The 70,682-nt window shown below is 38.1% G+C and overlaps 8 protein-coding genes across 9 annotated transcripts in view; 6 read left to right on the top strand and 2 right to left on the bottom strand.

Annotated features, from left to right (window-relative positions):
- Positions 1-1,845: 1,845 nt before the first annotated feature.
- Positions 1,846-11,478, top strand: LOC128609952 (NACHT domain- and WD repeat-containing protein 1). Its single transcript, XM_053628902.1, has 13 exons — positions 1,846-4,357; positions 4,443-4,651; positions 4,962-5,101; positions 5,179-5,289; positions 5,424-5,588; positions 5,689-5,812; positions 6,440-6,643; positions 6,784-7,655; positions 7,781-7,920; positions 8,011-8,139; positions 9,014-9,357; positions 9,470-9,603; positions 11,195-11,478. Exons 1-13 carry the CDS (start codon positions 4,204-4,206, stop codon positions 11,325-11,327), a joined length of 2,859 nt encoding a protein of 952 aa, XP_053484877.1. The 5' UTR covers positions 1,846-4,203; the 3' UTR covers positions 11,328-11,478.
- A 98-nt stretch (positions 11,479-11,576) lies between these two features.
- On the top strand, positions 11,577-20,202 carry si:ch211-212k18.6 (uncharacterized). The gene is made up of 10 exons (XM_053628903.1): positions 11,577-11,852; positions 12,134-12,299; positions 12,460-12,661; positions 14,455-14,585; positions 15,901-16,037; positions 16,700-16,854; positions 17,011-17,217; positions 17,695-17,789; positions 18,263-18,387; positions 19,440-20,202. The coding sequence occupies exons 1-10, from the start codon at positions 11,684-11,686 to the stop codon at positions 19,676-19,678; spliced, it is 1,626 nt and encodes a 541-aa protein (XP_053484878.1). The 5' UTR covers positions 11,577-11,683; the 3' UTR covers positions 19,679-20,202.
- A 3,340-nt stretch (positions 20,203-23,542) lies between these two features.
- On the top strand, positions 23,543-29,709 carry cd68 (CD68 molecule). Its single transcript, XM_053628904.1, has 6 exons — positions 23,543-23,726; positions 24,775-25,319; positions 25,545-25,661; positions 26,322-26,391; positions 27,505-27,675; positions 28,412-29,709. The coding sequence occupies exons 1-6, from the start codon at positions 23,675-23,677 to the stop codon at positions 28,549-28,551; spliced, it is 1,095 nt and encodes a 364-aa protein (XP_053484879.1). The 5' UTR covers positions 23,543-23,674; the 3' UTR covers positions 28,552-29,709.
- A 6,200-nt stretch (positions 29,710-35,909) lies between these two features.
- LOC128609955 (uncharacterized) lies at positions 35,910-39,984 on the top strand. The gene is made up of 7 exons (XM_053628905.1): positions 35,910-36,041; positions 38,466-38,602; positions 38,725-38,829; positions 38,911-38,964; positions 39,071-39,226; positions 39,612-39,734; positions 39,839-39,984. Exons 1-7 carry the CDS (start codon positions 36,035-36,037, stop codon positions 39,875-39,877), a joined length of 621 nt encoding a protein of 206 aa, XP_053484880.1. The 5' UTR covers positions 35,910-36,034; the 3' UTR covers positions 39,878-39,984.
- A 1,944-nt stretch (positions 39,985-41,928) lies between these two features.
- Positions 41,929-48,595, top strand: LOC128609956 (uncharacterized). The gene is made up of 7 exons (XM_053628907.1): positions 41,929-42,157; positions 45,859-45,995; positions 46,123-46,230; positions 46,316-46,369; positions 46,474-46,632; positions 47,597-47,719; positions 47,822-48,595. Exons 1-7 carry the CDS (start codon positions 42,151-42,153, stop codon positions 47,858-47,860), a joined length of 627 nt encoding a protein of 208 aa, XP_053484882.1. The 5' UTR covers positions 41,929-42,150; the 3' UTR covers positions 47,861-48,595.
- Positions 48,596-50,485: 1,890 nt separating this feature from the next.
- slx1b (SLX1 homolog B, structure-specific endonuclease subunit) lies at positions 50,486-57,029 on the bottom strand. The gene is made up of 5 exons (XM_053628908.1): positions 56,632-57,029; positions 55,066-55,117; positions 54,047-54,367; positions 51,241-51,456; positions 50,486-51,089 (listed from the first exon to the last, which is right to left on the bottom strand). Exons 1-5 carry the CDS (start codon positions 56,802-56,804, stop codon positions 51,060-51,062), a joined length of 792 nt encoding a protein of 263 aa, XP_053484883.1. The 5' UTR covers positions 56,805-57,029; the 3' UTR covers positions 50,486-51,059.
- A 241-nt stretch (positions 57,030-57,270) lies between these two features.
- On the top strand, positions 57,271-60,592 carry zgc:112271 (uncharacterized protein LOC553698 homolog). Of its 2 annotated transcripts, XM_053630184.1 has the most exons (4): positions 57,271-57,718; positions 58,019-58,099; positions 58,227-58,324; positions 60,294-60,592. In XM_053630184.1, the coding sequence occupies exons 2-4, from the start codon at positions 58,037-58,039 to the stop codon at positions 60,391-60,393; spliced, it is 261 nt and encodes an 86-aa protein (XP_053486159.1). In that variant the 5' UTR covers positions 57,271-57,718; positions 58,019-58,036; the 3' UTR covers positions 60,394-60,592. The 2 variants fall into 2 exon arrangements, with proteins under 2 accessions (XP_053486159.1, XP_053486158.1); XM_053630183.1 differs by lacking the exon at positions 57,271-57,718 and having other exon boundaries at positions 57,822-58,099.
- Positions 60,593-66,399: 5,807 nt separating this feature from the next.
- LOC128609958 (zinc finger protein 90-like) overlaps positions 66,400-70,682 on the bottom strand; it is an 8,169-nt gene continuing 3,886 nt past the window's right edge. The window contains exons 2-3 of the mRNA XM_053628909.1: positions 70,571-70,682; positions 66,400-69,179 (exon numbers count right to left, since the gene is read on the bottom strand). The exon at positions 70,571-70,682 is cut by the window's right edge and continues 248 nt beyond it. Of these exons, the coding sequence (XP_053484884.1) occupies positions 68,596-69,179; positions 70,571-70,682 (696 nt within the window). The 3' untranslated portion in view covers positions 66,400-68,595. The remainder of the gene's footprint in view (positions 69,180-70,570) is intronic.

A 70,682-nucleotide genomic window follows, 5' to 3' on the forward strand; every position in this document is an offset into this window, starting at 1 on the left:
CACTGTTTTTATTAATTGATCACTTTATTATTTGTTGATGTATCAAAGATCAGTAATGGATTTTGAAGACATTTTCCTTTCCTCAGTACAATTTACAACAGCGACATTTAAAGACTTCCTGCCATTATTTGTCTCCTGGAAAGGAGAGAGATGACGATTTGACCTCATTGATCACAAAAAGCTTTTTGTTGAAGGTGAGGAACTAATTATCTTTTAGAAATATAGTGTGGACATTTAAAAGAACCTTCCACTAATCAATAATGTTTAAATTTGAGGACAAGGCTCTGAAGACCACATTTAATGTCAGCGGGGCTGCAGGCTCATTGGACATTGATCCACAGTCTCTGCCGAGCTTAATAATGGAGGAGAAGTGGGACAAAGAAGACTTTTGTGCTTTTCCATATTGTGCAGACAAGGCACCACTCCTGGGCTCTTCCCTGGGAACATGTAGAGGATGTCAACTTGAGAAGAGAGATAGTTCACATTCTAAGAAATGGGATGAAAATGTGCAGGACTGTATAAGAACAAATTCCCTGCAATGGGAGACAGATAGACATTGTCATGTCAAGAGGAGGATTATGATTTATTTGTGTGGGGGATATAAAGGTAAGAATGACAACCACCGAAGATGAATAATGGATACATGTAATCATACAACCTCCTGAAATTCATTTATAGTCTAACCTGGCATTGACAAAGACATCAGGTCAACTTAGTTAAATATAGCCAGTTACAGATAACAAATTAACAAAACCTGCCCCAAGCCCTTAGATGGAGTTCTACCATCCTCAAATTTCACACTGCAGTCCAGTGGCTTATCTACAGTATATTCAAACACACAGGGATAAATGTAGTGCTACAACTCTGTATAACATGAGAAGGCCATGGCCATGCGTTGGGGGCTTCCTCCAGGTACTCTGGGTTTCTCCCCCAGTCCAAAGACATACGTAGTAGGCTGATTGGCATCTCTAAATTGTCCGTAGTGTGTGAATGGGTGTGTGAGTGTGCGTGCGATTGTGCCTGAACCTAACAGTTTTCTGGGGGCTCGTCCCGGGATATAGATTCTGAAATCCTAACAGTTTTCTGGGGGCTCGTCCCGGGATATAGATTCTGAAATCCTAACAGTTTTCTGGGGGCTCGTCCCGGGATATAGATTCTGAAATCCTAACAGTTTTCTTGAGGCTCGTCCCGAGATATCATACCAAGATAACAAGTATACAGTAGTACCAAAATATATTTACTCAAGTGTTTTCCACTCTTGCATCTATATGTAAAATATAATGGCTGCAAGTGTATGCCAAAGAATTAATTATTCATAAGAGAATTTTATTTAGATATTTCAATGTTTATAGCAAATCCAACAAAAGCAATTATTGCTTCAGTATTGCTTGGTAACTTTTCTAACTTTGAATGATCGACATTTTTGGGCTAAAAGAACCTTGGCTCATTTTTTTTGCCCCAAAGTGTAAGAGTGCAGTTCCATTATCTTTATAAAAAGGTAAATAGATTTTAATGCTGTTTTTGAATAGAGGTTGAGTGTGTTTTTTAAAACATTTGTAGATACAGTTGTAGAGCGTACTGCGCTGATGGAGAGCGTGTATCCTCAGTTGTACTTCTACTGTAAGCAGAGAGGATATGATTTCAGAATGGTGGACCTGCGCAGAGGTGTGGAAGACCCCGTTACTGACCACCATGATTCAATAGAGTTGCATTTAGAGATGCTTAAGAAGTGCCAAGAGACAGTGGGGCCAAACTTTTTTGTGAGTCTCCCTGACTTTCTTACCTTATCTTTATCAGCAATTGTAAAAATACTGAATTTAATGAAGAAATCAATATACTTAATTATGGACACAATGGTTTTTCTATTTTTATTCCCTTCATTCCACTGCTGTATTTCCACAGCTGTTCACAGGTCAGAAGTATGAGTTCCAGTCATTACCAACCACCATCTCCCAAAAAGACTTTGAAGCAATTTTAAAAATTATTACAAGAGACAGGGAAAGAGTTTCCAAGAGGCAGTCAGACTTGGAAGAAACACCCACTGAAACTCAATTTAGCATTACCGGTAGCAGTACTGATAGTCTTACACCGGAGCCAGAGGGGTCTGAAAAGGATGGGATTTCAGGAAGCATTGCTTTAATAGGCGAAAACACCAATTCCTATGGAGAAGATGGAGAAGAGGCCTGCTTAGCAAGATGTTGGGCAGACTTTGATCGGGATTTGACCCTCTTGCTGACATGGTACCGGCTAGATGAGAACACAGTTCCATCTGTGTACCGCCTGCTGCCTGTCAGGTAGACAGTAAAGAAGTAATTTAGTTCATATGCTCAGTTTTCAGAAGTTAGTTATAAGTTCATTTTACTGTAAAAATGAATTTGTCTTATTAATATCAATTTATGCTGGGTGCAGTGTGAACGAAAGGTTGTTGATTCAACAGACTGATTGTGTTAAAAAAAAATCACGTGAAAATAAAAGCCCATTAGCTGCATGTGAAACTGTGTGAAACATGACATGTGATGTATCTGAAAACCACACGTAAATTTCCCCAGGGTTTTTTTTTGGTATTGTTTAGATTTTGTGTTGTGCTTATAGTGTGGTTAAACTTGTATTTGTCTACAATTGCCTTCTTGTTTTTAACAACTGTAACATTGAAAAAGAAAATGCTGAACAACTTGTTGAGCTGATATAGATTTGAGAAGCGAATATCCATTGTTGTGTTGTAGAGTTGGGTAGATAAAGGACACTCTTTTGGTTTCCATGGTACGTTCTGCAGGCATGATAATGGACCTCATTTGGACCTCATTTGTAAGTGGCTTTGGATAAAAACGTCTGCTAAATGAAGAAATGTAAATGTAAATGTAACAGGTATATGGTGTTTAGTGGCCATTGAATGAGCAGTTAAGCCAGTTAGACCAGTCTTGAAACTGACAGTTCAAGGTTTCTTTGTTGTTGTTTTTTGGTCTTAATTCTCAGTGTGTATCTTCAAGTATTTACAGTATATGCTTCCAATGTTTTAATTCTTTAGAAAAGTTAAATACAGTGGTGGGGATTAGCCCTCATAAAGGCCTGTTAGCAGTTATCAGAATGATAAAAACCTATATTAATCTGAAAATTAAGCATAAATTGGAATGGGCATGGGCGCACAGTGGCTTAGTGGTTAGCACTTTCGCCTCACACCTCCAGGCTTGGGGGTTCGATTTCCGCCTTGACCCTTTGTGTAGAGTTTGCATGTAGTCCCCGTGCTGCAGGGGTTTCCTCCGGGTACTCTGGTTTCCTCTCCCAGTCCAAAGACATGGATGGTAGGGTGATTGGCATGTGTGAATGTGTATGTGATTGTGTCCTGCGATGGATTGGCACCCTGTCCAGGGTGTACCCCGCCTTGGGATAGGCTCCTGGTTCCCCGTGACGCTGTAGGATAAGCGGTATAGAGAATGTATCGATGGAATGGATGGATGGATGGATGGATGGATGCATAGATGGATGGATGGAATGGGTATGCCATTTTTCCCATTCACAGTATTTACTCTGAAATACACTATATGGCCACAAATTTGTGGATGCCTGACCATTACACCTATATATGTGGGCCTTCCCCAAAATGTTGCCAGAAATGTGGAAGCACACAGTTATATATAATGTCTTTGTATGCTGCAGCATTACAGTTTCCTTCACTGGAACTAAGAGGCCCAAACATGTTCCAGCATGACAAATGCCCTGTCCACAAAGTGAGGTCTTTAACAACATGGTTTGCCAAGGTTGGAGTAGAGGAACTTGGGTTGTCTGCACAGAGCCCTGACCTCAACCCCACTCAACACCTTTGGGATGAACAAGAATGGCATCTGTGCCCCAGGCCTCCTCACCTGACATCACTGCCTGACCTCACTAATGCTCTTGTGGCTGAATGGGCAAATCCCCACAGTCACACTCCAAAATCTAGTGGAGAGTTTTCCCAGATGAGTGGAGGTTATTATAACAGCAAATGGGATGTTCAAAAAACACATATGGGTATGATTGGTCAGGTGTCTACATACTTTTGGCCATATAGTGTACGTGCTTGTATGTGTAACTCGGGTTTGAAATAATAGAGACAGAAATGGTTTGGACCAATTTATTCCATATTAGTGTGATGTCATCGAGCAGAATGACGATTAGAAGTGTTCAAACTAACTGATTGCTTTTCCTGGTGTTTCTACGAACATCAGTATGCACCACCCTGACTTCCTGAGCTGTGATGGGGAGCGTAGGATAGCAGCAAGGAAAGCATGGCATTTTTCCTGTAAGCAAATATGTAGAGTGCTGCAGCGTAACGGGCCAGAAGCTATTGGAGAGGCAGAAACCTTATGCCTGCTTAGGACAGGTATGTATGGTGTTTCTTTCCATGTGAAATAAACAGAGTGGACATAATTTATTTCAATAAATGTACATTGCTTTTTGTATTTCAGTATTGGACTGTGAGGCAGAACAGGGCTTTGGAGCAAAGCTCCCTGCTGAGGAGTACAGTCACTGTTATAAGCGCACCATCACTGACCTGCTATATAACCTGAAGAGTGAATATGCCTCACAGTTCATTGACCTGCAGAAAGGAAGAGCAGAACTCAACCACACCCTGTATCAAGCACAGCAGAACTTCATCCACAACATTCACAGCAAGGTAAAGTAGGGGATTACTTATCTGCTTAACAATGATAATAGGAGATAGTTAAACATTATGTTCTGTTCAGGTCAAAATGACTCAATAAAAGTGTTTCAGTAAGGGGTTAGGCCTTCATGTGCCACCAGAACAGCTTCAGTGTGTCTTGCCATAGATTCTGCACATCTCCGGGACAGTACTGAAGGGATAAACACCATTCTTCCAAGAGCTATGCCCTCAACTGGTTGATGATAATGTTGATGGTGGTATAAATGCAATTGTGTATATGTGGTCATATAAACATGTCTCTGTTTGTGCTTTCATCTTGAAGCTACGACACACTAATATCTACGAGATTAACGTGAGCTGGGGGAGGAAAGGTCTCAGCCCCAAACATAACAGATCACATCAGTTCTACACAGAACGTCTCTGTTCCCATTTCCTACGCACAGTCATGGCAGCCTTCAACAGGTATAGATGTTAAAAGATGGGTTGTTCTTTACCAGAATGTAGAGAGGACAGGTTAAATATGGTCATTTTTGTTTCAGGGTGATGCACATAAAACCAATCAAAAGCTCTTTTGATATCATGAGAAAAGAAGCTTCACAAACTCAAATTCAGGAGGAGATTCAGCTTCACCTTAAACATGGAAAAACACTGTGAGTTTCAAACTACTTGTATGGTTTTATTGTTGTTTAGTTTGAATGACCATATGCGGTTCTTTTCTTATATTATTGTAATAATATAAGTTCCTCACTGATTGAATTAGGTTTATTTATTCTTTTTTTTGCAGAGCACAGAGCTTTGAGCTTAGGCAGAACTTCCTGCAGGAAGTGAGGGATGCCCTGCAAAAGTCAGCTTCCTCCCAGAATGCTTTGCTGCTGTTAGGAGAGACAGGTTTAGGGAAAAGCACCATCCTTGCCAAAGTGACACAGCTTTTACCAACTTGGATACCTGGGTAGGCAAAAAAAGGCATTTCAGAGATCAACAAAAGTTAAAGTATGGATGAGTATGGTCCATTAGATCCCTCAGTTGGTTTTCGTCCTGTTTAATCTCAGAGATGTGACGGTGCTGGTGTGTTTTGTTGGACTGACATCAGACAGCAGAAATGTACGTCTTCTCCTGCAAAAGCTTTGTACACAGATAGCAGAAGTCTACTGCAAAAACACAGAAATATCAGAGGTAACTGATCACTCCAGTTTTCCTAGCATTATTACATTATTTTTATTGTCTTTGACTTGACCCAGTAAGGCACTTCTCTATTTATATAAGCTCTCTAAGGAACTCTCTTCTTATATAAACCACTAGCACTAGCAGTGACTTGGGACCATAGATTTTTTTTCACATGTGTCATTTTGAAAGGTTTTAGATGTACCTTTGCTCATCAACTGTGTTCAATACAGCAGGTGTGATTCTCATTGCTACTGTTCAAGTGTGTGAGGTGCACAGTGCACACACAGGCATCTAATATATATATATATATATATATATATATATATATATATATATATATATATATATATATATATATATATATATATATATTACATAGGAAACAAGGTCACATTCAGTTTATATCTGTCACATTTCAATTCTTTTTAAAATCATTGGTCAGTCAAAAGAGGTAATTTGTATAGAGTTGTGATTGAGCACTTGAAGCCATTCAACATTCAACAATTGTTTAAAGGCTGATATAAATGTTGAGGCTCTGCCCCACCTGCCCCTGTGGACATGCCACCACTGAGTTGCACTACAGTTGATACATTCTGAGTGCAGTGTCTCTAATTAAGTCTGCTTCTCACCCCACAGTCTTTGGCACAGCTGTGCAACGAGCTACGTTCGTTGTTGATGTTGGTGAATGAGAACAGACCTCTGGCTCTAGTGCTCGATGGTCTGGATGAGCTGAGTGAAGAACATGAAGCTGATCTGTCCTGGCTCTACACTCCACTACCTCAACATGTTTACGCTGTTCTGTCTGCCAATACACAATCCACTTCGGCCCACTTGCTACAGGTGCCCCTTTTCTCCACAACTTCTGAGTATAGCATGGGAAAATGGGTCTTATTTTTCCATATTCTCTCCATCTGTTCATTATTTCTTTATTTCTTTGTTTCTTTCCTTGCCTTCTTACATCCTTCTCCCATCTCTTACAGACCCAATCTAAGGTCTCAGTTCTTGCCATTCCTCCTCTGAGCAGTGAGGAAATCAAAGCCAGTCTGGCCTGTAAGCTTGCGTCTGACTCTTATCAGCTTCAAGAGGACCAGTGGGGCCTCTTACTGCGCTCGTGTCTCTTCTGTCCTTTTCCTGTGTATCTTAGATTTGCCTACAGTGAAAGCAGAACATGGACTTCTTTCTCCTCACCAGAACAGCTCTCCCTTCCTGAGGATTTAAGAAGTCTTTTCCTGAACCTTTTGGCATGTTTAGAGCATAAGTATGGTGAGAATCTGGTGCGGCGTGCCACATCACTGATCTCACTCTCACGTGGTGGTGTGACAGAAGAGGAACTTCTGAAACTGTTAGGACAAGACAGGCGGGTTGCTCGGGAGCTTACACAGTTATACAATCAACCTTCAAGCCCCTCAGGATATCCCAGTGTACCTTATGGTATTTTGGCCCGGCTGAGGTGGGAACTAAGGTATCACATTATGGAGGTGGAAAGTGATGGGACATGGGTATTGTGCTGGACCCACACTGAATTCAGCCATGTCATCACACAACGTTATCTGAAAACAGAAGACTCAAAGAGGGCTATCCATGCAGACTTTGCAGATTATTTCAGCTGCAGTGCTTCTGATAGTCATATTTTCCAGCCACTTGCATGGAGTAGAGAGGATGATGGCAGGAAAAGTTATATGTTTAATTTGCGTAAGCTTCACGGACTGCCCTACCATCTCATACATTCAGGCCAGATTCAGTTTCTGCTCAGCCAGTGCCTCTTTAACTACGAGTTCCTGCTGCATAAAGTCTGGGGTCTGTCCATCAGCCATGTAGAAGAGGATTTGAAAGCTGCTGTCATGCCAGATAAGTAAGATACTTAGAAATATGGATCTATATGTGTGTCTAGTAGAATTATATTAAATTGGGTTTTAAGATGTAGTAATGTGTAATCAGTTTCTGTGTGCATTTGTGCTTTTGGTGTTTGTGCTACAGAGAGTTGCCTGATATAGATGTTTTGGCCCAGGCTCTCTGTCTCTCACGCCCTGTGCTGTTGAAAGACCCATGCCAACTGGCATCTCAATTACTGGGGCGTCTCCTCCACATCACTGCCCAGGATAAGCCTGTGGCTCCAGGTATTGTGAATATGCACATGAAACATTTTACAGTTAGTGGTGGCTTTCTCTGCATTGACAGTTCTTTATTGCCTTGGCATGCCACTGCAGGTGACCCTCAGCGCTTCTCTTACTTGCATGATTTGTTGACACAGTGCCAATTTTCATCAGTGCCTGTCCTGGTGCCGTCTTACAGCTGCCTCCTGCCACCAGGAGGAATAACACACACTCTGCTTGCAGGTAGAACTGTGTTGCTGATAACATTGTTTACACTCTCAGTTAAGCTTAAGCAAAATATTATTGCATATATACATTACGGGTGGCTTAGTGGTTAGAACATTTGCCTCGCACCTCCAAGGTTGGGATTTTGATTCCCACCTCTGTGTGTGTGCAGAGATTGCAAGTTCTGCCCATGCTTCAGGGGTTTCCTCCGGGGACTCCAGTTTCCTCCCCCAGTCCAAATACATGTGTTGTAGACATGCGATTGGCATTTCCAAATTGTCTATGGTGTGTGAATGTGTGTGCGATTGTGCCCTGCAAAGGGTTGACACCCCCTTTCCAGGGTACATTTGAGATACAAGTGAGGAATCATGAGACATCAGTTAGAGTTTTGGGGTGCAAACACTGATGTGGCATTCATTTGGATTTAGTTTCCTAAATGCTTTTGTGTTGCACGATCTGGAAGGTCAGTCTTTTCAATATTATTTATACAGTGCACATTTTAAATTTGCTACTTTAAGTGTTTCTATTTGCAAATTTAACCATAGTCACACCCACAAAGAGATGAAGTTCAAAATGAGTAAACAGGAAAAAACACATTGGCAAGACTTTCTATAAAGTATGATTTATGTAATCTACAGGTAATATGGAAAGGGATGAACTGGAATGTGACAAATAAGAAAAGTACATGATCTAATGAAGCTAAGTTCCCAGAGGAAATAAAAATATTCGCTTGCCTTTCTGATTATCTGTAAGGGTTGAAAGCTCTTACTTTCTTTCTCTTATACTTTTGGACTTATAATGTAATTAGGTAAATTGCTCTCCAAATTGTTTTTATGTAAAATAGGTGAAATTCTCTCCTTTTGATATGATTGGCACCATACCTTGTCTATAGGTCATATGAGCCCTGTAAAAGCACTGGCCCTTGGTCAGTATCATGCAGTATCATGCTCTGTGGATGGAACTCTTAACCTCTGGAAGTTGGACGATTCAGTAACCCTTGCCAAAACCATACCCAGTTCAGTGGGCTCTAATCCATACTGCGCTCCTGAAGCGCTCGCTCTCTGTCTGGAAGACACAGTGTTGGTACTAAGGATGGGACACAGACTTACAGTGCAAGAGGTACACTCTGGAAAGGTGCTTTATACAGATTCACTGTCAATGGATGTTCCTCTCATCACATGTACCTGTGATGGACGATTGTTGGTGGTCTTTTATGATGGCAGGCACATAGTCAAGGTAAGACACCTTCAGTACACCACTGTGTTAGATGTTGAAATGTTATCTATGCATAGTAATTATTGGGGAACTCTGCAACAAACTTCTTGTTCTCTTTATTTTTTATTGTTAGGTGTTTGATTTAGCCATGTCCTGTTCACTGCTTCACTGTGTGAACCTCACTCTTGGTTGTGACCCCATTCACAAAGACAACTCCATTCTGATCTCTCACAACTCTGTTAAAGATTATGTCCTCTTTGGATATAGGTTAGTATATATAGGTCAGTAAACCACACAATCTATACAATATAAGGCTAAGACTAATTGTATAAAAGCTCAACTAATAACATTCTAATGAAAATCAAATTCATGCTTGTGTATCTTCCTCACACACCTACATACTGTATATAACCACAATGACTTGTTAAGTGTGTAGTTATGGAGTTTCACTTTTATTAATTCAGTTTTACTATTACATATGTCATTTAATATCAGCCATGCTTAAAATGACACTGTTGCACTTTCTGAACTGATTTGAATCGCCTGGTCATGCAGAGACCTGTTCGAATATTCATTTTCATTCTTCACAAGTGTTTGTGTCATCACTTCTAATAGTTACCAATCACATCCATAGCACCAGTGTGTAGTGCTGGGTTTTCGCACAAATATGTATCTTTCCTTCAATTGTGAATCACTAATAGGATTAAATAAACGTATGGATGATGAAACTACGGCATTAGTTCTACTATTATAACGAAACAGATAGGAAGTATCTCCCACACATGATGAGTAATATGTCACTCGATTGACTGTTTAAAGTTGTAGTTATTGCAAATAATAGATTGCATTGTGATTTTAATGCCAAGAGAGTTCTTACTGAATTGTTGCATGTGTCCAGAATTACGCTCAACGTCCACTTTATTAGGAAAACCGGTACACCTGCACATTCATGCAGTTATTTAATTAGCGTAACAGCTAATCACCCAAACTGGACAGTTGAATATTTACAAAAAAAAAATCGCCTGGTCTTTTTCAGTGAGTCTGTGCCCATGATAGCTTCAGATTCATGTTCTTGGCTGACAGGAGTGGTTTAATGTGTTGTGCAGTCTGAGATGCTTTTCCGCTCACCTTGGATGTAAAGGGTGCTTATTTTGAGTTAATATAGACTTCCTGTCAGCTCAAACTAGTCTGGTCATTCTCCTCTGATCTCTCTCATCAACAAGGTGCTTCAGCCTGCTGACCTTCCACACACAGGATACTTTGTGTCTTCACACCATTCTGTGTATAACCTCTAGGGACTATTGTGTGTGAAAATCCCAGAACATCAGCAGTTATAGAAATACTCAAACCAGTCCAACTGGCACCAACAACCATGTCAAAATCGCTGAGGTCACATTTTTTCTTCATTCTGATGCTTGATGTGAACATTACCTGAAGCTGCTGGCCCATATCTACATGGTTTTAATTACATTACATTACACTGCACTGCTGACACATGATTGGCTGATGAGATAATGGCATGTATAAGTAGGTGTACCGGTGTTCATAATAAAGTGCTCAGTGAGTGTATATTAATAACTGAAACCAGTTTGTATTATGTTATTTTGAATGCACCGAGAGTTGTTTTGGAATGACTACAGGGACAATTGAAAAACCCGATAGGCCACAATAACAGGCTGTTTAAAGCATTTAGGTTTGTTAATGCACTGCTCTGGCAACAGAGTCATTGTGGCGGACGTTAAATAGACTTTATTGACACTACTAGCACTGGTGCAGTTTTTAATGGGAACCTGGTCACAGTTTCTGTCTGTTTTTCACATTTTAAGTCTGTGTATTTTTTCCTCTCTGTTTTTCTCAGAAGTGGCAGAGAGGCTGCTGTTTTCAGTGCTAGAACAGGGTCACTATTGGTTACTCTAAAAGCTCAGCATCAAGCTGCTTCCCTACAAGCTGTGGAAATGAACTCTCAGTACTTCCTGCTCTTCTGCAGGTAACTGCACGTTTTTACACTTCATGTTGCATATAGTAATATTGCTTATAGTACATAACTTGTCATCTTTTTAAACCTCTTTTAGAGCTGTTATAATGTTAGCTAAATGTATTAGTATAAAGAAATTACATTTCTCAAGTAAGTATTTGCACACAGCGTATTATTTATTTATTTATTTATTTATTTATTTATTTATTTACCCTTTATTATCATGGACCTGTCATACTATTATATTCACTATCAAAAAGCTGAAGTCTGTCCTTTCCTTTCTAATGTATAAGGTATCCCTATAAGAGACACAGTGATATAATACACATCGAGCTCTTCAGCACTTCTTCTTTTCAGTACCTGCGCTCTATTATGGGCTGCGGTCAGGATTACATTTCCCATGTTACTATCAATAAGGGTGGCTCCCATATAGTGGTCTTTTGCCCCTCACCTCATAACGGAACCACAGAAATCAATACCTGGAATCTAGAGACTGAAGATCATAAACATATGGCACGATTCCCTGGCCTTCTGACTGCAGGTTGGTCAGGACACATAGTACCTTATACAGTTTGGACATTAAACCTACATTGCAGAAATAATTTTTTTGTAGTAATTTATGTGTAATTTAAGTATGTGTTATTTATTTTTCATAACCTTATGATACATATACTTAGAACATGAAACAAATATATTTATTTAGAAAAAAGATCAAATATTTTGATACTGCATTGAATATGGCACCTTATATAGAGATGTAGCTGTAGTACAGTAGCTGTAACCTAGTATGAGCATTTGTTTACAACTATTTTGTATGTGTAGGTATATGTTCTGACCTGCGTTTCTGTGTGGGGTTCTGTATGGGAGAGCGATACCTGCGCCTGTGGAATCTGGCTACCAGAATCAATGACCAGTCTCTCACATACAACATCCACAGAGTACAGAGTGACGGCATTCAGAAGATTATACCTATGGATAAATATCCCAGGTAGACACTCACATACTAATATAACATAATACTGTATTTACTAACGTACCTTAATGTTTGAGTTGAATACCATAACTGAAAAACAATCAATCACTCAGAATACAATATAATGTAATTATACAAGAGTGTAGTTGATCATTTTTGCACATACTGTATACAGTTATGTAGTGTGTCGCAGCACACGCCCTGGTACGGTGCGGGTGTGGAACATAAGGCGAGCACGGTTCAGGACTCGGCCTGTCCGGGTGGAACACAGCTTATTCACCAGTGCTGATGTTGTTTTGGTGCGAGACCTCAAACTTTACATCCTGACTGACCATGGCACTGCCACCTTCACTGATACACCCACACCAGTTTATCAGGTACAACTGTAATTCCAAATGTACTGCAGTTAATGATGATAATTGAAAAAGGCTTTAAAAAACAAGTCTTTTAAACTTGTCATGCTATATTTTGCAGTATAAGTTATTCCTTTGCATATGACCCTTTGCATATTACATAATTAAGCTCAGCAAAAAAAAAAAAATGTCCTCTCACATACATCTGCTTTTATTTGCAGCAAATTTCTTAACATGTGTAAATATGTGTATTACCATAAAAAAATTCAACAACTGAGACATAAACTGAAAAAGTTTCACAGACATTTGATAATCAGAAATGGAATAATGAGTCCCTGAACAAAGTGGAGTCGATATCAAGTCAGTATGTGTAACAGTCATTAACAGCCAGTATGTGGTGTGTTCACCAGCTGTTTTAAGTACTACAGTGCATCTCATCCTCATGGACTGCACCAGATTTGTCAGTTCTTGCTGTGAGATGTTACTCCACTCTTCCACCAAGACATTTGCAAGTTCTCGATCATGTCTGGGGGGGACATGGTTACATGTAAATTTTCCATTACAAGGACGATCAGATGTCCTTCCTGTCTCCCTGTAGCCCTGTCTTAGGCCTCTTACATTACAGACATTAGAGTTTATTGCTTTGTTCATGCAGGTGAGCAGGAACCCTAGGCATCTTTCTTCTGGTGTTTTTCAGAGTCAGTAGAAAAGTCTCTTTAGTGTCCTACATTATTGTAACTGTGACCTTAATTGCCTACCACCTGTAAACTGTTCGTGTCTTAAGGACTGTTCCACAGGTGCATGTGCAATAACTGTTTATGGTTCATTGAACAAGCATGAAAAACACTGTTTAAACCCTTTCCAATAAAGATCTGTAAAGCTTATTCTGATTTTACAAAATTATCTTTAAAATACACTCTCCTGAAAAAGGGACATTTCTTATGTTGCTGAGTTTATATGGGATAATCACAGGCTTTTACAAGTATACGTGGGATTTGTACTGCTAGGTCCCCTGCTTAATTACAAAACACTACTAATGTGTTCTTTATGTCCTTGTATGGAAATAAAGAATCAATAGTAAATTCAATATTTATAATCCTATGCAATAAATGTACTTTCTTGCTAATAACTTTACCTTAGAGGACTTGGCAATATATATATATGGATGACAAAAAAACAAACAAAAAACCCCATAAAGTGTCTTACTAAGATGTTGGAGCATGGCAAACCAGCATCAGTGAAGCTTGGCACCGAGTCTAAAAATCTCTGTAACTGTACTGGAGGGATCAACACCATTTTCCCAAAAGATATTCCCTCAATCGGTCTTTTGATGAAGATGGTGGAGGACGCCGTCTACCATGCTAGTCCAAAATCTCCCATAGGTGTTCAGTTGGGTATGATATGACTGTGAAAGTCATAGCATAGGATTTTTACCCTCATAAAACCATTTAGTGAGCCCCTGTGCCCTGTGGATGGAGACATTGTCATTCTGGAAGAGACCACGCCCATCAGGATACAAATTTTTCATCATAGGATAAAGGTGATTGGTCACTGATTTATATTGAGCCACCTGAGCACATATAGACCCAAAGGATGACAGAGTCACAGTTTTTCCCTTTAATTTTGTCACTCATCTGTATATAAAAAATCAATGTAATATGTAATCTAATATACTGCATATAAACTATCTATAATGCTACAAAAAAATAGTACACTTGTGCCAATCAAAGCCATTAGTTTGGAACTCTTGGTAATACTGAAGCTTGAAAAAAATATGCTTCAAATTTTTATTATTTTTTTTTTTTGGGCCTATGTAGACCCTTCTGGTGTATGATCTTCTATCAAGAAGCTACATTAAGAAGCAATCTGGCCTTTTCATTGTACCCTGCCCTGAACAGGACTACCTGCTCATGAAGGGGGAGCTACTGCTTGGCCTGTCAGAGACTCGGTTAGAATTCTCTTAATTAAACTAATTTATAGGTAAATTAAATTATTTTAATTTAACTTTTTTAAATGTATTTTTTTTTACATTCTTCTTGTAGTTTTCAAGTGTCAAACATAAATTAAAGATTTGACAATATGTTATATTGTGTATATATTGTATGCTTTACATACACTGGATTAAAAAAGTCTACACACTCATTAGAATGGCAGTTTTTTGTGATGTAAAATGTAAAACCAAGATAAATCATGTCAGATCATTCTGTGAAAAAGTTTTTCATTCAAGTGAAAAACAAATAGAAACATTTTAGGGAAGAAATAAATGTTTGCAGTCTTTTTTCTTTTTAGAAAAAAGAGAAAGAAAAAAACTTACAACTTGGTTGCATAAGTGTGCACACTTGTGCAACATTTATGCAACTTTATAACAGGGCATGTCACTTAGCTCTAAACTAACCAATCACATTCAAACTCATGTTCAAAATTAATTATCATCCACCTGCCATCAATGACGTGATTCTTATTAACCACATATAAAGATCAGCTGTTTCTCTAGGACTTTCTTGCCATCTTCTTGGTTTCTTCCAACTGCTGAGGCCATGGTCTGTAAAGAGCTTAAAAACATGTATGAGCTCTCATTGTGAAAAGGTATCGATCAGGAGAGGATTACAAAAAAGTTTTGAACCATGAAAGCATCATCAGCAAGTGGAGGAAATGAAGCACCACAGTGGCATTATCAAGAACAAAATTGTCCCTCCAAAACTGATGAAAAGGATCAGATGAAAACTTTTTTCTATTTTGGCATAAAACCTGAAGGCCTCTGTTAGACAGCTGAAGATGAAGAAAAATGTTAACTTCCAGTACAACTACCTAAAGCACAAATCCAAGTCAACAAAGGAATGGCTTCAGAAGAAGATCAACTTTGTTTAATGGTCCAGTCAGAGCCTGGAACTAAATCCTATCAAAAACCAGTGGAATGACTCGAAGAGGGCTGTGCACAGGAGATCCTTGGCATGTGTTCGATCTGCAGCATTTCTGCAAGGAAAGGTGGAATAAAATTCCTAAATCAATATGTGCTAAGTTGATAAAATCTTACCCAAAAATGTCCTGATCTTTTTTACCCTAAATTGTTTTTATTTGTTTTTCACTTGACTTTTGTTGTCGCTATGTCACATTAAAGGTGGGGAAAAATCTGAAATGATTTATCTTGATTTCATTTTTTTTATATCACAATAACTGCAGTTTTAACAGGGGTGTATAGCCTTTTTATATCCACTGTAGATATGGCAGTATGTTGCAATATCCTTCTGCATGTTTGACCTTAGTGACCATCTGATAATTTGGGACCTGGACTCTGGCTACATTAAAGGCCGCATTAAAATGAACCATAAAGACGCTTTGCTGTCCAGCTCCTTGGCTGATGACAATCAGCCCCTCAATGTGCCTACCAGAGAGAGATCAGGTATGTCTCCATGTTTTAAAAAAAAAATTGCCTGTTAAATTGAAATGTCACTGTTCAGCGCTGACATTAATTCTAAACATAAAATGACAACATATTTACTGATTGGAAATATGGTAAGCCTATTCTCTGTATAAAATGAATTTCATTCAGATACATTATACTAGTAATGTATACTACTAATATTTGATGCATGCAACCTTATGTACTGTGTCAAGTTAAAATAAACTTACAATTTTATTATGATACAATAAATCTTCCCAGGATTCATGTGCTAATGAAAACCTCCTCACTGGAAATATATTATGAACAGGAATGTGTTTGCCAGGGCCTACATAGGAGACAGATTTATCTTTGTGCTGACCTTGAGGTAGATACCTAGGTAAGATGTTTAGGGAAATGTTTTTTTGGTATGTGGGCAGTTGAGGACTGAAACTTGAAGGAACAGCACCAGCGTATGTACATGAAGCTTCAATAAAACTATTCCACTTCTCCAAGTTTGTGCCTGCATGCATCTTTATTAAAATCTGAAAATTACTTCACAATCCATCAGATACTGCAGAGCACACATATCAGCACTGATGACTCTGTGTCCTGGTAAAATATGTTCCTTCAAAATTCTTCAAATGACAATAGAGCCTGGAGGGCATTGTGTGCTTCTACAGAGCTGGTAATGCCGTGGGACTTTCGCACAGAGAGCAAGACTGCCAGAAAGAGAAGACAGGAGAGTGAGTTACAGAGGGAGAAAGAAATGCAGCAATGCTTAGAGAGGGAGAAATACAACTCCATAGACCAGTACCTCCTCAGTGGAGATGAAAAGGTACTGTTCGAGGAGAACTTTAAACACTGTCTAAAACGTCTCAGTTTTGTCAAACCATATTTTGTAAAGGTATAGGCCTGTGCACCTCTCCCTGATCATACACTTATATATTCAGGTATCTCTGTTTATTTCCACTCCATTCTTTCTCTTGGTCAGGTGGTAATATGTTCCTACTTTGCCCACCACCTGAATGTGTTCAATGTGGTCTCCCAGGAGCACTTGAACACACTTGAAGATTGTTGGTCCCTTCTGGGTCTCCGTACTGCAGCGCTCACACACTCAGGAAGGCACTTGGTCATCTCTAACTACAATGAAGCCCAGCGAATTCCTTACCTCACTCTCTGGGACACACAGCATGGAAAGGTATGTTGGACACAGTAACTTTTCAAATAATGTCCACAGTTTTTTTTTTTTTTTTTTTACTTTATTAATTCCTCATAAAGGTGGTCCTGAAAATTTAAGGCACTTAAAAAGTTTGTCCAATACATATGTTTTTTATTATTCATCTTAATAGTTATTATACTGTACAATAGCACTATTGAATTCTTAACCTGAATCCTAACACTGACCATTTAATTAATTTTTAAAAATTAATTGGCAAATTTCTGTGGTTTAAGAAGAATAAAACCTTGGGACATAATGGTATTGGAAAAGAAAATAAACTGGGGTGGTAACATCACACCACCCTGTTGCTGATTATTTCCAAATAATAGCACATACTGACTTGTTTTATACTTTACTTAATATATCAATGCTAATAAGAAATGATACAGTGTGATAAGTCTATGAACTATGAAAATAAAAAAAAAAGTTTTTTTTTCTGTGATTTTGTTGATCCAGGTGCAAAAGAGACTGAAAAATGAACCTGGAATTTGTTGTGTGGCCATCACAGACGATGCCAGCAGAATTGCCTTTGGCATTGCCAAGGGTAACAAGTATGTGGTAGCTGGTAGACTCATAGAGCCAAGCAGGCCCAGTCTGTGAGGTTTCTTGTGGGGTTCATTTCCATAATGCATAAGACATTTACACCTACATTTACAACATTTAGCAGATGTCCTTATCCAGAGCAGCTTTCAGGAGTGCTTTTGAGTTTGGGCCTTCCAGGAATGATTGTGAATATTGAGATCCCATGAGACTCAAGAGGTGAACTCTAGTCAGCTAAATATGTGATGGCAACTGGTTGCAACAGAACTAATTTAGTGTTTTCACAGTAGTGGGGGTAAATGCTTATGCAATCATAACAACCCCCCACTTCAGTATTATGGGTTCATTTCCAGGTTGTAACACTACATGATGTGGAAAAGTTAAAGGGTGAATACTTATGCAAGGCACTGGCTGTTCAGTACAGTTAAATCCACAGCCAAAGTTGTAGATTTGGTATAACTATTGGATTTAATTTCTTTCTTAGAGTAAAAGTGTGGGAGCCTTTTAGGAGAAAACACAAGACCATCTTGGGATATGGGAGCCTGAAGCTGAGTGTGTCCAGCAGGCTTTACATCACCAAGGCAGGAGCCAAAGCCATTTTGCTAGCAGGTAATATCAAGCACTAACATGTGTTACAGTGGCCTTTGGAGCAGCCTTTTGTTGTGATTAAGTGCTTTATCTCTGACACCACATCAGGCTTGCACATTCATAAAATTGTCTCTGCACTCTAATATAGACGTTTATCTGCCCAAGAGTTATTTATGAGCCGCAAAGTTATTTATGTATTATTTATGAAAACTGGGTTAATGTAAATAGATTTTATCTTGGGATTTTATCTACGGTTTTAAAGTAATTTCAACTTACTGCCAATTACTCAAACATAACAAGACAACGTAAGACCAAAATATGATTTCAGTCTCACTCTTACTCACACTATGACTGTTGCATACACATAGATCTGTCAGGAGGATTCCTAGGCATGTGATGATATTTTGTAAGACATTTTTTCATGAATTATTGCTTATAACTGAGATGAAATTTTGCTGTATTACTGTATTGAACAGAATATAATGGTTATGTTCCATGCACTTGTTATACAGCCAAAAGTATGTGGACACCTGACCAGCACCCATATGTGTGTGTTAAAGATCCCATTGTAAATCTATGGGAATTAATATGGAGTTGGTCCTATTGCATATTGCTGCTGTTACAGCCTCCACTCTTTTGTGAACACTTTCCAGCAGATTTTGGAACAGAGCTGTGGGGATTTTTGCCCAGTCAGCCACAAGAACATTAGTGAGATCAGTCACTGATGTCGGGTGAGAAGGCCTGCCATGCAGTCAGTGTACATCCCAAAAGTGTTCAGTGAGGCTGAGGTCAGAGCTCTATGCAGGCCACTGGACCATGGACCTTCTTTGTGCACAGGGGTATTGTCAAGGTGGAACATGTTTAGGGCTCTTAGTTCCAGTGAAGGGAAACCTTAATATTACAGCACAGAAAGACATTCTATACAACTGTGTACTTCGAACTTTATGTCAACAGTTTTGGGAAAAACTACATATGGGTCTGATGGTCAGGTGTCCACATACTTTTGGCCACATAGTGTATCTGTACTAAATAGTTGACCGCAGCATACTAAGTAACTCTCAGTCTTCCTGCAGATGAGGTGAGTGTGTGGGACCTTGATGCCGGGACAGTGTTGTCCATCTTCACTCCAGACTCCATAATTCAGTGTGTATCTGTTGTGGGTGTTGAGAACTGCACTCTGCTCTTGGGTCTGAGTGACATTTCTACCCTTATCAGCATGACCCTTAGCAAACAAGGGGTCACCACAACAGGTAAACTTGCTGGCCATGACCAACTGTTCGGGGAGTCCAGTAGCAGTGATGAAGAGGACTGAGAGACAAAGAGCTCAAGTTAAGGAGATGCTTGCAAGTGTGAATAATATAACACAACACACTATACCGCTGATTCATGATTGTTGAGGAAGTAACTCTAAGCAATGGAAGAAAGGCTACTTGTCAGCAACAGGAGTCGTCATCTTGTGTTGTATTGGTCACAAGGTCCTGAGGTTATAATAAAACTACAGACCTCAGCTACATAGAGTGACTGTGTATAGATTCAGATTCAGATTTATTTTCAATAATCTTGAATTCAGAATGTCTTTTGATGTTGGAAAAGGACGCCTTATTTTACATAAGACATATTTACAAGATTTTAGTGTTACAACATTTAGGTATGTGATTTTTAGTCATGATTACATTATGTGACTTCTGACGTGTTTTTGGTACTGCTGGTTATGACTATACATTTTGCAACTAGGTGTTCCTGTTTCTTGTCACATGAACATCTTACAAAGTGAGTCGTCATTAAAACAGCTTCCTCCTGTGTGCTTCAGAAGATCTACAGCAATACAAATACAACCACTTCCTCTACTTTCTATGACACTGTTTTTCTTTTAGTATAATTAGTATTAAATATATATATATATATATATATATATATATATATATATATATATATATATATATATATATATATATATATACAATTATAATTATTTATTTATGTTTTGGTCTAATTTAATTTATGTTAATTATAAAAGAAATTAGTTGGATATGATATGGGAGATATGGGGTGGGTCAGAGACGATTTTTGACCACGTCATAAGTTTGTTTGTAATATTTTTGTTTTGTATAATTTGTGTCTTAATTTCAATAAATCTTTTGTTAATTAATTATCTGGATTTAAATAAATAAGTAGAAACAAAGAATGCCATGTTGAATGAAGTGTGTAAAAAAACAACAAAACACTACCATGCTTGAGAAAAGGCAGAAAAAACAGTGGTATATATGGTATAATATTTGTTTTACTTTAGTATGCTTTATGTAAAACCAGTATGAAAATCGATATCCTATTAATGACTATATTTGGGATTTAAATGATAGGTTTAATGTTTCTGTTACAGTACTGGACAGAACCTGAATAACCCCAATTCCGAAAAAGTACTTTGACTTGTATTTAAACAAAAAACATATAAAGACAAGATATTTGATGTTTTACCTAATCAACTGCATAGTTTTTTTTTTAAGTTAAACGTGTATTTTGAAATTGATGCATGCAACATGTTCCAAAAAAGTTGGGACATGGGCAATTTAGGACTAATAATGATGTGACAAGCTGGAATAAGGTGATGTGAAACAGGTGAGGCAATCGTCTAATCATAGTATATAAGCAGCCTCCAAAAAAGGAGCAAGGATGGGTTGAGGTTCACCAATCTGCCAACAGATGCGTAGGCGAATAATCCAACAGTTTGAGAACAACATTCCCCAAAGACAAATCGGTAGGATTTTGGGCATTTCACCTTCTACAGTGCACGATATAATTAAAAGATTCAAGGAATCCTGTCAAATCTCGGTGCGTAAAGGGCAAGGCTGAAAACCACTTCTGAATGCGCGTGATCTCCGATTCCTCAGACGTCACTGTCTTAAAAACCGTCATGAGTCTGTAATGGATATCCTGATATGGGTTGAGGAGTAATTTGGTAAACCATTGTCAGTCAACACCATTCACCGCTGCATCCACAGATTAAGTTAAGGCTTTACTATGCAAAGCAAAAGCCATACATCAACACTGTCCAGAAGCGCCGCCAACTTCTCTGGGCTCGGTCTCATCTGAGATGGACAGTAGCACAGTGGAATTGTGTTTTGTGGTCAGACAAGTCAATATTTCAAATAGTTTTCGACAAAACAGCCGTCGTGTTCTCCGAGCCAAAGAGGAAAAGGACCATCCCAGCTGTTATCAGTGTCAGGTCCAAAAGCCAGCATCTGTCATGGTATGGGGGTGTGTCAGTGCCCATGGCATGGGTAACTTGCACATCTGTGAGGGCATCATTAATGCAGAAAGATATGTACACATTTTAGAGCAACATATGCTCCCATCCAGAGCAGGACAATGCCAAACCACATTCTGCCTAGATTATAAGCGCAGGAGAGAGTGCAGGTGCTAGCATGGCCTGCCTGCAGTCCTGACCTGTCTCCGATTGAGAATTTGTGGCGCATTATGAAGCGCAAAATAAGGCAACGAAGGCCCTGTACAGTTGTACAGCTGAAGAAATACATAATGAATGAATGGGGGAAATTTCTGCTTGCTAAACTTAACCAACTGGTGTCTTCAGTGTCCAAACGCTCAATAAGTGTTATTAAAAGAAAACGTGGTCACACAGTGGTAAACAGTCGACTGTCTCAACTTTTGCAGTCATCAGATTTGAAATGAGTGTATATTTTCAAATTAAATTAAATTAAATTAAATTCACATAGTAAAACATCAAATAATGTGTTAATAATGTGTTTTCAATATAGTACAGAGTGAATTGAATTTTCAAATGACTTTTTTTTTTTGTATTTTCCATATTGTCCCAACTTTTTTGGAATTGGGGTTGTATTTTAGCTGTTCTGTTGAACTCATCCTAGCCAGACTATGGATATAATGAGCTAGCTCTTTCATCTTTATATACTCATATAAGTATATAAGGAGCTAGCTCCCAAAAGAATCTGAAATTCCATCAGGAGGTAATGTTAAGTTAAAACTTTAGCAAAGCCCGTAGAAGAAGATGCATTTACAATGCAATGAGATTATTTATTCGCATATCTCAGCTTGTTAGGAAGTCAGAGGGGTCAGAGTGCAGGTTCAGTACTGATACAATTACCCCTGGAGCAGATAGGGTAAGTGGCCTTGCTGAAGGGCTTAACAGTGGACAAATGGAATGATCAAAGTAGATATATTTTAATGAAATATAAAACTATTTTGGGGGGGCATGAGGGCTTAGTGGTTAGCATGTTGCCTCACACCTTCAAGGTTGGGGGTTTGATTCCTGCCTCTGCTCTGTGTGTGGAGCTTAAATGTTCTCCCCATGCTTCGGGGTTTCCTCTGGGTACTCCGGTTTCCTCCCCCAGTCTAATGACATGCGTTCTAGTCTGACTGGTATCTCCAAATTGTCCGAAGTGCATGATTGTGCCCTGCAATGGGCTTGCTCCCCGCCTCATGCCCTGAGCTCCCTAGGTTAGGCTCTAGGTTCCACATGACCCTGTGAGCAGTACAGAAAATGGATGTATGGATGGATGGAAGAATAAAACTAAGTTATATTAGAATCTTTTTGAGCACACTTATACAAAGCTTAGTAAATAGCCTACAATAAAATGCAACACAATACAAAATACTAGGGTGTCCTCCATCTAAAGGTGACTTAGATGGAGGGAACAAGATTAACGAATGTGTTTGGCCAGTTATCAAAGACGGCTAAGATTGCTTACAGCAGCTTTAAGACACCCTGTGCTGTCACACCTACATTAACTGGTTCAGTTATTTCAAACCATGTGTTTTTTCCTCCTCAATTTGGCTTGTTTGGACAGGCACGAACAGGTCAGAAAAACTCAGATGTGGACCAGATTAACTGCATTGAGAAACAGGCCCAAATAACAAATTGTGGTGTAATTATCTGCTTTGAGGATTGATTTGAACCAGGTGTGCAACAGCCAAATAGCCTAAAGGAGGGGGGGGGGTGATAAAACCGTGAATGTCATTCCTAAAACACAAGGTAGTTGAAATCGAGCTTAAATTTACTGATCTTGTAAGGTAAGCGAGTAGCTTTCGATTTCCCTGGAATGGTATGAAAGACAAAAACTTTTAACATCGCGTCAGAAAGCCATGAGTTGAACTCGGTTTGTTGCAATTCCGGTCTGTAACGTGATCATCTTACTTCCTTATTCGTTCTAGTTTCGTTTCTGACAGTTGAGCAGAGGACGCAGGAGCTTAAAGCCCCGACTCATCTTCTATCTTCTCTGTAAAACTACACGAAGACTTTATTGGAAAACAGCAGACTTTACCACAGGTAGCAATGGCAGAAATGAGACACGGATTGATGGTGGCTGTCTTCGTGCTGGCGACAGGTAGATATTTACGCTATATTTAATAACCAGTTATAAAATCCTAATCTTCCCCCAAGGATTAAATCATGGCGCTTTTTTTCCCTCTTCCCTTCCCCTCCCCAGATTAATTTTCTTCTCTTAAACGTTTCTAAAAGAAACCGGATGTGTGTGACTCTTTACACAAAACAAGTTGAAGTAGGTTCGCTTGATAAAGAGAGGCGGTGAAGGTGTAACGTGACTGTGTCCTAACCTGCCTGTGAATATTTGTTTTATGTCTGAAATCAACCGAAAAATGGCAATTCTGCCATGTTTTAGCATCAAAATGCCTCCTTGCTAGTTTTTAATCTTAAATGTAACATGGGGATGAGCTTCTTAAATGGAAAGGAAAATGTCATTAGGGCTGCTTTTGTACTTCGTTAATTTTACCCACAACCTCAGAACAAGAGAAGGAGTGAAAAGCGCCGTTTTGTTGGTTCTTCATGAGAGCCATATTAAACGCTTCGGTGCATTAAGACAACAAGCGGAGAATTTTACAGCAGCCCTGAACTGTTCAAGGGGGTTTCCTTCCTGGGTTCTGTACAAACCGTTAAGAGACACAAGTTGTATGTTATAGCCTGCAAAATACCTAATCACCTGCAATGAACCATTTTATTTATTAGTTTATTATTTGAGTGTTTATGTAGTTTGTTTATTAAAAAAAAAAATCAGGAAACGTGTTCGAAACGTCTACCATGAAAGTTTCGATAGGTCATGTGTTACCTTCTCACGTGATACAGCTTCGACATTAAAAGCTACAGGCCTACATGTTATACGTCGATTTGTCGACAGGTGTTAAACGTTTCTACATAACAGAAAATATGGATTAAACACACAAACAACCAAACATGACTAATAAAGCTGTATCAGATACATTTCACTGCCTAGGCAAATGGTGGCACATGACTTTTGGTGTCTCATGATGTGTTTCAACACTGACGTGTGCAATGTAGTGTTGATTTTGTTCTATCTGTGTTTTTTGCTTTATATACATGCAAAGAAAGCCTTAACCCACTCTCTTCACATTCCTCAGCTTTCACTTTAGCTGAGGAAAATGCTCGACGGCCTAAGCCGGTTGCCAGCTTGATTCCTCCTGCTCCGTTTGTCACCACACCGCTGACCACCACCACTCCAAAAACAACAACTTCCCATACCAACACAACTACTGTTCCTCCAACTCCCCACAATACAACAGCAAACGTAACTACTGTTCCTCCAACTCCCCACAATACAACAGCAAACGTAACTACTGTTCCTCCAACTCCCCACAATACAACAGCAAACGTAACTACTGTTCCCCCAACTCCCCACAATACAACAGCAAACGTAACTACTGTTCCTCCAACTCCCCACAATACAACAGCAAACGTAACTACTGTTCCTCCAACTCCCCACAATACAACAGCAAACGTAACTACTGTTCCTCCAACTCCCCACAATACAACCACTCCTTATCCTACTACACCTGCACCAACTCCAAAAACCAATGTCACAAAGGGCAACTACACCGTGCTGGATGGAAACAAGCTGTGCATTATGGTCCAGGCGGTAATCCAGGTCCATGTCAACAACAGTCAGGTAAGGAAACTTGCCTATATTGATGGTCAACTTTGTTTTACTACTACTACTTTTTGTGATTGTTATACCCTCAAATATCAACACTTCTTTAATAATGAAGTGCCATAACTTTTTGCCTTGATATGTTTGGATCCTGACACCTTAGTGTCAGTAAGGATAACAGTCTTTAAATATTACAATCAAATACACTTTAATCTTATTTCTTTTTATTAATCCATTTTGCAGGCAGCTGGCACCTATATTGTTCCAGAAAGTGCTAAAGGCACTGGCAAATGTGAAAGCAATACTGCTAGTCTCAAAATTACTTTCACAGAGGGATACATCTCTATGAACTTCTTCAAGGTATGTTGAGTCCATTTTAATGGTGGTGTTTTGTATTCGGCTACATGATATAAATCTTCCTCACAAAGTAACGGTTTTAAATCTGATTGATTAAACAGGACTGATTTGTTTAAACTGTTTGGCTTAAGTTTTGTATAGTTACCCATTTTCTCAATAGGCAAAAAATAAATGAATCTGTTGAATAGAACAGAATGAGAAGGCACAACTCAACTTGCATGCAGGTCTGAGTATATATTGGTTGCTGATGCATACTGCAGTATAAAAAGGAAGCTGAACTGGAAAAGGAAGTAGGCTGATGCAGTGCTATTTATTTGCTACTTGCGTTACGATAATGCATGTTATGATATAAGGATTATGTGTGGTGGTTTTTTGTTTGTCTTTTTCCCCAGTAATTTTGAGCAAAATATCACTTCCTGAATTCTACTCATGTACACAATTAGTTTGATATAAAACTCTGTTCTTAAAATACATGGCCTTATAGTTTGCCTTTTAGAGGAGTTATGTATCAGATAAACAAGCCAGAGTCACATGTAGTATGAAGTACTTTTCTGGTGTGAATAATCATCTGATTCACATCCCTGTTGGTGTGTGCACGTGCATATTTTTTCTGGGGTCTGCATGATTGTGCTCACTCGCATATTACTCCTTTTATTTTTAAAGAATGACACCACAAACATGGTCTCTGTCAACGCTGTGGCTGTCAACCTGAAATATGCCTTCAAGGCTGGAGGTAGGTGCAACATCCTTTCAGTTCTAACAACATGGTTATAATGCAAAGCCTCAGCTTTGTATGTTTTGCATGGTTACTTGTGGTTTTGTTAATTTCCTCCTACATGAATTTTGGATAACCCAAAACAGTACTTTAATAACTTTTCAATGTGTATTTACCTCAGTATACAGGGCCTTTGATCGTAAATGTTCCTTGTTGTAGTGACTTGTTGCTTGCTCATACTATGCCACCATGTTTTCTGGTCATATGATGCCAGAAAGAGATGACCATCAGCAGTCTTGTCTAGCAGTTAGTCTCTATGCTCTTAAATTGGATCATGCTTGCTTTTTCTAGTATGTGAACTTTGCTTCCCTGCAGTAGATAAGCAGGAAACAATCGATGCACTAAACACAAGCCAATTTATTGCACCAGTCTTGCTGAACTTCATTGTCTTGCATTTCCAGCTAATAAGTAACTTTGTTGTGTGTGTGAGAGAGAGAGAGAGAGAGAGAGAGAGAGAGATATATATATATATATATATATATATATATATATATATATAATCTCTCTCTAACACTTCAGTTATTCTAACACTACGTTTTGGGTGCTTGGAAAGGTAACATTTAAGAAAAAAAAAAAAAAAGTATGGGATTTTATCTATGTGGGGGGGCAGTTAAGACTCAAGGTGAATTGGACTTGTATGACCTGCATTTTGCTGTGCAGCATAGTAAATTGTTGCAGGATATTTTAGGGCAGTTATTTTGCATTTAACTCTATTTGAAGCATTGCACAGTGAATTTCTCAAGAAGTGCTATGCTGTTTAACCAGTTAAGCTGCCCCTAAAGAGGTTTTCAAGAGCTGTGAGGTCAGTGTCATGTTTACTGTAACACAACATGCACTGCATTTTAAGGAAACACTGGTATAAAGTAGATTTGATTAACTTGTAGAAATAATGTATCTGAAATCAGGCATGTATTGTGCAAGTTGCAGTTTCATTATTGTTGGTGGAAAATTACAAAAACGGATCAGAGGTCTGAATCTCAGACAAGCTTCAATGTGATATGCTGAATTAAATCTAGAGCACTCATGTGATTTTGACTACATTCAATGATTGAGGTTCTTGTTTTCCCCAAGTTTTGACACCTGTGGTGGCGAATAATAATTCGGTGCAGCTTTTCACCATGGCAACGGGTCACTCCTATTCTTGCAAGTCTGAGTCAGTCTTCATGGGTAATGGTACCTACCTGGAGTTCAGTCAGGACAGGATGCAATCCTTCAATTTCACCAAGAACCAGTTTGGTCCCAGTGAGTAGCATTTCATCATTGTTTACATATTATAATGTATCTACTGGACATGATTTAAGAAAGTCTGTGTACAGAAGTAAAACATGTTTGGGAAAAGGCTGCCAGGAAGCCTTTGTGCTTTTCACCTTATCTGGAGCCTGGTTAGGTAAGATGTAAATGTTACTAAAACATTAGTAAAATGTTCAGTACGTTGTGTGATGCCGCTGCTGATTCCTGCAAAGGCCAATACTCTTGCAGTTTTGAGGCAGTATCATACTGCCTCAACTCAAATCCCCCCCCCCCCCAAATATTTCTAATTAGTAATGCCCAACTTGTATTTTGGATTTAATTATCTGTCATTAAAGGAACTTGTCAGCTTAAAGTATCCAAGCTCCTGTCGTGTTCCACTTTCTTCGTTATGCATAAGTGCCTTTAGTTATACCTAGTTTTATGATATCCCTCCAGAATCCTTCAAATTCATTGTTGAAAAGGATAGTAGCAAAATACTTGCTTTGAATTCATTCATATCCTAATCCTGCACAAGGCCTGCTGTAAGTACTGTTTATCTAAAAGATAGTTTCTTGAGAAACAGTATGTTTTGGACAGAAGTGACAAGTGTCCCACTGAAGGAGGGCTTCCAGCTAAAATATTCTGTTCATTTATAACTAAAATAACCAGGTTGTTCCTGTTTGCAAGTTATTGTTCTGTTTTGTGCTTGGATTTGAGTAATCAGGCATCTGTTTGTCTGTTACTGTAGTTGACCTGTGCAAGGCTGACCAGCCGGATTACAGAGTGGCCATTGGCGTAGGTGTGGTGCTGCTCATCCTCATCATCATCGTAGTCGTGGCTTATCTAATCAGTAGGAGGAAGAGAACAGATGGTTACCAGACTCTCTGATGGGGAGAATCCATAAAAGGACAGCACCATCATCTGTGCAAGTAAAATGTAGCATGATGCACTTGGATGATTTTATGAAGCAGACCTTGCTTTTAGATGTGTTCTGTTGAGGTTTGCTCTCAAAAAAAAACAAAAAAACAAACAAAAAAAAAAAAACACTGACATTTAATCCAAGCATCTGCTGCTGCTCCTTTTGTAGGGCACACAATACAACAATTAAAGTTCTGACATCAGAAATGCATATTTTAGTATTGATTTCAAAAATGAAACAAAGCTGGGTTTCACTTTCCACATTACTGTATGCTTTATGCACACATTATACTCATGTCATAGCATTTTCTTATCTTAATACTATATATATTCCCCCCCTTAATTCCTGAATACGAGTTCAAACTGTTGTCTTGCGCCATCATCGCTGCTCTCAAGTGTCTTAAATCATATCCATGTCCAGCTGTTTGGTCAAGATGACACTCTATTCAGGACATGATGCCTCTACTAAAATATCTTTGACTTAAATCCAGTAGTTATGATTTCCACAGTGACAGCTGGATCTCATAAATATTCTAATTGGCCTATGAAATAATATAACTAATCTTTATATAAAACCTTTCCTCTTGCCCAGATTAGGTTCATCCTAGTTCAGTGACTTACCAGGTGAGAATATGAGATGCAAATGACCTCATTAACCAGAATAATTGTCAGTCTCCTAATTTCTGTAGAAAACAAGTCCAGTCTCTTCTGTTTCTAAATCCTATGCACTGAAATGAGAATTAAGGTTATAAGGGAATGTTTTGATGTTTGTATGTACATTGCAAATGATGTTTGCTGTCTTGATCAAGTCTGTTTTTCAGAATAATGATTCTCTATGTAAGGCTGTAAATTGAACAAAAAGGATTTTAGGGATTTATGGTAATAAAATAAACAGGTTCGAGTGGGGGGGGGGTATTGGAGCAGAACTGATAGCACCTTATTTTTGAATGTTCAACCTGGCTATCTCTAGTTATGTTCAAATTTAGCTTGAGGAAATTTGTGCTTGTACCTTGTGCATGTACAGCTGTCTGGTTGACAGCCCAACGGTTGCTGATGTATCTGTTTAGCATTATGTCTTTTCCAAGAATAGACAGCAGCTGGGAGAGAATAAAGGGAATGTTCTGTGAACTGTGTGTGTGTGTGAATATTGTGAAAGAACAGATCCACATTGTCTTTTCATATAGCCTAAATCTTGTACATAGATGAAATATCTTCATTATTAGAATTGTTTTTTTATTTATTTTTTTCAGTTCAGATTTTACAAAATGACGCAGCAATCTATTTAAACATTAAAATGTGTGGAAGGATTATTATTATTATTATTATTATTATTATTATTATTATTAATAATAATACAATTCCAAACACAACCCTAGCATGGTGTTGAACAGATCCAACCCTGCCTCTGTGGCAGCCCTGGGATTTGACCTTAAAATATGTTCCTTCCTAATGCACAATTGCATTTTATTTAAGTAGCAATGTATAGCATCATATAGTTGTTTAAATCCTGCAGATGTACTCTTATTCCAGATGTTTTTCAGGGTGGAACTGAGTAACAGTGACTCTGAAACCAACTCTTCTCAATAAACTTCATTTAACAGCACAGGAGAAGCAAATATGACAGGCAAGTTCTCAAATTTCCAAGCAGTGCATTTCCTTTTTGCTAACTGTACCATGGTCTGTTGAATCTGGACCGTGTGATAACAGAATATTGAACTGGGGCATATAGGACCCAATATCCATTGTTAAAAGTGCTATGCAAATAAAATGTAAATAAATAATGTGCATTAGTTTAAAGTCCATCCTTCCTCCACACTTGAAATCTATGAAAATTCATGCTGAACCCTCATTTGTGCTGCTCTAAAATTGCTATTAGTCTACATTCATACATTTCAACTCTATGTATGAACAATAGAGAAATGTATACTCTAAACTGAAGAAATGCCGCACTGTAGCCTATAAATCAGTAAACAGTCATAAAAGGAACAAAATGTTAATGTTGAGACATGTCCCAGCTCTCACTTATGCTAAAGCCTAACTCCAGCTTTAAATCACACTGTGTTCATTATGTGCCATATAAATCTGCTGACCATAGGACACTGGGAACATAGATATGCTCCCCAACTAAGCTATCATTGTATGGGTTTAGCTGCTACAGTGCAATTCAAAGTACATTAGCTGTTCATTAGCTCTGCTCATATCATGTACACGTAACTTGGAACACATATATTCATTTACACACCTTATTTTCCTGCTCAGCATGAGAGGATGTTAGAGTTTCAGTTTCAACCCCTTTACTGGTTAAAAAATCCATTCCTTCCCTCACGTTAACTGTTGCTCCCACATCAGGCGGTTCTTCTTGAGGAGGGCTTCTTGGACGTTGATAAAAATCTGCTGCATCCATGTTAGGCCAAGCTTTCTGTCACGTGTGGGCGAAAGCAGGTGCAAGTACAGATAATTTATCAAGTAAAGTGCAAACAGAACAGTTAAAGATGTGAAAACACGAACCAGTGAACCATTGGAAAATGTGAACTGTGGATACAAAGCAAAGAACATACAGGTTATGAACGATACTGTAGCACACATGACAACAAATGACATTTACAACAACAAAAGCTTGACAATGAGACACTGAAAGACTAGAACTTAGTGCTACCATAAGTTTTTTTTTTTTGCTCCTTGCAGTTATACAGTAGCCTGCAACCAATTAATAAAATGTTTAATTTTTTAAACTCACTTACAAAATGTGCATGAAACATCAAAATTCAGAACATAAAATAAATATTATTACAGATTGATTTTTTTTTTTAAAGACTGCAATTTGTTTCTTCAAATACTTCTACCTGAGCACTGTGTTGCTGACTTCTACTTTCATTGTTCTTTTACAAGCTATTCCTAGAACTATAAACTATCCCTTCTGTGTCAGAAACAAACACCGTGTCAGGAATAAGATCTGAAGAAGATCTGAAATTGGTGAGGAGGAGGTGACTGAGTTTTCTGATGCAGAAAGTAAGCTTTAGAAAATAGGGATGCACCGAATGTTTGGCAACTGAAATTATTCAGCCGAAAATAGCAAAAAAAGCACTTTCGGTGTTCGGCCGAATAAGTGAAAAGGCAGAATAAATTTGACCGAACAATGACGTGTTTGATGACGTGACCAAATAGCCTAGCAACCAGAGTGAGACGCGGAGAGATGAGGGGGTGCACGCATATACGAGCTACGTGCACGAGTGCTCAGTGAGCGCATGCTCTTCGGATGTTGACAACCGTGACATTGTTTACTGTGGACACGTGCGTTTGTTTTGTTTCTGTTCTGTCTCCTCCCTGTTTTGTCATTGATTGTTGTTCGGGGGTGTGGCTGTATTGTTTTCAGCTGCCAGCGCTTAACGCTGATTATATTTGGGACTAAATCTATCAAAGAACATAACATTAACAACGTATCTAACTATACTATATCTACTATAATACTCCGTGAGGTGTACAGGGACGTGAGCGGTATATATCCCCAATATAATCTGCCGTATGTAACCGAATATAACCATTTTTTGCACTCTTGTCAATGCACTTTTTAATGCACATTTTCGTTGTAGGCTACAGAGTGTTACATTCTTTCAGCAGTCAGTTATAGGCCTAACATAGGCTATTCAAGGGGGGCTCAAAGATGACCACATAAAAATATTTTTATTTTACTCATTTATTTATTTAAAGTCATATTGCGCCTTGTTGGTAGCCTATGCCTGCTGGAATGAAAAAAAAATGTTCAGTGTTAAATAAATATTTTGAAATTGTAGTTTTTGAAATTGATCTTTTCTTTGAAAAGCAAGACAAAATAGTAAAAAGCACATTTTGACTATTTAATTTATGCAGTGGTGAAAAAAATGGCAAAATAAATGGAAGAAACGCGAAAAAACGTGTTCGGTATTCGGCCGGTATTATATAGAAAAAGGGTTCACAAACTTTCAAGCACCACTGTGGTCTAGTTTGAAAGAAAGGCTTGCTGGGACTCTGACAGAACATTTATTTCATTTACACAACTGAGTAGTTGAGGGTTACTGCTTACATGTTTTGGGACACTGTGAGGAAGCCCACACAAACACAGGGAGAATATGTGAAACTCGATTTAGTAACCCAGCGCAAGATTGAACTGAGGACCCTGGAGCTGTGAGGCAGCAACGCTATACCCACTGTGCCACTATATAACCCTATAACTTTGGTTATGGAATAATTACTGAATATCTGTAAAGTAAAAGTTAATAAAGATTGCTTTTAACTCAACAGTTTGGTTCTTACAATACTTCTACCGGAGCACTGTGTTGCTGACTTCTACTTAGTGTCATTGATTTTATGTTTCACAGAAGAAGGTGAGATGGAGAGTATTGTCCCTAGTGCCCTCAACACAAGGAGTGAAACAGGAGCACTAGTGGAGGTCAAGTTTCAGAAAAACCCCCATCAAACCCAGAAGTACCTGGAGGCAGAACCAAAAGCTTTAGGGGTGTGTAGATAAAACCACTTAAAACACATAAAAATTGCTCACCAGTTTTTGAAACTGACTGACACTTTTTGACTGTTACTTTGCAAAACAGATGCTAAATTGATCCAATTCTGTTTTTTAAAGGTAACAGATTATGTTGAGTCTCTTTTTTTGGAGTATCTTAGGTGTGATTTTGGGACATTTTCAATACCAGCCCACAGTCATCATCTTTTCTTCATTTTTAAGCATTAAACCATTGCACTTTTATTATTTTAATTCTAATGTAATGTGTGATACTATGCATATGCATGGCATGCACCTTTACATATTACAATTAGTCCACAATATACAGTTATTTCATATAAATAAAATTTCTCTTGCTCTCTGACAGCTGAAGGCCTGCTTGGGCATGCAGGTTGTGGTGTGTGTGTTGTCAGTGATGTGCTTTATCATCAGCATGAGTGTATTGGTAGCACATCCTATGATTTACCACTGCTTGGACACCTACCAGAATGGCACATCACAAAACAACATGTGTGACAGACTGCGGGTAAGACAGCTTTTATAGCCCAGATCTATAAATATAATGTACATTTTATGTATAAGTGTGTGGTGTTGAAGCTGTTTTTTAGATTGCTTAGAGATCTACTGGTGTAATAAACACTTACTAGTTTGTGAGAAACGGAAAGACAAACCAAAAAAAGACTGTTGATTGATGAGGATTTGGGATTTTACCCAACCCATACAGGAAACACACAGAATTGGAGAGAACATGCCAAACTCCATACAGTCAGTAACCCGAGCTCAGGGACGCTGGAGCTGGGAGGCAGCAGCATGACTCACTGTGCCGCTGTGCCACCCCTAAGGCTAATTATTTTTAACCAGTAAATAAATAATGAATTCTTTAAATCTCAAACAATGATTCATTGTTGTGTACAAATTAATTCTGTACACAAACAAAGTCCTTTAATGTGGTTCTGATGTCATAACACCAGGTGTTTTAACCTATGTAAGGACTAAGAAGGCCATCCGATCAAGAATGGCAACATTTAAACATATATTAACATAGTCTACCCAATTCACATCAAATCACTGTATGCTTTTTAAAAAGTGTCAGATTACAGCTGCTTAGACAGTATTATACATAATATTCAAGCTCATGAGAAATCCTCATAATTGATGACTGAAAGCATTAGTGACAGCCAAGTAAATGCACATCAACATCTCATTTGATATGTTTATCATTTACAGATGATAGTTATAGATTATAATATACTATAGGCCACTTTAACTATAACATGTACAGTGGGGGAAATAATCCTCGTCAACATTTTTTTCAGTAAATATATTTCCAATGAGGTTATGCACATGAAATTTTCACCAGACATCATTATTAACTTAAGAAATCCGGAAATATAAAGAATTCAAACATTAAAGTCCATAAATGAAGTTATGTGTAATAAGGCGGAATGACACGGAGGAAAAAATATTGAACACACTAACTGAAATGTATTTAATACTTAGTGGAGAAGCCTTTGTTGGTAATGACAGTGTCAAGATGCTTCCTGTATAAAGAAATTAATCAGTCGCATTTCAGGTGTGATTTTGCTCCATTCTTCTAAAAATACTGTCTTTAAATCTTGTTCAACTGAATTCAAGTCAGGTTATTGACTGGGCCATTCTAACACCTTGATTTTTTTTCTCTTAAACCCACTGAGAGTTTTCTTTGCTGTATGGAAGTCCACCCACGTCTCATCGTCATCATCCTGGCGGATGGCAGCAGATTCTTCTCAAGAATCTCCTGGTAAAGGGCTCCATTCATCGTTCCTGCAATTATATGAAGTCTGCAAGTACCATGTGATGAAAAACAGCCCCAGACCATGATGCTTCCACCTTCAAACTTCTTTGTTGGTACAGTGTTTTAGGGTGATGTGCGGTGCCATTTCTTCTCCAAACATGGTGTGTAGTATGACAGCCAAAAGGTTCGATTTTGCTCTCGTCTGACCAGACTACACTCCCAGTATTTCATAGGCTTGTCCAAATGAGTTGTAGCAAACTTTGATTTGTAGTGTAGTATATTTTATATCCAGTTAATATATAAAAAAGTTTATATTACATGTTACCAGTTTGATATTCAGTGATGAAGTAGAAATGCTTTTGTTTGTGGTGAGTGAATGTGAAGCCTAACAGGAGGTTTTTTGGAATTCAGTCAATGTTAATATGAATTAATAACATTCAACAAGTTAAGAAATCTTACTTTAATCTTCAGAATTTAGTTCATGTGTTAATGTTAATTAGAGTAATGTATTTTCTGTTTATGCTACCAGTCACTGCGAATCAACTTGTTGAAATAGAGAGAATAAAGTTTCTATTTGCATTTCTTTCAGAATTGTGGAATTAATTATTATTAATTTAAAAGAAGGCATAAAAGGCAGAACTACCGGTATCACTCTGAATAATCGGTTATTGGTATCGGCTGAGAAATTTATATATATATATTAGAGGGATAGATAGATAGATAGATAATCATTATACCTGGTCTACTCCAATTTGGGGTTGGGGGGATCTGCACATGATAAGGGAGGCTTGGAGGGGCTTTAGTTACAAAAGGTTGAGAACCTGTGGACTAATCTATTCTCATGCCAACTGTTAAAACTTAACATATAAAGAAGAAAAACGTGGGTGTCCTTACATTTGTTCATTTAGAAGCTTGTGGCAACCCGAGGATTTGATCTTAAAACCCTAGAGTAATGCACAAGCTTATCTTAGTTAGTTCACTGTATTCACGGCGCACGGTGCTACAACAGAGCTGTGCTTGAACCCTGCAGATGTGCTCTCACTCCAGATGTTTTTCGGGGTCAAATTCCTCAGCGCGGGGAGGAACTTGAGTAACAGCGACTCCAAAAACAAGCAGAGATCCGATGCATGGACACACAGCAGTCTTCTCTATAAACTTCATTTAACAGCGCAGGAGAAGCAAATATGGCAGGTAAGTTCTCAATCTCCCAAGCAGTGCATTTCCTTTTTGCTAGCTGTACCGCGGTGTGTTGAATCTGGACCGTTAGGCGACTGACATGCAGGCCATTTTGTAATCAGTAACGCAGTGCTGGGGACGATTTCACAGTTTAGAGAGTTTCATTAACAATGAACTTGTTCAGTAATGGAGGTCTGGGGTGTTGAGGGAAAACAGCGCTGCTCAAATTATTTTAGTGTGGAATCAGTTTATTATATAAGTTCACAACCATGCAAAACTCTGACTGTCTGTCTGTTTGTCTGTCAAGTGCAAAAGTTTGCACCCAGGCATTTTTTTAAATCTTCAAAATAAACAAGATTAAAACATACTTGTCCTTCAACGAGACAACAGTCCTTTAGAATGTTCTATATTCCTGCATAAATATGACCTAAAACATCATCAGATTTTCCCTAAAATTAGATAAAGAAAACTCAATTAAATAAATGAGACAAAAATATTATACTTGGTCATTTATTTATTGAGGAAAATGATCCAATATTACATATCTGTGAGTGGCAAAATATAAAACTCTAGGTTTAGCGGTTAATTTCAAGGTGAAATTAGAGTCAGGCATGACAATCAGGTGTGAGTGAGCACCCTGTTTTATTTACCGAAAGGTTTGACAGATACCAATAGTTCTTGAGGCAAATATGTTTAGAATGAGAAGGCCTATAATTTGATATATGGTACTTGTGTTTGTTCAAAACACAGCGTTATATACAACTGATAACAGCAACAAAAATTGTGATAGCGCCACCTAGTGGCCAATTTCTTTAAAACTTTGCACAAACCTCTTAGACCAAGAGTCAAATAGGTCCATCAAGTTTCGTTCCGATCAGCCATTGGTAACCTCGTCTAATTGCTACTGAAATTTGATTGGCCGATGGCGGCCATGTTTTTTTAACATATGTGAATGTGCTCATAGACAGTGATGACTAATGAGACAAAGACAAATGAGACAGAGACAAATGAGACAGAGACAAAGACAAAGACACATAATTTGAAGTCATTCGGATCAACGGTTCCATGGATAGAGTCAATATCAGGTTTTTTCAGTATCACAGCGCCACCATGTGGCAAAACTGCGCCAAATTTACTGGCCGACCGTAGATTGTCCTCAGACATAAGCATGCCAAATTTGGTGCATAATTTCTGTTAATTTAATACACTGTTCAAATTTAGTTCTGTATTGCCTCTTATTGAATATGCAATAATTGTTATGCTTATTGATAATGATTGTTTATACACGTGGCAATAAGATAATTGGGGGGTGGGGGCCTGGGGCCCGGAGTACAAATTAGCCAGGGGCCCCAGAAACCCTAGCGGTGCCTCTGCATAGATATATTGGATAATATTCCTCAATAAGCAAAATGACCAAGGATAATATATTTGTCTCTTTTGTCTAATTAGGTTCTCTTTGTCTACTTTAAAAACTTGTGTAAAAACCTTTTCATATTTATGCAGCCATATAGAAAATTCTAAAGGGTTCACAAACTTTCAAACACCACTGTGGTCTATATTGAAAGAAAGGCTTGCTGGGACTCTGACAGAACATTTATTTCATTTACACAACTGAGCAGTTGAGGGTTAGGGTCCTTGCTTAAGGGCCAATCATTGGCAGCTTGGCATTGCTTTGATTTGAACTCACAACCTCCCAAGGAGGAGTCCAGTATCTTAACTGCCAAAACTACTAATGCCCAACCAGAAGCCCCAATACATCTCTCAGTAAGAACTGTCTGTCAAGAAGAACGCATGGGGGTCTGAAGCAGGTTGAAAAGAACTGACAGAATCCAAAACCTGTTCAGATGGTGGAGGTTGGAGGCATTTCTAAATGCAAATGTTGGGCATACAAATGTCTATTTATAACAAATTCAGAAAGAGATGCAAACTTTTGAATGGAATGTTTTGTATTGCTATCTTATCACGCACTGTTTGATATTTTTTTTTAAATTAATAAAGTCTTCTGTCAACACTTAATCCTGGTCAGAGTTACAACAAAACTGGACACAAGGTGGCTGAAATCACTCCAGGTGGGACGCCAGCTTACAAACATGTTCAAACACTCATTCACACCTAGGAGCAACTTATAATAGCCAAGCTGCCTACGTGTTTTGGGACATTGTGAGGAAGCCCACACAAACACAGGGAGAATATGTGAAACTCGATTTAGTAACCCAGCGCAAGATTGACTGAGGACCCTGGAGCTGTGAGGCAGCAACGCTATACCCACTGTGCCACTATACCACCCTATAACTTTGGTTATGGAATAATTACTGAATATCTGTAAAGTAAAAGTAAATAAAGATTGCTTTTAACTCAAAAGTTTGGTTCTTACTATACTTCTACCGGAGCACTGTGCTGCTGACTTCTACTTAGTGTCATTGATTTTATGTTTCACAGAAGAAGGTGAGATGGAGAGTATTGTCCCTAGTGCCCTCAACACAAGGAGTGAAACAGGAGCACTAGTGGAGGTCAAGTTTCAGAAAAACCCCTATCAAACCCAGAAGTACCTGGAGGCAGAACCAAAAGCTTTAGGGGTGTGTAGATAAAGCTGAATGCTTTTCACCACTTTAAACACACAAAAATTGCTAACCACCTTTTGAAATGACTGTTACTTTGCAAAACAGAAGCGAAATTTATCCAATTCTGTTTTTCACAGGTAACACAGATTATGCTGAGTCTCTTTTTCTTGAGTATCTTAGGTGCGACTTTGAGAGATCAACACCACCCCACAGCCATCATCCGTGCTATCATTTCTTCAGCTGTAAGAATTAAACCATTACACTTTTGTCATTTTAATTCTAATGCAATGTGTGATGGTATACATTTGCTTTTCATACTGCAGAGCATAATAGCTGGTAGTGTGGCAATAGCAGCACGGAATCTTCACCTTCCTACAGTACGAAAAAAACTAACTTTCATGCACCTTTTACATATTACATATTACAATTATATACAATTTACAGTTATTCCATATAAATAAAATTTCTCTTGCTCTCTGACAGCTGAAGGCCTGCTTGGGGATGCAGGTTGTGGCGTGTGTGCTGTCAGTGATCTACTTTTTCATAAGTTCGGTTGTAATAGTAGGACCTTCCTTCTTTCGCTACTGCTGGACTGACTACCAGAATGGTACATCACAAAACATGTGTGACAGACTGATGGTAAGACAGCTTTTATAGCCCAGATCTGTAAATTTACTATAAATACGCTGTACATTATGTATAACAAGTGTGTGGTGTTGAAGCAGTTGTTTTTAGATTGCTTATGATGTACTGGTGTACTTTACTCTTAACTTCATTATTAGTTTGTGAGAAATAGAATGACAAACAAAACAATCTAAAGTCCAGATGAATTCATTTATTTATCTTCAGTAATCGCTTTATCCTGGACATGGTTGATCTGGGATAGGTTTTTGGCCTATCCCAGAAGCAGTGAGGAGGGAATACACATACTGTTTCTTTTGTTTAGAAAGAAAAGAAAAAGGTTAGTATGTAATAAAAAAGACAATGTTGACTCATATTCTTAAATTATTCTACTTACTCACAGGCTCTCAGTGAGCATATCATAGGAATACAGATGCTGGTGCAGTTGACTCAGATTGCTCTCTCTGCAACCTTGGCTGCTTTCTGCTGCAAAGTAATTCAGTGCTGCTCCCCGAGGAGCAATGTGGTAAGCTCTCAGAAATTCCTCACCTGTTATTGCAAACTTGATAAGAGCTCAATATCAGTGTCACTATGTGCTAATTTCATTTCTGCTGGTTTTTCTTCTTTCAGCCTGTTATTGTGGTGAACGCACCCCCAGGTCCTCAGTGACGACAGAGTCACAACTCATTTAACCACAGTTTTGTTTTACACACATGCATTATATATATACAACACACACAATTGCTCTCTCTCTCTCTCTCTCTCTCTCTCTCTCTCTCTCTATATATATATATATATATATATATATATATATATATATATATATATATATATATATATATATATATATATATATATATATATATAATATACCCACCCCACTTAAAGTTCACAGTACAACCTGAGTTACATGATAATCTGGTCAAGTGTTAAAATAACCTTATTGAAAAGATCAGTATTCAATTAATATAATTTCACTCAGAAAAGTCCTGATTGTATTTTGTGTCATTTTACAATCATTCATATTCATGAATATACGGAGTCTCTTCTGATATGTTTATGAAACCTGTGGAAGGTATTGATGTTTGTTTATACAGACAAACGCTGTTTGCTGTCAAATCTTTTTTTCTGACAATAATGATTGTCTGTGTAATACTGTAAGTTGGACAAAAAAGATTTTAGGGAATTATGATATAATAAATAAACATTAGGTTGGGTGGAAGGGTGTTGGGAAAAAGCTGACAGCACCTTATTTTTTAAAAAAAACATTAAAATAACCTTCTCCACCTGTGGATTTATAAAGTATTATCTTATCTTATCTTATCTTATCTTATCATATCATATCTCTATTATTTCCTTACGTGCAAATTTACATAAAGTCGAATTTATCTTGATGAAATTATGCTTGAAAAGCTGTCTGATTTTTTTCCCAGCAGATGGCGGTATATCTATGTTTAGTATCATGTTTTGTTTTTCTTCAGTAATGGACAACATCTCAGAAAAAAATAAAGGGAATATAGTATGAACTTTCTTTTGTTGTGTTTCTTATGTCTTTTAATATAACTTAAAACGTGTACATAGACCAAACGTGTTCTTTGTTATAATTAGGCCTACATTTCTTTTCAAAATTGTTTAGATTTGCATTCATTTATACCACAGCAGGCTATTTCCTGAATTTACATTAAAAAATCTAATACTTGAATAATTGGAATTGCACTAATGAATATTTCCACTATTGTTCTAGATTTATTCCTAGTACTTTTGATGTTCATCAAACATCATTGGTTCACAGTTAACATTGTCCGTTTGCCCTATCAGTGAGCTAGTTTTGAATAATCTATTCTCATCCCAACTGCGAAACTTAACATGAAAAGAAGAAAAACGTGGGTGTCCTTACATTTGTTCATTTAGCAGATTTGATCGTAAAACCCTACAGTAAAGCACAACTCGTCTTAGTTAGTTCACTGTATTTACGGCGCTTTGTTTGAACCCTGCAGATGTGCTCTCACTCTAGATGTTTTTTGGGGTGTGTTGTGAAAAAACTGACAGCACCGTATTTAAATAATAATAATAATAATAATAATAATAATAATAATAATAATAAACCTGATGGTGATCTCTATTATTTCATTACGTACAAATTTACATAAAGTCGAATTTATCTTCAAGAAATTATGCTTGAAAAGCTGTCTGATTATTTTTTTCCTAGCAGATGGCGGTATATCTATGTTTAGTATCATGGGGTTTTTTTTTCAATAATGGACAACATGTCAGAAAAAAATAAAGGGAATATAGTATGAACTGTTTTTTTTTTGTAGTGTTTAAGTCTTTTTAAATAACTTGAATCTTGTACATAAGCCAAACTTGTTCTTTGTTATAAATTCATTTATACCACAACTTTATACCTGTGTACTGTACCAACTGTATATGGTTGAAATGACAATAAAACCACTTGAACACACTTGAACAGGCTCTATGTTGAATTTACATTTAACAACAACAACAACAACAACAACAAAAGTCATTGAACGCTCATGCCAAGTGCGAAAATTAACCTAACAAATGTTAAAGATAATTAGGTGTCCTTTTGCATTTATTCATTTGGAAGACGTCACTTTTTTTCATCGCCAAACACAACCCAAACATGGTGTTAAGGAGATCCAACCTGACTGTGGCAGCTAACTTTAAAGTAAAATCACGGCTAAGGCACAATTGCATCTTATTTACTTCCCTGTATTTGTGTAGCACTGTATAGCTGATGAACCCTGCAGATGTGCTCTCACCCCAGATGTTTTTCGGGGTCAAATTTCTCTGCACGGGGCGGAACTAGAGTAACAGCGACTCAGAGAACAATCACACAACATTCTCTCGTCTATACGGCAGTCTTCTTTATACGAAAGTCTTCTCTGTAAACTTCATTTAACAGCGCAGGAGAAGCAACTATGGCGGGTAAGTTCTCAAACTTCCAAGCAGTGCATTTCCTTTTGCTAGCTGTACCGCGGTGTGTTGAATTTTAACCGTTAGGCGACGGATATCCAGGTCATTTTGTAATCAGTAACGCAGTGCTACGGACGATTTCATGATTGAGAGAGAGAGAGAGAGAGAGAGAGAGAGAGAGAGAGAGAGAAAGATTAAAACTGGACTTATTTCGCAATGGAGGTCTGAGCTGTTCTGGAAAAACAACACAGCTCAAATTCTTTTAGTGTGGGGTGAGTATACAAATAGACTGCCATGCCTACGAAAAGGTATATATATATATATATATATATATATATATATATATATATATATATATATATATATATATATATATATATATATATATATATATATATATATCCATCTATCCCTCTATCTGTCTGTCTGTCTACAGTGGATATAAGAAGTCGACACACTCCAGTTACAATGGCAGGTTCTTGTTATGTAAAAAAGTGAAACCAAGTTAAATCATGTCAGAATCTGTTTCACATTTATTGTGAAATTGCAACATATAATAAATATCAAATGACAAACACCAAGAAATATTTTTGGGGAAACAAATAAGAAAAACAAAAAACGTCCAATACCCAGCTTGCACAAGTGTGCACACCCTTTTATAATTGGGAATATGGCAGTGTTCAGAATCAACCCATCCCATCCAAACTCATGTTAAATACTAATTAGTATACACCTGCCGTCAATTAAAGTGACTGATTACCCACCAAATAAAGTACAGCTGTTTCTATAGGATTTTCCTGACCATCTTCTAGGTAACGTTCAACTGGAAAAGCCGTGGGCTGCTTACAAAGCTTACAGAGCTTACAAAGCAGGTATGGGATCTCTGTTGAAAAATTTCAATCATTTGGATCAGTTGGATATACCATGAGGCGTACAGTGGCTTAGTGGTTAATGTGTTTGCTTCACACCTCCAGGGTTGGAGGTTCAATTTCTGCTGCTGCCCTGTGTGTGTGACGTTTGCATGTTCTCCCGGTGCTGTGGGGGTTTCCTCCGGTACTCCAGTTTCCTCCCCCAGTCCAAAGACATGCATGGTAGGCTGATTGGCATGTCCAAAGTGTCCATAGTGTATGAATAGGTGTGTGATTGTGCCCATGATGGATTGGGGCCCCATCCAGGGTGTACCCCACCTTGTGCCCGATGCTCCCTGGGGTGGGCTCTGGGTTCCCTGCGACCCTGTAGGGTAAGCGGTATAGAAAATAGATGGAACACCGTAAAGACAATAATCAGTAAGTGAAGAAAATATTGCACAACAGTGACACTACTAAGAACAGGACGTCCCTCTAAAATTGAAGAGACGATCAGAAGAAAACTAGTTGGGGAGGCTGCAAGAGGCCTACAGCAGCATTAAAAGAATTGCAGTAATTTCTGGCAAGTATTGGTTGCTCCCTACATGTGACAAAAATATCCCGAATTCTTCGTATCTCTGGGCTATGGGGTAGTAGGCAAGACGTAACCATTTTTAACCAAAAATAAATAAAAAATACATCCAATCTCCATCAAACTTTTCGACAATAATACCAAAATATATGTTTGGTAAAACACAGCACATCAACAAAAGAACACCATCCCCACAGGGAAGCATGGTGGTGGCAGCATCATACTTGCAGCTGTTTTTCCTACAGCTGGAATTGGGGCATTAATCAGGATGTAGGGAATAATGAATAGCTCCAAATACCAGTCAATTCTGGTGAAAAACCTTAAGGCTTCTGCTAAAACACTTAAGATGAAGAGGAATTCATGCTATGGGGTGCATCTCAATGGCATGGGCAGGGAGACTGGTAATAAGTGAGGGACAGATGAATGCAGTCAAATACAGGAAAATCCTTGAAGAACACCTCCCCCAGAGCACACACAAACTCAGACTTGGGCAAGAGTTCACCTTTCAACATGACAATGACTCAAGGCATACAGCCAAAACAACACTGGAGTGGTCTCTAAATGTGTGGCCCAGCCAAAGCCCAGACTTAAACCCCATCTAACATCTATGGAGAGACTTGAAGATGGCAATTCACAGACACTTGCCATACAATCTGACAATGCTTGAGAGGTTCTGCCATGAAAAATGGGATAAACTGCCCAAATCCAGGTGTGGAAAGCTTGTAGAGATGTATCCAAGAAGATTTGCAGCTGTAATTGCTGCCAAAGGGCATCTATAAAGTATTGAATAAAGGATCTGAATACTTTTGTGAATAAGAGATTTCAGTTCTTGATTTTGAATTAATTTTCAAAAACTTCTAAAAGCACATTTTCACTTCATCATTATGAACAATTAAGAGTAAAAACTTTGTAAAAACATGGCACTTATATCAATTAAAAATCAAATCCACAGCACAATAAACTGCAACAGGTAAAGAAGTCTGAATACTGTCTGAATCCGCTGTAGCCTAGTATTTTCATACAGTATTTATCTGCAGTATTTATCTACAAATGCCACAAAATTTTAATTATTTGTGTCCTTCAACAATACAACAATACTTATGGCAAAAATCAACTGGAAATAGGATTATATTGAAAGAATTATTCAGTTTCCGTATCAATAACATATCAGTAAGCGTATGTCAAGAAGAAAAGTTGCTCAGAAGGTATAAGAGCTTGGAAGTATTTATGAATGTTGGTCATTTTCCTATATAATGTTTTATATTTTTAAGTGTACTGTGTTGTTTATTTATATAACATTCAGAAAGGGAGATGCAAACTTTTGAAAGTACCCTAAATCATTTTTTATTACTACCTTAACATACACTGTTTCATCATTTTTGTTCATTCATTAACCGGGGACTTTGGAGCTGTGATGTGATCATTTTTGTTCTCTGTGAAAGATTTTTGTTGTGTGATAAACATCTGTGATACCTAACAGTCTAATTTAGCTATAGATTAAAATTCTTTGCCTTGACCATGGCATTGAGAAAATCTCTTCTGAGTTTTACACACAACAGTCTGTAAAGTTTACACAGAATGGTGCAAAAAAAGACCCCAGAAAAAACATCCAGAGAGTGGCAGTTCTGTGGGTGGAAACACTTTGCTGATGAGTGGCTAGACTGGTGCACACTGACAGGAAAGCTATGGTAATTCAAATAACCATTCTTTACTACCATGCTGAGCAGAAAGGCATCTCAGAATGCACAAAACGATGAACCTTGATGGTTTCAAAAGCAAAAGACCACACTGGATGTCAGCCAAGAACAGCATTCTGAAGCTTCATAGGCCACAGGCTTACCAAAACTGAAGACTGGAAAAAATCTTCACCTGCTCTTTTTCCAATAGTCACATCCCCAGTTTCTGCACAAGAGTGAAGAGCTGGTCCACTCTTCCATGCATCCTGAAGGAAAATAATTAGTTTGAAAAATATCTTGCATGCTTACTCTTGCAATTCTGAATTCAGCATTACACTGTGGTGGGCCTTATAATAGTCAATAGTTCTTTGCACCTCACAGCTGAACAGTTATCTATAATCAAATTATAATATATTAATCCACTCAAAAAAAAAAATGTGCATGCAGTCCTCTGTCATGTTCAGGGAAAATTCAGACCATTAAAATAAATGTTAATCATGATAGCTTTTACTTTAACAGCTTTTTTCTTACAATAGGTCTGAGTACTGAGTGCTATGCTACTAAACTACTACTTAGTGTCATTGATTTTATGTTTCACAGAAGAAGGTGAGATGGAGAGTATTGTCCCTAGTGCCCTCAACACAAGGAGTGAAACAGGAGGACTAGTGGAGGTCAAGTTTCAGAAAAACCCCTATCAAACCCAGAAGTACCTGGAGGCAGAACCAAAAGCCTTAGGGGTGTGTAGATAATACCAAACACTGACATTTTCACAACTTTATACCCACAAATATTACTCAACACTTTCTGAACTGATCGTTTCATTACAAAACAGCTGCAATGTGTCTGGGATTCTGTTTTTCACAGGTAACTCAGATTATGCTGAGTGTCTTTATCATAAATCTCATATGTTCCACTTCGATCACTGATCATTTCCAAGCCTCAATCGTCATCGATCCTATCGGTTCTTCACTTGTAAGCATTAAGCCTTTACACTTCTTATTATTTTAAATTTAATGTAGTGTGTGATGGAATGTACTTATTACTTTTTATTCTGCAGAGCATAATAGCTGGTAGTGTGGCAATAGCAGCACAGAGTCTTCACCTTCCAACAGTAAGAAAAAAAGAACTTTGATTTTCAACTGGCATACGATATATAACATAGTTTTATGTATTACACATTTTACTGGTATTTTATATCAATATTTTCTCTGACAGCTGAAGGCCTGCTTGGGGATGCAGATTGTGGCATGTGTGGCATCAGTTTTCAGCTTTATGACCCACTATGCTTTAATTTGGGACCATTTTGTCTTTCACACCTGCTGGGATGTGTACGTCAGCAACACATCACAAAGAGACATGTGTGAGAGGCTGGGGGTAAGGTAGTTTTTATAGCTCTGGTAACTAAGCACAAATCTGAGGCTACAGCAGCACAGGTTCACCGAAACTATGCAGTTGAAGATTTGTTGAAGAAAAGCGTTGCCTCGTCTTTTTCCAATCTTCAATTGTCTTATTTAGGTAAATCTGTACTGCTGTAGCCTCAGATTTCTGTTTTTGGTTGACAGGAGTGGAACCTGATGTGGTCTTGTGGTGTTGTAAGCCCTTCCGCATCAAGGTTCTATTATGTTGTGCATTTTGAGATGTTTGTTTTTTTTTTTTTGCTCACCACTGATAAATAGTGGCTGTTTGAGTTACCTTAGCTTTCCTATCAGTTCAAACTAGGTGTTTCTGCCTGCAGAATTGCTACTCAGTGGATGTTTTTTGTTTTTTAAACAACTCTAGAGACAGAATGAAAATCCCAGCTTTTTCTGAAATACTCAAACCAGCCTGTAAAGGTCCAGTTCCGGTCAAACACGCCTGCCCCCACCCCCTCCCCCACAATGTTACCCCATGTCAAACCTGTATCTGCATAATTGTATGCATTGTGCTGGTGCGACATGTTTGGCTGATGAATGATTCATGAATAATTCGATCTTATTAGAAAAGTAATTGATGACTGAAATCATTAGGTACAACTACAAAGTAAATGAACATCAGAATATTTTTTATCAGAGATATAGAGGATAATTTCCTTAAACATAACTATTTCATAGACCATTAACTGAATTCTGAACCGCATGTTTACAGAACTATATAAGAAATTTAATAAAATGCTTGCTTTTTTCAGAATTTAGTAACATTTGTTACTATTTGTTGTGTCTTATTTAATTCATGTTGAAAATTTTTTGAACCTAAATATCACAAATACCAGATATTAAATAGTGTCACAATTACATGTAAGGCAGTGGTAAAGTAGATAATGATCAGATTCATGTCTTTAATTTATTCTGCTTATTCACAGTCCATCTATGAGCATGTCACAGGAATACAGATGTTGGTGCAGGCGACTCAGATTGCTCTCTCTGCAACCTTGGCTGCTTTCTGCTGCAAAGTAATTCAGTGCTGCTCCCCAAGGAGCAATGTGGTAAGCACTCAAATTCCTCACCTGTTATTGCAAACTTGATAAGAGCTCAATATCAGTGTCGCTATGTGCTAACTTCATTTCTGCTGCTTTTTCTTCTTTCAGCCTGTTATTGTGGTCAACGCACCCCCAGGTCCTCAGTGACAACAGAGCCACAACTCATTTAACTACAGTTATGTTTTACACACTTGCATTATAAATGTATTAACGATACTTACATATCTATTATATGTATAGGGTCTACAGGCAACAACCTTAATTATAGAAAAATATGTTGAATATAATGAGTCTTTATTGATCACATATACATTACAGCACAATGAAATTCTGCATGTCAGGAAGCTGGGGTCAGGGTCAGCCATGACACAGCGCCCCTGGAGCAGAGAGGGTTAAGGGCCATCCTTAAGTGCCCAACAGTGGCAGTGCTGATGCTTGAACCCACAACCTTCCGATCAGTAACCCAGAGACTTAACCGCCAAACCACCTGTGCCCTACTATATGTTGAATATGTTGCTTATATGTGATAAAATATATGAAAATTAACCCAATATTTTGGAAATGCACCTGCCCGTGATTTCCAGTAGAAAAAGAATATGTATGCTTGTCTAAAATGGTGTAGAGGAGGGGCACACTCTCTACCCTTGAATTTTTATTATTTTTTTGCATTGCCCATGATTTATTTCATTACATATATTTAATTGAGATATATACACGATATATACTGCAACAATCTCAGTTTGCAATGGCTGTCTATGAAAAAGTATTCTTATTTCCAGCTCTTTTGAAATTGCTCCTTCTCACTGTTAACTTTGTGCTTTTTATCTGTAGCCATGACTAAATATCATTCATGAAATAAATTTTTCACAGGCTCAATTTGAATGCAAGTGTGTGCTTAAATTAAATGAACACTCTACCCTGATTTACTTGGGTTTATTTGAGGCAGAATAGTGCATAATGAACCGTGTTCCAGTTCATGACATTATTTCGCTTCTCCTTGATAAGTCCGATGTTGAGACAATAAGGAATTGTGGCGTCCCATAAGCATCTGTGGAAGGTCCTTAGAATGTGCAAACTAACGTTCTCTGCCGCTTCAGTAGTTAAGCATGTGTTTTATATATGTATAAGGAAAGGATTAAAAACCACACTTAGAAGTAAAAATAATTATACATATAAATATACAGTATATGTATACTGGACATGAGAACTCCCAGGAGTAAATAAAGTAGTGGACTCAATCATTTCATGTAAGATAATGTAAGCTGCTATTAATGGCAAGAAAATATTGGTCTACAGCGGGAGTAAGCTTCAATATGATTCCCTGCTGAACCTTAGCAGGAAGTTTAAAGCACAACATTGACATTAGTTTTACTTGTATAGTCTTTAACTTTTTCAATGGAATAGCTATTAGTTGGGTTTCCAGGAGGATTTTCTAAATCGCTAAATACACATTTACCGTTTACAAATCAATTTTATTTTCATTTGCTTATGAAAACATATTCCCCATTAATAACTTAATTTTTTGTATAAATATTTTCTAAAATGCCAATATGACAGTATTTCATCCACAAATATAAACCTAGGCAGGTTAGTCAGTTTTCTGTAAAACAGTGATCACTAAAGAGAGGGAAGTTTCAACAACTTAAACATGTTAGAAACTCATGTGTCTTAAAAGCCACAAGTGTAAAAACCACCGCAGAGATTTTACTATTTAGAAAAGCGTGACTAAACTAATGTCTGAGGCAGACAGTTTAAATTTGGCCTTTCAACATTTGTATCTTCTCATGGCTTAGTTTGAAAGGCACAAATGTGTGACTGCTACAATAAATCCAAATAGATATTTACATTTCCACCAGCATTTATGGCTACACATATGGTACTTATTTCTGTTAAGGACACATATTCTGTCATGTCATGTGTAAATACTCAACATTTCTCGAGACTGCTCTGTATTCATAAATGTGCTACTTCTTTAGTTATTTAAAAACAGCTCAAATGCTCTTACAAAATCAGGAATAACGAGAACAGCCTAGACAAAGTTGAAATAATTCGGAATAAGACAGCAAGCCTACTTGAATCCTAACAGTGTCTACTTGTAGCACACAAATGGGACACTGTGTCCAAGGGACAGTATAATAGCCTGTTTTTATGTGAATGGACAGAGTATAATGACCTCATTTGGGACGGTTACCACACTGTCTAATGTCACATATTTTGCTAGGCTAGTGGTTCTCAGTGAGGGGGTAGGGCGGACGGATTGGACAGGGCATCATTTGGATACTCGGTGTATTTTATTGCTTTTCAAATAGAATGTGCATAAATGAAAAACTCGACGTTTTCTCTCCCTCTGTATTTTCTTTTTGCTGGGGAGAGGTGGAGTTTAGCTGCCTTTTATCTAGCGGACAGTGCAGACCAGTGTTGCCAACTTAGACTTTTCAGACCCCTTTAGTGACTTTTTTTTTTCGAAAAAAAAAAGCGCCTAGCGACAAATCTAGTGATTTTTTGGACAAACCTTAGCAACATCGCCAGTACTGTCCTGCAAGCGCAAGGTCTTGCTTTCCTGCTGCACTCACACCGCTCTCTGCATCTGCTCTGTTCAGTGAGTGGCATTTAACAATGCCATGGATAACATTCGTATGTGAATATAAAATATAAATAAATAAATAAATAGAGAGAGAGAGAGAGAGAGAGAGAATAGATAATCATTATACCTGGTCTCCTCCAATATGGGGTGGGGTGGGGGGAGGGGCGTACCACATGATAGGGGAGGCTTTAGTTACAAAAGGTTGAGAAGCTCTGTGCTAAGCGATTTGGTCATCATATAGGGAATCAAACTTTATTCTCACTGCAGCTAAATACGACTTACTTTTATTTACTTTCTACCAAATGTCCACTGGTAATTGTGAACAAATTCCTGAATCAAAGAAACGTAAAGCACTACATTAAAAAAAGCTTCTGAAACAGGAAAAATGCCAATACTGAATATAAATTCATTGCTTTATTGCTTCATAAATATTTTCACAGTACAAAATATGTATGTCTAAAAAACATTCTCTAGAAAGCTGTTCACATCAAGATTAATTATTTTATGATAAAAACCAAATAAAAGAGCTTATACCCATGTTTTAATAATCATTAAAAAAATGAATGTTCAGTAATTAAAAATAATAATAATAATAATAATAATAATAATAATAATAATAGTGACATTTTGCATTTTGAATACACATGGATTCAGAACATTAGGTCATACATTCAGATTGAAATCATGATTGAAGGTCCTTACATTTCAGACAGACTTCTTTTGTCCATCTATGTTGGAAGTTGATGTCACTATCGGTTTTGTTCATATCTGCAACTCATCTGCCCAGTGACTCTGTAGGAAGAAATGGAGATTTTAGATTTCACATGCTACATCAGGCTCTAACAGATCAAACAAAGAAGCAAGTGCAAAAAAACAATAAATAAATAAATAAATAAATAAATAACCCCAGACAGCAACGCATTTACAGCTGATGGATTTTTACCTGAGAAGAATTTGAAGTAATCTCTTCTAGGTCGCCATAGCAGCCATTTTTGTGTCGAACCAAATTCCCCCACAACACTGAGTGATGGCAGCCAGGACACTCGCCCTCAACAGGAAGTAGGTGAGCCGGGTCTGACTTCAAGAAATGTTTTGCCAAGCAAATCAGATGGTAGACCATCTTACAGGAGGGATGGAAGCAGGACAGTCTATCTGAAGTCTGAGAGAGAGAGAAAAAAGCTGACTTTTATTATTTTATTTTTTTTGGAGTCCTAAAAACAATAGTAAATATCCAATACAAGTGAATGTGGATCTTGTGAATACAGTGTATCTTTCAACTGGACAGTTCTGCTCAGAAGGTCGGGGATTCAAGGCCCAGCACGGCCAGGCTACCACTGCTCAGAAAAGAATGTCACTGCACTGTAATGCATATGTGACAAATAAAGGCTTTATTTTTCTTCTACACAGACGGACATCTATATTAATATTTTGGATCACTATTTTGCTCTTCAAATCAAGTTGTAGCACTGCCACATAATGCCACTTAAAACCTGGTTTGAAACCTATAAAATAGTTTGCATGTTAAATTCCTTAATGTGCTAGATTACCATATTCCATTACCATCATTGGAAAAAAAGTATAGGAACAAAAACTTGCATATGCTTTCGTCCGGAAATCCAGATTGTATTAATTTGCAATTTAGAAATGTCCGCAACCCTACACACACCGAACCCTTCCTGGGTTAGTGTTAACTGAGGTAACTAGAGGTAGCTAGATGGAACTGGATTATCTACAATTGCATATGCAATCTGGTATGACTTATTTTTAGGGCAGCAACTAACGATTATTTTGATAATAGATTAATCTGTTGATTATTTCTTTGATTAATCGGTTAGTTTGATTAAAAGGCCAGTTTTTATTAAAAAAAAAAAAACGTGTTATTTCACATTCTGCCCAATGTTGTCCTTCAAACATTGTGCAAATTGAAGGCTTTAAAAAAAGGTATTAAATGTATCTATGTGGGCTGTGCTATACATTGTGCAAAAGATTTTTGTCCACAAGCTTTAATGCAGAAGTTAAATCATGATATTAAAAATGCTATAAAAGAAAAATAAAAGCACAAACTAAGTGTTAACTGGTAAGAGGTTGAATGTAACACACTCATTGGAACACAGTAACATGTTACTTTATTCTGTAAATGTATGACACTTTTATGTACAATTACATGTTATAACCCCATTACAGTTACTACTCTTATAAAAAAAAAAACAAAAAAAAACACAATAACGTTTGTTTCTAAATACAGCTAAATATAGCATCAAACATTATATTTGATCAAAATGAATATTTTAGTCAGTGTTATTGCGCTTCCTTTCTATTACACGCTGTTCTGTCGAGCCACATGTGATATTACGGAAATGCCAGTGATCCTGACCCTTTCTTCTCTCCGGACCTGCCTGATCCATCCTGATGCCCTACCTCTGGATGGAGCTCTCATCAACTGGAAGCTACAGTCTGGAGATTGCTGAGGATGGTGTCGCTTGAAGTACCATGGAAATGGTTTTGGGCCTCAATTCCACATGGACATTCTCGCTGTGGTTGCTGGGACTACGGTTGCTGCTATGGCCTTAGGACTGCAATGTGTTGCACTCAGGTCTCTTTTAGCGAACAGTGGACTAGTTCAACAAAACACTTCATATAAAAACTTCCCTTTACTTTCACACTATCCAGTGTTACCCAGATGAGGATGGGTTCCCTTTGAGTGTGGTTCCTCTCAAGGTTTCTTCCTCATATCATCTTAGAGAGTTTTTCCTTGCCACCGGCTTGCTCAATAGGGATAAATTCATACAATCAAAATCTATATCCTGTGTCTATATGCTTCTGTAAAGCTGCTTTGAGAGAATGTCCATTGTTAAAAGAGCTACACAAATAAAATTGAATTGAATTGAATTGTTTGATTGATGCGCATGCGTGGACTCACGCTCATTCATTGAAATTTAATGGAGACTCACTCGCTGTCAGGACAAGCCTTTATGTAAAATGGAAATACTGGTGTGAATTTCTAACATTTACAGATAAGAATATAAAGGTCAAAATGTCATTTCTGTGCTGAAGAACACATGTCTGGAACACATTAAACAGCACACGCATCTGTCGCAGCATCTGACACGACAAGCCACGTTAATACACTTACGGGTTTGTTTGAGGCGCTTAATATAAAACATTCATGTTTTGGACGACCCGGATCATGCACTTTTCCCGCAGCAGCTCACTCTGTGACTTCGCTGTTTCTCAGATGTGTTTTATTCATACAAATGTGGTTTTCACCATTGTGAAGTGACGTCACTAACGGGGCTGATCCACAGTGACGTCACAGACCCGACTAATCCATAATGAAATTCGTTGTTTATTTTAATTATCGATTAGTTGTTGCAGCCCTACTTATTTTATGATGCTGAATCACTTGTTTGTCACATGTTCTATTGAAAGTTAGGTAAAAGAATATGGGGTGAAAAATTCTCACTGAAACTTTGGCAGCACCCCAGTAATGCCACCATGTATAATTAAATTTTATGTAGTCCTGGGTACCATACTATTCCGTTATGTGTGGCACCGTGGTCCTAAAGGACAACCTTTTGTTCTAATGTATACGAATTATATGGAGGACACACAACTTTTTTCCTGCTTTCAGTAGATCTGAATCAACTAAACAGCCCTTCCTCATTTGAGGACAGGGAATACTCCAGGACCAGCATTGGGAACCTGTGGAGTCCTACATAAGCTGCAGTGTGATTGGGGTGCAAACATACCTGCACGATCCCTCTACACAGTAGACACTGGTCCAGACGGCTCTCCTCTTCCTCCATGTCTTCCTGCTGTTGTTTCTTCTTAGCACGAACACAGCCGAAGGTCAGAGGGATGTGCAGAGGTGGCTGCAGCTGTGGCTCAAACTCCAGTTGGTATTCCTGCCTCAGCCAGCGCACGGTGAGGGGAAGACGACTCCAGGGTGCCACCCGCAGCATGTTGGAGAGCACGCGCCAGTGAAACTGCAAGCTGGATTCTTTACGTGTGCGCCGGGTCACGTGGGAGAGTCGGCGAGAGATGTGCGGGTGCTGCCACGCCCACTCGAACTACAGCAAAGAAAAAGACTTGCTTAATGTTGCTGGCCTGGTGATGTTGGACAACAGTTACACAAAAATTATAATTAATGTTTATTTTTCTGCTTTCTTCCAGGACTACTGCATGACACAGAGTAAGAACCAGATGACCACTAACTTTAGCTAGAGCATCTCTAATGAAATTTACAAACAGGAAAGCCCTGCTTAATATACAAGCACTTATAAGAAACCTCTATGCAATAAGGTACAGGTGATAGTATACTGTTTTTGTAACGGTTTTATTTATTCATCATTTCATGCAGCCTAGCAAATGCACACAAACCCAAAATATCCTGAAAAGATTCTCTCTCACAGTGTAACATTAAAGACAAGTAGTGATCACATAGTTTGGGGCTGGATGATTTATTTCTTTATTTCAACTATTTTCTTAATTCATCTAATATTCTATATAGACTTTATAACGTGAATAATGATCAGCTAGCTAATTTGACAAAACTGACAGCATTACAAAACTGATTTATTACAGATGAGAATAAAATTATTAATAAGATTGTGAAGAGATTACTCAGCACCACAAAAATCTCTGCAAATTGAAAAGGATGATGGTTTTAAGAGAGAATACAGGCCTAATATCCCTTGGAAGCCCAATAAAATGAAACATAAAGAGATCACATTTGAGTGCTGTATGTGTGATGAAGATGCACACCTACCCTTAGAGCAGCAATATCAGATGGAAAGCCATGGATGATAAGCACCATCTCCCTACAGTCATACACAGAACAACAGCTTTTCAGTACACTGAGAATTTTCCTTAATATATATATATATATATATATATATATATATATATATATATATATATATATATATCCCCGTTTATTAGATACCTGGCTTATACCCACATTCATTCGTCATTTTATCAGGTACACCTCACATACAATTAGCAGCCAAATTATATCTGGTCAGTGGTTCCTTTTCCATTGATGGGTAATGTAGAGGAAGCTGATAAACTGTACGGTGACATCACTGTGCCTCCAGCAGTTTACGCTTATGTGCATACCCATGATCCCCTGCAGCATCCTTATTATTTTAATGTTTACTGCCACCGACTTGTTAGATTAAGCATTTAATGTTAGTAATGTGTTGTTTTTTTTGTCTGTACTGGTACATGTTATACCAGCATGCTGGTTTATGTTCATATGATTTAGCCTCTGTGTGAAGACAGGTGCATCTCCCACTGATTTCCCTGCCTAATTAGTTTTGTGACTTATCACCAAGATTGTGCACTGTAAGTGTGAGTTTTAGTATTGCCACCTTAGTTACTTTTTAGATGCCTTTAGAGAGTCTATTTAAAAAAAAACAGCCTAGCTCCTTTCTGAGCAGACATTAGCGACTGTCCTGCAATTTATACAGCTTTCCACCTCACATCTCAGCTGTTGGTTATATGAGTTGAGTGAGCAGATTCGGCTGACTCACTACCATTGTGTAATGCCTGACTGACCTGTTCTTGTACCAACCTATGTTCCCAAACAACCAATCACCGATCACCATTATTCCCAAACAACCAATCACCGATCACTATTGTTTCCAAACAACCAATCACCATTGTTCCCAACCAACCAACCATGACCCTTGTTCCCAAACAACCAACCACCGATGACTTTTGTTCCCAAACAACCAATCACTAATGACCCTTGTTCTCAAACAACCAACCACCGATCAACATTGTTCCAAAACAACTAATCACTGATCAACATTATTCCCAATCAACTAATCACTGATCACCATTGTTCCCAAACAACTAATCACCTATGACCCTTGTTCCCAAACAACCAATCACGGATCAACATTATTCCCAAACAACTAATCACTGTTGTTCCTAATAATCAATCACTGATCACCTTTATTATATAAAATTTTATTTTCTGTTCCGATAAACATCTATTCTGTATGTCTTCAGAAAATCTTCTTCATGTACCATGTTATGATCTTCAAATAATCAAGACGAGTCAGTAAATATGCAAATTAGCCTATGATATCATCTTGAGACTTCTAGTGACATTTGTCTTCATGCAGTAGCTATTGAAACACTTGGGGTCACTGGTTTGCCAAGAATAGTGCAATTTAATTGTGTTTACACTATTTCTGGTCAAGCTTCTTCCTCGCCGGAGTGTAACTCTATCTTATGCAGATGTACCTGATAACCTGAACACTGAGTGGGTGGATATGATCTTTGTCTTGTCTAAGCATAGCATTGGCCGTTAGTTGTTATTTACCACGGTCCTCTTCCGCTGGTCTTCTTCGCTCCACCTTTGTGTCTCCCAGCGTTGTGTTGGCCGATTCTCCGCTCGGGGTTCACAGTAAAGCCGACGTAAATGCGCCCCTTAAATTTGGGGTTGGTGCAGTAGAGCATGTACACTCCATAAAAGCTCTCCACCTCCACAACCATTGCAATACAACACTCCGCAACCCTCTCAAGCTGAAAATATCACTGATTTCCACAGCAACACTGCACCATCTTGATAAGCTACACTAAAGCACAGCTACCCTAAATACCGAGAATAACGGTGAAGGTAAAACCATTTCAGGAACTGCATATTAATTGTATTAATCTCCGAGTCATCACATCATTTGAACCAGTCCTTTAGTTTGAAAACAATCGGTTTTTAGTGCTGCTCAGATATCGCCTGACAAATTTTATTTTAAAATTATACTTAGCTTAGAATATAAAATGCATAACTTAACCCAAATAAATAAAAAATATTATTTATATATTGTTTTTATATATTATTTTAAATGTAAAAAAGACATGTTAAGTTGTATTTCATTTCACACTTTTTTTTTTACGTTAGGCAAGTAAGTAGGAGCCTATAGCTTTAAAGGACCCCCTGGTCTTCGCAGTGTGGAAATGAAGGGATCTGATTGGCTGCGTCCGAACTCACATACTATGACAGTACGCACTGCATTGCCGTTGAAACAGTACGTACTAATCAGTATGTGTGTGTATTATCCCGGACTATATCAGTCGTGTTAGCATTGTCACGTGACCTATCGACGTCATCACAAACACAAAAATATTAAACGAATTAACAGTTTATTCGGGTATTGTTAAACAAGTCCTGTTTAACCATGGTTTAATACTTAAAAAGAGGCGACGCTGTCTTCTGCGGGTTTTTTTTGTTGTCGTCCGCATCAGTCCCGTTGCATCATGGGATTGTTTGACTCAAGTAGTGTGTGTGCATCACTTGCATAATACAAAATCTCGCCGGAAGCCGTGCGACATCCAGGTATTTCTCGCCTACTGAGAATTCGGTCATACTCCATACTCCTCTGGCGGACTGCTTTACACCTACTATGTAGTAGGTAAGTATGCGGTTTCGGACGCAGCCATTGGCTATGAGAAGTTGAGTAGGCGGACTCCCTGTGTTCCCAATCACAAATAGCGCTTAACAATGCTGCACTACATCCAGCGTAGAAAGTGTTCGCTAATACCCTATATAGTGCACTTGCATAGATATCGAGAAGTTGTTTAGGATGCGGACTACGCTTGTCTTCGACAGTTTCACACTCTCCTGCGTTTGTCCTGCCCCCTTTCACTCAACCGGTAGTGAAGCAGGAAATTTGCTACAGTCACTGTATTCCTTCTGTGTGCTTTAATTTCAGTCAGTATTTTAAGGAGAAATGGCAGTTACTACGGATCACATTCGGGAAAAACTGAGAGCAGAAATTGGTGCGATACACGTGGTATGTTGTTATTAGTCCAGCTGATAGATTCTGATCCCCAAGACACCTCCTAAAATCCTTATCATTACATCAGTGATGTAGCACTGCAGGTTTGCTGTGTATTTACAAATCCTGGGTTCTGTTTCAGGAAGTAGAAGACACATCTTCCAGCAGATGTGCTCTAAGTTTTAAGGTGCTTGTGGTGTCTCCTCAGTTTGAAGGGAAGCCACTGTTGCAGAGACACAGGTAAACCATTCATACTGTCGGGAACTTTAATATTTACACATGGTTTTCGTCTATATATTAATGGTAGAAGCAGGATGAACTGTCACAAAGCTTTGAGTGTATACACGAGGCGTTTAAAAATAGTGGAGATGTATTAATTTTTTAATTTAACGTTTTATCTTGACAGAGCTGTAACGCTTCTTAAATTAATCAAATAAAAACAGCAAGTGCATGGCTTTAATGACATTTTATTTGTGAACAATATCCATTATCACAAAGCACCTTTACAGAAATCCAGATGTCGATGTATGTCCATGATTATGGGGAGGGGAGTTGGGGGCTCTGAGAGGAACCAAACTCAAAAGGGAACCTCTTCCGGGTGACTATAGGGATTCTACACCAATCAGCCATAACATTAAAACCACTGACGGGTGAAGTGAATAACTTAGTTTATCTCATTAAAGAGGCACTTGTCAGCAAGTGAACAGTCAGTTCTCAGAGTTGAGGTGTTGGAAACAGGAAAAATGGGCAAGCATAAGGATGTGAGCGATTTTGACAAGGGCCAAATTGTGATGGGTAGACGACTGGGTCAGAGCATCTCCAAAACAGCAGGTCTTATGGGGTGTTCCCGGTATGCCGCGGTTAGTACCTACCAAAAGTGGTCCAAGGAAGGACAACAGTGAACCAGCGACAAGGTCACAGGCACCCAAGGCTTGTTGAAGGTCAAGACCACAGATGATTTACTGTTCAGCAGAAGAGTTAAAGTCCCACAGAAAAGCTGAAAAAGTTAATGCTGGCTAGTGATGGGAAGTTTGGATCATTTTACTGACTCTGATCTTTGAATCTTGTTCAGCAATATGAACGAATTTTTTCCGAGTCATTTTGTTCATTTCAGCAGAATATAATTAAACTCTCTCTCTCTCTCTGTCTGTCTGTCTGTGTATGTATGTATGTATGTATGTGTGTCTGTCTGTCTGTCTGTCTGTGTATGTATGTGTGTCTATGTGTATGTGTGTGTGTGTATGTGTCTCGAAACGAATCACTCTCTAAGACGACTTGTTCCCGAGTCATAGTAAAGATTCATTCAGAATGAACGAATCATTTGTGAACGACACCTCACTAATGCTGGCTGTGATAGAAAGGTGTCAGAACACACAGTGCATCTCAGTTTGATGTGTATGGGGCTGTGTAGCTGCAGATCAGTCAGAGTGCCCATGCTGACCCCTGTCCACTGCCGAAAGCACCTACAATGGGTACGTGAGCTTCAGAACTGGACCATGGAGCAATGGAAAGAAGCTGGCCCGGTCTGATGAATCACGCTTTCTCTTACATCATGTGGACGGCTGGGTGCTTGTGCATCGCTTACCTGGCACAAGGATGCATTATGGAATGAAGGCAGTGGAGGAAGTGTGATGCTCTGGGAAATGTTCTGCTGGGAAACCTTGGGTCCTAGCGTTCATGTGGATGTTACTTTGACATGCACCACCTACCTAAACATTGTTGCAGACCAAGTACACCCCTTCATGGCAACACTGTTTCCAGTTATGGCTGATCGGTGTAGATCATTACTCCTTCACAATTAGAAAGTCAAACAATACTACAAGGATGTTCAGTCTGATTATTTATTATGATTACAGCTTCAGTTCTTATGTACAACTCTACAGGCTCTAGGCGAGAGCTACTAAAGCAGGTGTGAGACTTAAACTGTTTTTGAGAAGTGCAAATCTCAGGGTATCCATGCGGGACCCCCTACAGCCGCAGGAAGCGAGTCACAAAAACATAATATTCCACTAGCCATTCAGTTTCCCAGCTCATTAATAACAGATTAGACAATAGCATAATGATGTAAAGGGCTAAAAGCCTGGTCAGGGATCTGTAAGTGCTCATTAATTTGGAACAAAATTATCCTGACTGGATGTACATGTTGTTATTTATGGAAAATGAATAGATTCAGTGACCCCATGCATGTGTTTTTGTGTATTTTTTCCAGAATTGTGAACACTTGCCTTGCTACTGAACTGAAGGAGATACATGCCTTTGAGCAGAAGACCTTAACGCCAGAGCAGTGGGAAAAGCAGAAACAGCAGTGACGTAGACACATACACTGTATTTCCCGTACTAATGTTTTGACCTTCATTTTCAATAAAAAAATAAATGGCAAAAAAAAACAAAACAAAATGGCTTCATTGGAACACATACACCCTTTTTTCATCAATATGAGCTACAATGCAATATTAGTGACAAGAAATAAATGTTTCATTTGTGGCCAACAAATGAGGATAGAACAGATGTGGTGGTGTGACTTTTATTTTCACTTTAGCCTCTTTGGTCTTTGAGGCACTATACTGTCCATTTACCATTTGTGGTATTAAATTGGGGTTAAATTGTCACTTTTAATTAATTACTTAATCTTCTGTAACCACTTGATCCTGGTGGATCTGGAGCCTATCCCAAGACCCTGTTTGGGATGCCAGTCCATTGAAGAGCATCACACACACTCATTCCAACACTTATTCACACTTGGGGGCAGTTTAGACTCCCCAGTAAACCTACTGGTTAAACCACCAGTAAAGCTCAGGATGAAACTGGGGAACCTGGAGCTGTAAGGTGGCAATTCTATGCTATGGTTTAAGTAATAAAATGAGAAACAACCAAATGGGGCAGAATCATCATTACATCATAACATACAGAAGTATACAGGGTGTCCCAAAAGTCTCCATAAATAGGGGACTATGTTTGCCAGCACCATGTCTGTTTGATCCGAAACACTTCCAGTCTTTTTGAATTTGTTAGTAAGTTTGGCAACAACGTCCTACTTCCTGTTAAAATGGTTTCAATATGTTCTTCTTTTGTATGAAAAAAATATGAACCATTTTGCTAAAAACAGATTTCCCCTATTTATGGAGATGTTTGGGACACACTGTGTATGTATCCCAGTTTCATTTTTATTGAACATTTCTGCTGAACATTTCTGCTGAACTAAACATTTCTGCTGAACATTTCTGTTGAACTAAACATTTCTGCCGAACTAAACATTTCTGCTGAACATTTCTGCTGAACTAAACATTTCTGTGTATGTATGTGTATATGTATGTACAGTGCCTTCCACTAATATTGATACCCTTGGTAAATATGAGCAAAGAAGGCTATGAAAAATTGTCTTTATTGTTTAACCTTTTGATCTTTTGTTCACAAAAATACTCTGCTCTCATGGATATCAAACAATTGCAAATATAGGTGTGCAACACTTATTGGCAACACTATGAATTCATATGAGAAAAATATATTTGAAGTATATTATGTACTTCTTTTTTTTTTTTAGTACACCTGGGTGACAAGGAACAGGAAATTGTTTAGCCATGACTTCCTGTTTCACAGGGGTATACATATGAGGTAACAAATAGGCCAAATAACCTTAGTCATTCATAACAATGGGTGAGACCAAGGAATATAGCTGTGATGTGCAGCAAAAGGTTGTTGAGCTTCACAACATGGGAAATGGCTATAGGAAAATATCACAAGCATTGAAAATGCCCATTTCCACCATCAGGGCAATATTCACTATTAACACACATTCAGCATTTAATTCTTAATGAGCAAACTCCTGCTGGGTGTCTTTCACTGACAAGATAAAACGATGCAATGAAGGGTTTACTTTTAGATGTGACACATTGTCCTCATGTCAAAAATGAAATGCAGTGTATTGCATTTAATTTTTGATGAGAACAGTGTGTTTCCCCCTAAGTGTTATTGCTTTTCAATCTGGCACAGAATCATCCTCACAGGCACGGAATCATCCTCAACATCATACTGTGGTGCATGCATAAACACATTTAAAAGCACTTCTATGGAAACCACAATGCATATGCCTCATTAGTTGCCTTGTGAGGTACTTCTGTTTAGGCTGAAATGCAGAAAGTAGCCAGATCCATCGCATGGCATCTTAAAATGTTAAGGTACACAATGAACCTGTATAACCAAAATTGTTTTCAAGATGGCAGCATGTCCAGATGCCCTTGCACTCCCCATAACGATGCTATTTTCCATTAGTTACTCAGGCAGCAGCTGCCACAGCAGCTAACACAAAGAATCATAAATGGGAAGTCGCAAAACAATAATTCATTCTACTTGTACAATGACAAAAGTTACACTCCATTCCATTAGAACATAACAAATCTGATGTTTGATTCATCTGAAGGATGAAGGGTTTTTGCAAGAGTCATTTTTACCGAACAGGTATAACCAAATCTTTTAAGCTTTCATACACATGCTCATTTTGAACCAGTGTCTAAACAGATTTCACTGGGGGAGTATCACAATGAGTCAAATGTCTCTTAATGAACACACAGTATGAGAGAAAAGGATCGTGGGGACATTTACAGAGAGTGTATATGCAAGACCGCATGTCAACCGATAACACTTTAATGAGTCATGAGCTCTGTTCATGTGGAAAATCACATCTAGTGGGTGAAGGACAAGATATAGATGAACTGTTCACCCCCCCCCCCCCCCCGCCTGTATATGCGTGTGTGGTGTGTGTGTCCAGCTGTCACCCCTTCTTTACAAATGATACTATGCAAATAAGCCATGTAACCATTTAACCATTAATGTCTCTTGAGGTAAACAGACTATATACAAAAAAATCATATTTACCAAAAATCTCTAAATATATATATATATATATATATATATATATATATATATATATATATATATATATACACGGCATTTTGGAAAGAATCTCTTCATATTTGCTTAATGTTCATCTTGCCCTCGAGCTTGATCATTAAAAAGACATAAAAGCATGGTGGTGAGCAGCAGAATACTTATCATTTATAATCCATTAACACAACCCTCAGCAGTGGTGCCTCATCCACGCATTGCACATTGTTACTAACAAACCGTCAATCTTAGCACACACACACAGATGCACCTGATTTTTACACAAGATTCATTTATTTTGACATGATTTTCTCACATGCGATCATATGCTTTCACATGTTCATTTCAACATGCAGTTTCAGGACATAACATTGAAATACACTTTAAAAGAAGAGAGGGTTTGCCAGCATTTATGAATGATGTTTTAATCATTACAATAGCTCAGTTCTTGACCTTGATATGTTGTTATGCTGAACTCACAGCTAAGGTACATCTGAAAATAAATAGATAAAGAGTAAATCAAGTAAATTCATTTCAAAGAACTTTATTACAGTATGATCATCCATCCATCCATTTTCTATACCACTTATCCTACAGGATTGGGGGAACCTGGAGACTATCTCAGGGAGCATTGGGCACAAGGCAGGGTACACCCTGGACAGGGTGCCAATCCATCGCAGGGCACAATAACATATACATCCATTCATACACTACAGACACTTTGGACATGCTAATCAGCCTACTCCCAGTACCATTCAGCGGAGGAAACTGAAGAACCCGAAGGAAACCCCCACAGCACGGGGAGAACATGCAAACTCCGCACCTTGAAGGTGTGAGGTGAACGTGCTAACCACTAAGCCACCGTGCGCCCCACAGTATGATCATTTGAATCAATTATCAATTGTATATTTAAATATTATCAATTTACAGTACTTGTAAGGTAGTTTCTAAAATATTACTTAATTAAGGTCTCGTAGTTTCCTGTCTATCACTGATGGATAGCTTATATCTGATTTTTTTAGAAACCGTCAGGTAGCCAATAAGATCTGATTAAACAAAATAAGTCATGTGTTTGTTATGACGACTTTTGTGACCTTTTATGAACATCAGTATAAAGCTGATATATATATATATGTATGTATGTATGTATATATATATATATATATATATATATATATATGTAAGTGCTGAATATATTAAAAACTACTTTCTATATTTCTTCATAAATATGGATCAGCAATTAACAGAGACGTTTAGCTGCAGTTATTGCTGCACTAGGGGGTCATGTCAGATACTGAAAGCAAAGTTTCACATACTTATGTAATACTGGACCATTTTCCTCAATAAATAAATGACCAAGTACAATATTTCTGTCTCATTTGTTTAACTGAGTTCTCTTTATATACTTTTAGGACTTTTGATGTTGTTTTAGTTAATGTTTATGTAGAAATATAGAACATTCTAAAGGGTTCACAAACTTTCAGGCACCTGTCTCTGACCCTATAATGTCCTTTAGCTTGTCCCTCTGGGGAAACCCTTAAATTTTCTATGTCAAACGCTACACAGACGGTTTGAAGTAAAACTCTTTACATGTCAAAAGAACCCTTGAAGCACCATTTTATATAGCTGTCACATATACTATGACACTCTTATGTGGTAGTTCATGATGTGCTATATTGCATCATTCATTCCTGAATTATTCATGAATTTCACACAGTAGAAACTCAGAGATGTTGATAAGTGCTGTGTGAAGAACAAGTGTGCACAGATGTGTGTGTGTGTGTGTGTGTGTGTGTGTGTGTGTGTGTGTGTGTTGAGGGTGTCATTTGCTATAAAATGCTCTAGCTCAGTACCTGCTGTTCTTGTATGTCTTTCTCAGCAGGGGTAATTTTCTCACTTTAATGCTACACAGAATATATACAGTACTGTGCAAAAGCTTATGCACATGCAAAGAAATGCTGTAGAGCAAAAATGCCTTCAAAAATAATAAAATGAAAGGTTTTAACATTAACAAAAAAAAAACTATAAGGAGCAGTAAACAGTAATAAATGAAAGATAAGTCAGTATTTGATGTGACAAGCCATTGCTTGTAATAAATTACTAGTCTCAGGTAGAATTAGGGTAGTTTTATAAGGAAATGAGCTGTAAGTTTTATTGAGCATCTTCTTATTTTTACAGCAAAACCCAGCAGCCTTCATTATATTTTCTGTCCGAAAAGTGAATATGCTGCTTTCTTTACTGACATACATACATATTTCTGTAATATTTAATTTTGAGCTCTAAAACTAATGTTTGGGAATCTAAAATGTTTTCATACTGACTCGATAATGTAGAAATCATAAAATAAACATCTATAACAAAGTTTGTACTAAAAAAAGCATGCCTAAGACTTTTGCACAGTACTATATATAAATATACAATTTCTAAAAATGTACATCTTTAAAAATAAAACAATAATGCGGAATGCATCTACTTTAAAGTGCACTAATATAAAGAGTGTACTCGGGTGTGACGCCATCACATACTACTAATAGACTTAAACATTATGTGGAATTAAACATGAAATAAAGCTTTTCTTCAGTTTTATTCAAAACCACCAGGGCAGAACCTGCATGATGCGAAATAAATTTCGCGTTCTGATTGAATTTAAATACTTGAACTTTTATTTTGAACATGACCCCAGTTTTCAACTAAACACTATCTAAGAGATCTCTTCACAGTTCCTTATAATTAACAGCTTAAACATGAGAAGGCATTTCCTCTGATGAGACACTGCTTTTGGCCACAGCTGGGGTGGGGCACCACAAGAGCATCAGCACATGCAAGATTACTAGTTTAGCATCTAGTTATTAACCACTGATGTTTGTCTTATTACACTTCAGTCATTTCAAATAGCAGATAATGAGTCCCTGGCAGACAAACAGTTTTAGACAGTATGTTAATTTAGCTGAGTGACTGACTGACTGTCTTAATACCTACTACACTTTTGGTTTTCACATTTACTGAATTTATTTAGAAAAAACATTAATTGTAAGTGAGTGTTCAGACACTGTATTTGTTTAACTGCTTTCCAGCATGTCACTTTACCACACGAGAGTAATCCAGCATCTCCATTGGTTAACCAACACATTTATATAGGTTTACATGTTTTAGTCTGGCACCAACAAAATGCACACGATCACAAAACATGAGTCGTGATTTGGTACGCTAATGACACCAACATGATTTGAAAAAAAATGATACCTGAAACGACATCATTCTTACATAAAACCTGCAACTCTATGAGGCTGATGTTTAAATTAAAAAAACAACCACTAAGGCACATGTTACAATTTGAGTAATTATGGATATTTCGACAAATATAACAAAATGTCATTTAAATGTGCTATATATTTTTTTTTAATAAACCTCAAACATTTTCACATCTCCTTAATTCATGAAAAACCTCAATTGCTGTTTATTGTACGTTGTTTCAATTGGGATAAAAACCTGTAAAGTAAGTTACACTGTGATTATTTATAGGTCTCCATCAAAAAGGCACAGGTGGATAAATGGATAAATGATTTTCTGGAAACGAACATGTGGTCAATGTTAACTTCAGTCATATCTAAACTATAGGCTGACTGATGACGTCACTGGAGCATTTGATATCTGCTGTGCATATTTTATATAATGCAAAAAGCTTTTACATGCTACTAGCACTTTGCTAAAATTCAAAACAAACACATTCAAAGCAGCTTAGCTGCATCCCTTTTTTATGTGAAGCAAAAATTTTATATAGACGTATGAGACACATGACTACGAGTATGAGAATGCGCCAATTATTGGTTATACACATTACTGTGATATTTAACACAATGTAATCACTTCAAATTAATGTGCCATCTTAACATTTTTTGACACTATTTGTGTCAATATAGCGGCACAAGGACGGCTGTCTCCTAAAATTATCCTATTACCTTGAAACAGCAGCATTGCATTGCAGCATTCTATGTGTCCTGGTGAAAGCAACCTCTTAAATCTGTTTAGTTAACTTGGTAGTTCAATATACACTATATGGCCAAAAGATTTTGGACACCGGACCATTACACCCATATAGTATGTAGCGCTTCCCCAAACTGTTACCACAAAGTTGGAAGCACACAATTGTATAGGATGTCTTTGCATGCTGTTACATTACAATTTCCCTTGACTGGAACTAAGGGGCCTAAACATGCTCCAGCATAGCAGTGCTCCTGTGCACAAAGCGAGCTCCATGAAGGCATGCTTTGCCAAAGTTGGAGTGGATGAACTCAAGTGGCCTGCACCTTGACCCCACTGAACACCTTTGAGATTAACTGGAACACTGACTGCACCCCAGACCCCCTCACCCAACATCGCTGCCCAACCTCAGTAATGCTCTTGTGGCTCCATAGGCAAATCCCTACAACCAAAATCTATTGGAAAGCCTTCCCAGAAGAGTGGAGGTTAACAGCAAAGAGGCAACGTTGGAATTCAATGCCCAGAAAATGACTGCACATAATGCTAGAAGTGATGATGAATGAGAACACTGAAATGTCTAATATGTGCTGTCAGTGGACGGTGAGCAAAATTCCGTCAGTGCATCTGATATAACCTTTATATGAATCCAGCTGTGGAAAACCCAAAATATCTTCTCAGTCAAGAAACATTTTCAGAGTGGCGTTCAGAATTTATTGAACAAAATTCCATTAAAAAAAAAAGAGGAAGAGGAAAAAGACTTACTGTAGCAGGGGGGCAAACTGAAAGCTTGCAAATGTGTATACTTAAATGATTAAAATTTCAGAATTCCTGGAGACTTCTATTGAATTATATGCACATTTTCCAAACACGTCACAACTGAACTATTTGCTGTTATGACTAGATACGGTTTTACATAACCGACATAAGGCATGGATGGAAAATAGTGACACTGGCCTTTTTACTCTGGGTTTTCCTCAGGTGTTTTTGCGAAGTGTCCCTACAAAACCCAGTTGTTATTTCCAGCGATTTTCTTCCGTTTTGTTCTGCTCTCATTCCTCATGCAAAACAAAGGAGTTTCCTAGTCTGTTTCCAAGAGCACAGACGAACATGAACAGTCATATAATCACTAAACACTGCAATGTTAGTGGTGTGGGTTCAGTTATATAGGACAAAACGTCCAATGTAAAACTGCTGGAAAAACAATTCAGTCAGCAAACCTTATAAGAGCAATAAATTGATTTAAAACACATACATGTTGTACAATATGAAGAGTGCATTCACGTGATTTCCCAAAACAGCAGTCTTTAACCCACGCATTTGTTAATACAACTCAATATGGAAAGACTCACACAAATGCCATTACATCCTACAGATCCCACAGCTACACTGGAACAAACACTTGTTTTAACTCTTCACAAAAAAGCCCTCACAATTTTCCAGTTTTAATATTCAAACGTCTTTCAGCGACTCATTAGTGCGAAAGCACCATGTAAAAAAAGTGAAATTTTGAATAAATGTTTTTTAAAAATCCTGTTTATATATTGTCATCGAGGTAATGGTTTAAAACGATCAAGCTGCTGATTTGAGGTTATACCGGCCAGCCCTAAATCACACAACTACATGATAACTCCACAAACAATCCATCTTCTTCAAACGCAATTCAAAACCATGTGTCTATCTGTCGTGTGGGATTTCTGGTGGAAGCGCAGACCGCCGCAGTTCCGGAAACGTTTCCCACACTGCCCGCACACATACGGCTTTTCACCCGTGTGGATACGGAAGTGGCGTGTAAGCGCCCCTGAGTGCCGGAACCGTACTCCACACACAGAACAAGAGTATGGACGTTCTCCGGTGTGTATGCGCAAATGCGTCTTTAAGTTTTCCATACGGTTGAAGTCCCGGCCACATTCGTTGCAGTGATATGGGCTACACCCTGGAGGAAAGAGCTGCTGTTTGACGGGTCTCCCCGCACTTCCTGCTTTAGCCGGGTTAACTGCCCTCGCTCTGTGCCGGTGACTATGATGTCTGCGCAGATCACTTGCCCGACTAAACGAATGGCCGCAGATTTTACACTGGTGAATCCGGGTGGGGACACTTGTCCTCATCTGAACATCGTCGTTTTGAGGAGCAGGATGCACAAGGTGAGTTCTGGCTACTGATTGGTAGAGAGCATCGAAAGAGGCTGAAAAGCCGGGATTACCACCAACAGGTGCGGAGATCATGTCTGGAGCATCTGAAAATGAGAAAGCACAATTTTGGCTGGCTTATCATATTATGTCATATATCGTATCATACCATATTATAACCTCAGTAGCTTCTTTATTCTGAAAACACAAACAGGGCTGCAGAATACACACAGTCCAGTGCAGTGAGAGAATGTACCAACTTGAACACTGGTGAAACTAGAAAACGGACACTCTTTTGAGAACAACAATTGACATATTCTGGCCAGAGAAGAGAGATTTTCAGTTAAGTTTTGAAGAAATTGCTAAAATGACATTATATGAATTCACAGTCTAATAGGAAATGTTTATTGCAGTTTAACATGGTTTGTAGGCTGCTACTTAATTCAACACTTTTGAATACCTGCATAACTCATTTTCAGCTTCTCCCATACTATGATTTAAATCTGAATCGGCAAGCTACTTTAGAAAGGTAAAGTGGTTAGCCAAGCTATGTTACAGTATAAAAATGCCACCAAGACAGAGAAATGTGGCTCCAACCAACCAACAAGAAATATAAGCCTTTCTCTTTCCTACTATCTCAATAAAATCTTTACAATCTACTTGGAGCAATGCTTTCACCTTGCTATAAGAACTGTAGTTAAACTGACCGACTAGACAACTAACTAATGTTCTGTTCCCAAAACTACTGCTCTGATGATATAAACCTGAGGGAAAGTTGTCCAAGATGCAGAAGTGATGCTGCGGCCAGTTTCCGCCTCTTCGTGTGTCACTACCAGCCAACTGCTGTGGTAAGTGCATAGGTTTAATTTTCAGAGAGTGAATTTAACAAACTTATCTCCCCTGAACCGCAACCCCCAAGGTTTGGGTAGCAATCTTTGAGCAAGAGCTGTAATAACTCCTATCACCTACATGTCCTAATGACATATTTATCTTGTGGGTTTTGCAATAATTCACACATCTAGACCCCAATACCATGGTAATTTCACGATGTCACAAGTGTGAACACACACAGTAGGTATTAATAGCAGGGTTTTTCCACTGCTCAGTAGAACTGATGAAGCTGGCCAGATGAGTGGCAATAACAGCAAAGTTGTGAGGTTATCGTTTTAAAATATTTTCCTTAATTAAAGACCCCTGAAGGTACGTTCATATAGCCTACTATCATTACAATTACATTTTACTATTAGCATTACATTCGATGAAATCATATCTTCAAAAACCCTTGTTCACTGTTATTCACTGAACATAAAATTATGGTAACTGTTCACTTCTATTGTTCTAAATGTTCTAGAGCTGCTACTGATCACTGGTGTGGTGATATTGTACAATAAAAGCTCTTTAATACACAGCAGACCAAACAAAAGCAGTGTGAAATGACCAGGGGTTCCCTAAGGCAAGGAAACCCTGAATGATTCAGGGCTAGATGACGACTTCTTACCAAGACTACGGCTGGGTCCAGCATTTGCATTCTCATTCTGATCACATTGTGCTGCCTCTGGGTCAGGCCTCCAGTCCTCCAACAGTTTAGACTGCACCAGAGAAAGTCTGTC

This window comes from Ictalurus furcatus, chromosome 7 (assembly GCF_023375685.1).
Source record: "Ictalurus furcatus strain D&B chromosome 7, Billie_1.0, whole genome shotgun sequence".
In the NCBI taxonomy this organism is placed as follows: Eukaryota; Metazoa; Chordata; class Actinopteri; order Siluriformes; family Ictaluridae; genus Ictalurus; species Ictalurus furcatus.

Bases quoted from the DNA above. Each gene is read 5' to 3' on its own strand.
- LOC128609952 (XM_053628902.1), top strand. From the start codon at position 4,204: ATGCACCACCCTGACTTCCTGAGCTGTGATGGGGAGCGTAGGATAGCA. The intron at 5,589-5,688 runs GTAGGCAAAAAA...GTTTAATCTCAG, and splicing joins TTACCAACTTGGATACCTGG to AGATGTGACGGTGCTGGTGT. The intron at 9,358-9,469 runs GTAAGACACCTT...TTTTATTGTTAG, and splicing joins ATGGCAGGCACATAGTCAAG to GTGTTTGATTTAGCCATGTC.
- si:ch211-212k18.6 (XM_053628903.1), top strand. From the start codon at position 11,684: ATGGGCTGCGGTCAGGATTACATTTCCCATGTTACTATCAATAAGGGT. The intron at 12,300-12,459 runs GTAGACACTCAC...TACTGTATACAG, and splicing joins CCTATGGATAAATATCCCAG to TTATGTAGTGTGTCGCAGCA. The intron at 17,218-17,694 runs GTATGTTGGACA...TTGTTGATCCAG, and splicing joins GGGACACACAGCATGGAAAG to GTGCAAAAGAGACTGAAAAA.
- cd68 (XM_053628904.1), top strand. From the start codon at position 23,675: ATGGCAGAAATGAGACACGGATTGATGGTGGCTGTCTTCGTGCTGGCG. The intron at 23,727-24,774 runs GTAGATATTTAC...CACATTCCTCAG, and splicing joins TGTCTTCGTGCTGGCGACAG to CTTTCACTTTAGCTGAGGAA. The intron at 27,676-28,411 runs GTGAGTAGCATT...CTGTTACTGTAG, and splicing joins CAAGAACCAGTTTGGTCCCA to TTGACCTGTGCAAGGCTGAC.
- LOC128609955 (XM_053628905.1), top strand. The intron at 38,603-38,724 runs GTGTGTAGATAA...TGTTTTTCACAG, and splicing joins CAGAACCAAAAGCTTTAGGG to GTAACACAGATTATGCTGAG. The intron at 38,830-38,910 runs GTAAGAATTAAA...TTCATACTGCAG, and splicing joins GTGCTATCATTTCTTCAGCT to AGCATAATAGCTGGTAGTGT.
- LOC128609956 (XM_053628907.1), top strand. The intron at 46,633-47,596 runs GTAAGGTAGTTT...GCTTATTCACAG, and splicing joins ACATGTGTGAGAGGCTGGGG to TCCATCTATGAGCATGTCAC. The intron at 47,720-47,821 runs GTAAGCACTCAA...TTCTTCTTTCAG, and splicing joins GCTCCCCAAGGAGCAATGTG to CCTGTTATTGTGGTCAACGC.
- slx1b (XM_053628908.1), bottom strand. From the start codon at position 56,804: ATGGTTGTGGAGGTGGAGAGCTTTTATGGAGTGTACATGCTCTACTGC. The intron at 51,457-54,046 runs GTATGTTTGCAC...TCTCTCTCTCAG, and splicing joins TGTGTAGAGGGATCGTGCAG to ACTTCAGATAGACTGTCCTG. The intron at 51,090-51,240 runs GTAAAAATCCAT...TTCTTCCTACAG, and splicing joins TTACTTCAAATTCTTCTCAG to AGTCACTGGGCAGATGAGTT.
- zgc:112271 (XM_053630184.1), top strand. From the start codon at position 58,037: ATGGCAGTTACTACGGATCACATTCGGGAAAAACTGAGAGCAGAAATT. The intron at 58,100-58,226 runs GTATGTTGTTAT...GTTCTGTTTCAG, and splicing joins AAATTGGTGCGATACACGTG to GAAGTAGAAGACACATCTTC. The intron at 58,325-60,293 runs GTAAACCATTCA...TATTTTTTCCAG, and splicing joins CCACTGTTGCAGAGACACAG to AATTGTGAACACTTGCCTTG.